Source organism: Marmota flaviventris, chromosome 1 (assembly GCF_047511675.1).
Source record: "Marmota flaviventris isolate mMarFla1 chromosome 1, mMarFla1.hap1, whole genome shotgun sequence".
Classification (NCBI taxonomy): Eukaryota; Metazoa; Chordata; class Mammalia; order Rodentia; family Sciuridae; genus Marmota; species Marmota flaviventris.
This window is the reverse complement of record NC_092498.1, coordinates 12,102,275-12,171,878: the sequence shown is the minus strand read 5'-3', so window position 1 is coordinate 12,171,878 and position 69,604 is coordinate 12,102,275. Positions and strand designations below refer to the sequence as shown.

At 47.4% G+C, this 69,604-nt stretch overlaps 3 protein-coding genes, 1 long non-coding RNA gene and 1 pseudogene across 7 annotated transcripts in view; 2 read left to right on the top strand and 3 right to left on the bottom strand.

Annotated features, from left to right (window-relative positions):
- Positions 1 to 1,114, bottom strand: part of Fam131b (family with sequence similarity 131 member B) — an 8,738-nt gene extending 7,624 nt beyond the window's left edge. The window contains exon 1 of the mRNA XM_027943386.2: positions 1,063 to 1,114. Within this exon, the coding sequence (XP_027799187.1) occupies positions 1,063 to 1,090 (28 nt within the window). The 5' untranslated portion in view covers positions 1,091 to 1,114. The remainder of the gene's footprint in view (positions 1 to 1,062) is intronic.
- Positions 1,115 to 16,284: 15,170 nt separating this feature from the next.
- LOC114099208 (small ribosomal subunit protein uS13-like) lies at positions 16,285 to 16,730 on the bottom strand (annotated as a pseudogene).
- Positions 16,731 to 26,197: 9,467 nt separating this feature from the next.
- On the top strand, positions 26,198 to 35,650 carry Zyx (zyxin). Of its 4 annotated transcripts, none has more exons than XM_027943374.3 (10): positions 26,198 to 26,456; positions 27,281 to 27,500; positions 27,952 to 28,151; positions 28,294 to 28,386; positions 28,481 to 29,011; positions 33,014 to 33,149; positions 33,279 to 33,448; positions 33,553 to 33,731; positions 34,620 to 34,740; positions 35,141 to 35,650. In XM_027943374.3, exons 2-10 carry the CDS (start codon positions 27,293 to 27,295, stop codon positions 35,243 to 35,245), a joined length of 1,743 nt encoding a protein of 580 aa, XP_027799175.1. In that variant the 5' UTR covers positions 26,198 to 26,456; positions 27,281 to 27,292; the 3' UTR covers positions 35,246 to 35,650. The 4 variants fall into 4 exon arrangements, with proteins under 4 accessions (XP_027799175.1, XP_071467485.1, XP_027799176.1 ...); XM_071611384.1 differs by lacking the exon at positions 26,198 to 26,456 and adding an exon at positions 27,024 to 27,130; XM_027943375.3 differs by lacking the exon at positions 26,198 to 26,456 and adding an exon at positions 27,091 to 27,112.
- Positions 35,651 to 35,875: 225 nt separating this feature from the next.
- Positions 35,876 to 51,252, bottom strand: Epha1 (EPH receptor A1). Its single transcript, XM_027943371.2, has 18 exons — positions 51,171 to 51,252; positions 50,077 to 50,144; positions 45,293 to 45,574; positions 43,479 to 43,881; positions 43,107 to 43,262; positions 42,443 to 42,790; positions 42,186 to 42,313; positions 41,808 to 41,958; positions 41,512 to 41,611; positions 41,224 to 41,282; positions 40,305 to 40,430; positions 39,273 to 39,458; positions 39,101 to 39,162; positions 38,786 to 38,992; positions 38,393 to 38,542; positions 37,931 to 38,124; positions 36,189 to 36,344; positions 35,876 to 36,098 (listed from the first exon to the last, which is right to left on the bottom strand). Exons 1-18 carry the CDS (start codon positions 51,250 to 51,252, stop codon positions 36,020 to 36,022), a joined length of 2,937 nt encoding a protein of 978 aa, XP_027799172.2. The 3' UTR covers positions 35,876 to 36,019.
- LOC114099141 (uncharacterized) lies at positions 38,645 to 49,647 on the top strand. The gene is made up of 2 exons (XR_003583841.3): positions 38,645 to 39,010; positions 49,424 to 49,647. It is a non-coding gene; the product is annotated as an uncharacterized lncRNA (long non-coding RNA).
- Positions 51,253 to 69,604: the final 18,352 nt, after the last annotated feature.

Sequence of the window (69,604 nt, the reverse complement as noted above, 5' to 3'; positions counted from 1 at the left end):
ATAATAATACGAATTATTCTCTCAGCCTGAGGTCACTCACTGGGGCGTGTAGGCGGGAGAAATTGGGAGTTGGAAAGGGAAAAATTGGGGGTTTGGGAGAGGGTTGGATTAATTTGTTAAACCGCAAGAGCAGAACGGGTGCATGGGGTGGGGGATAGAAAGGCGGTAGTCAGGCAGAGGTTGAAGGAAGAGGTCGGATTAGGAGGCGCCTTCCACCTCCCCCAGGCAAAGGTAAATAAAGAGCCGGCCCCGCCCCGACAGCCCCCGCTGACAGGTGCCGGCGGGTCCCGGGCTTCCTCCGTGGCGCCGGCCCCACCCTTCTGGGAAGCGGGCTCCGGCCCCTCTCGATGCTCCAAGCCCCAGCCTCCGCCGGGTGTCCAGGTGTCCACCGCTCTCCCCTCCACCCCAGCCCAGCCCGGTTCCCTGCGGGCGCGGAACCGGTTCCCTCCCCAGGCACCAGGCTCTTCCCGCCCCCGCCCCAGAGGGAAAATGCACGTGAACAAAGCAAATCGGGGGAGGCAGGAGCGACGGGAAAAGGCAACCGAGAGGAAAAGGGTTGGGGGCAAAACGCCCGAGCCAGATGGAGGTTGGCGGGATGGGGTGGGGGCGTGCAAAAGGCACTCGGGAGCCGAGAGCCGGGCAGGGGGCTCTTAGGAGGGGGCTGCTCTAGAAGCCGCGGGGCGAGGAGGCGCTGGGCACCGCGGAGTAGAGGCGACGGCCTGGAGGTGGAGGGTGAGGGGACCGAGAGTAGGGCAGAGCGACGGAGGAGCGGAGGGAGGCTGCCGAGAGACGAAGGGAGAGGGACCGCGCCTGCGGGAAGGCGACGGGGAGAAAGGACCGAGCCGAGAGGGACGGAAGCCCTGGAGGCGCCAGAGGCGAGCCGGGAGGACGAGGAATGGAGGGACCGCGAGCGGATGGAGGGAAAGTGGAGGCGCGAGGCAGGGCCGGGCGGGCGCGGGCAGCGGTGCCCGGAGGGGCGAGGGCAGGGATGGGGGAGGGGGCGGAGGAGCGACCCGGGGCCGAGCCCTGCCTCCGCCGCCCGCGCCCGGCCGCGGTACCCACCCACAGTCCGCGAGCCGATGCAGCCCATGGCTCCGGGGGCCTCCGGGGCCGGGCCCTCACCGACTCGGGGCGCGCGCCGGGGGGAGCACCGGGAGCCGCGCCGCCGCCCCAGCCGCTCTGCAGCGCCGCGGCTGTCTCCGCTCGGCTCCGCTCCCCCCTCCCCTCTCCATCCCTCCCCACGGCAGCCTCCGTCGCCGCCGCCGCCGCCGCCGCCGCCTGGCTCCCCCGCCCGGGCTCGGCTCGCGGCGGCCGGGGAGGGGGCGGCCCGGGGATTGGCTGCGCCCGGCGCCTCCCCGCCCCTGGCCCCGACCCTGCCGCCGCGCGCCCCGCGCCCCTCGCCGCGCCGCTGCCGCCTCCCTCCGCCCGCCCTTCCCAGACCCCTCCCCGGGGTGCCGGTGGGATCCCAGGGTACCCGGCTGGCGTGTTGGGAGCCGGGGCAGGAACCCAGGGCCCACCCTTGGACGCCGGCGGGTGCACTTTGAGGGCTGGGGGTGGGAATGCTTTAGGTTTAGAAAGTAGGATGGGGTGGGAGTCAAGCCCGACTGAAGGGCCTTGGATACCAAATTCCGCAAACACTTGTTTTCTTCCTGGGGCCGCATCTGGGACGCACACGGGAGCGTGATTGGATACAGCTTTGGTTGCTCTGCGTTTCATGTGCGCTATTTTGTCCACCCAAACAGATCGTGAAGTCTTTGCCAGTGGGTCGTGTGTGAAGCTTCCCTGTGCTCTGTGCTCGCTGGACGTTCTGCGATGGGTGTGGGGACGGTGCGGGCAATCTAACTCCAAGCCTGACCTGGGATGGGGAGTCATGGGATAATTCAATCACAGCTTGAGTGCAGTAAAAACCTCAGGACGCGAGGCTGGCTGGAAGACATAGTTTTAAGTCCCATTTAACTTTCTAAGCCTTGCTTTTCCTAAGGAGAGCGTGGGTATCACGAAGCAGGAAAGGGAGAGGAAGGCGGACCTCTGGAGGGAAGAAGTGAGGAAGATACCAAGGTGGTCTATCATGAGTTGCAAGGGCTAAGGGCACTATGTCGTAACAGGGAAGAAGTGGAGTCCTGGAAAGACACTTGAGAAGAGGCAAGGAGCCCCTTTAGTCTCAATAGTCCCAGCAAGCCCAAATTGTGAGAGCAGGTCAGGTTAACCCCAAGGAAGATAAACAAACACTAGTCCAGGATGTGTTTGCTCTCCATAGCTTTGATGTTCCTCCCTAAGTTGGAGAGAGGATGGTGGGCCAGAGCCCCTGATGTGTGCTTCTAGCAGAAAGAAAGGAGAAGTCTATGGATGCAACTTTGCAACATTTCAGTTATGAATGGGAAGCTGCATCCTATGGAATTCCAGAAGATGTGGGCAAAGATAATTCGTCTGTTTTTTTTGATACTACAGCAAAAGACTGAAGACTAGATAATTTATAAAGAATAGAAGTTTAGGGCTAGGGTTGTGGCCCAACGGTAGAGTGCTCATCTAACACATTCAAGGCGCTGGATCCAAGCCTCAGCATCACGTAAAAGTAAATAAATAAAAATAAAGGAATTATGTCCAACTACAACTTAGAAGAAATTTTTTTAAAAAAATTAGAAGTTTATTTGGCTCACAGTTCTGGAGGCTGGAAGTCCAAGAGCATGGTGTGGCGTTTGCTCAGAGTCTGGTGAGGGCTTTCTTGCTGTATCATGACACCACTGGCAGGTATCACATAGGGGAAAAACAAGAACACCAGCTCTGGTCTCTTTCTTTTCTTATAAAGCCACTAATGCCAAAATGGGAGTTCCATTCTCATGATTGCATCAAATACTAATCACCTCCAAATGACCCCACCTCTGTATGTCATTAACGTGTGAATTTGAGGATTAAGTTTCCAACACTTGGATTTGGGGGGGAACACATTTAAGCCATAGACAATACTAGTAATCTAATTGCAAAGATCTGAGAGGCGAGATTATGGAGAGAAATTGATCTTTTGTTTATGTGCATGAAGAAATAAACCAAATCGAACGATATAACACCTTAGGGGAGAACAGATAAGAACCAGTTATAGGTCTGCTTGGATTTTAACAAATCAGTACAGTTTGTGGCAGCAGCTGATGCCTTATTTCAAAAAAAAGTACTTTCTTTTCCCCCTCATCTACTATTGTTGGTGATACAACAGAAACATCAAATAGTTTCAGTCCTTCTGGAATGTATTGTTTTGCTGCAAAGGAAAGAAAACAGAAAAATGATAAAACAAACAAGAAAAAAATACTAGTCTCAATGCCCTGAAACCCCTATTACTTGATCAGAGAAAACATTGACAGGTGAATGGCCAGATACAGAGATCTTAGACCAACTGCCTTCCGCCATAAACTGCTGTCCTCTTACAGTAATCCTTGAGTAATATATTTATATTGTACTATGTAATCCTGTACCATGGTTACCATTGCCTTCCTTTGGTCCCCCTCCCAAAGCTATACAAGGCTGTATCTATCCAGATGACTTAAATCGGGTTAGCATGAGGAATCCCAGGCCCTGGAGACCCCTCCCACATTTTTTCCTGAGGAAGTTTCCAGCACCAGAGAAAAGCAAATTAACTCTAGGCTCAGTCCAGGCCAACTCCACTCCCTGTCAGGGTCCTCTTCCCTCCCATCATTTAGGGCATTCTCCCAGTCTCCTTGTCACCTTCTGAGCCAAGGCCAGAGATTCCAGTTCTAGCAGGAAAGGAAACAATCATTCTAGAGGACAATTTGACAATACCAATCAAAAAATTGTTGACATATGCATTGTTCTTGTGGTTGTTACTAAATTGTGATACAATATTCCATTTATAGAAATATTCTAAAGGAATAAAAATAGAATGTTGACAAATATTTAACCTTCATCACTCATCAGAGCAAAGCTGTTTACATCATACCTGGGAATTATTTAAATAAATCATGACATATGTCTATAATAGCATAATATACCACTATTAATAATATCGTATAGTAGCATTTGTTGACATGCGAAAATATTCATGCTATATTGTAACATTATAAAAGGTAGGCCTATAAAAGTTATTATAAAAGGGAGAGTATAACAGTTTTTGTTTAAAATATACACACATTCTTCCTATCATTTCTCAGTCTTTCTATCCCAAGTAATTTATGGAATTCCTGATGAAAGCTCATGTTTCACAAGGCTCTAAGTCCATTCATACTATACAGTTTGACCTCCAATGAAATCATAATATTAACTGGGTTATTTCCAAAATCTAAAAATATAGGACTTTGGCAGAATGCCCCTGTGTGCATTGTACTTCCTAACTGGTCGCCTTTGGGACACAGTCCCAAGGTGAAATCATGTCTCCCAACCTCTGTTTTGCTGGCCAGGAGAGGTTGGCCTCCTGTCGGTAGTTCTTGGACAGAAGGAACTGATCAGGTTCAGTAGCAATAGTGTTTATATTCTTGTTCTAGGATGCATGGAGAGAGTAAAGAATCCATAACCTTGGATGGGAAAAATGACATCTTCATATGCACTAACTTGTAACTGTAATTCCATTGACTTCTGTAGACATGTAGGTAGCAAGGACTGTAGAATCAGAGGTGTTGTATTGTGTCTTTGTCACCAGTACAAGTCACAGATGGTTATAAGATAGTCATTATATTGTTTTACAATATCTGTTGTGTTCATCACCATTGCCTTTACATTTTTTATTTCATGCTTTGTCTTTGTGTGTATGTGCATATAGGAAAATGTTGTACCTCTGAGCTGTATCCCCAGATCCTTAGTTAATGCTTTTATAAAGAAGCAAATACATTACTATAACACAATTTTATAATAACTCTATTTTGATATAATTTCCTCCCTCTCACTTTTGTTTCTTTCCCTTTTCTCTTTCTCTGTTTTCCCCTCCCCTCCCCTTCTTTCTTTCCTTCTTTCTCTTTTTCTTCCTCCCACTCTGTTTCTCTTACCTACCTTCCTTCCTCCCTTTCTCTTTCTTCCTCCCTTTCTCTTTCTCTCTTCTTCCCCAGAACTGTCGATTGAACTCAGAGGAGAGGCTGGCCTCAAACTTGCCATTTGGCTTTAGCCTCACAAGCCATTGGGATTACAGATGTGTGCACCTTTCTCTGCTGTAATCATATTTATTTCATTTTACACATTTAATATTATTTTGAGAGGGGAGAACATGGGCTTTCCAGATTGCAAGTCCAGGACACAAAACCATTTAAGAACTCCTAGCCTCCAAAGACGCATCTGGTGGAGGGATCACCTCTTTCATCACCCCTCTCTGTGTGGACTTAATCGTGTTAGCAGTCGCAAACCAAATGGCCTTGTAAGATATGTATCTTCTCATTTGTATCTGGGGTGTTCAAAAACTATGGTAGGTTCTTTCCTCTTATCTGAAAGACTGAGGGTGTGAAAGCTGGGGTGGGGGGGCTGCCTTTATATACACAAGCACAACAGCTTAGTGATGCATTTCATATATATATATATATATATATATATATATATATATATATATATATATATTGGACACAATACATTCTATTCATTCATATGTGGTGCTGAGGATTGAACCCAGGGCCTCACACATGCTAGATGAGTACTCTAAGGCAGAGCCACAACCCCAGCCCTTAATGATGCATTACTATTGCTTTAATGGGAGACTTTAGATCACTGTTAAAGGCCTAGGAAGTGATCCAGCTGAGAAGGGGAGGTTCCAAGTCCAAGAGGACAGCACTGATTGCTTAGGCAGTGGCAGGTGTGTGTTGGGGGAGCTCAGGGAGAGGCATTAGGCTCCTCAGGAGGAATCCAGCTCTTTCATCCTAGCAGAGGGAAAGATGGGAGAGGGCAGCAGTCTGCATGTTTGGTGTTGGAAAGATGAGGGATTCCTGTCTGCTGGCATCTGTTCTGTCTGACAAAGAGACAAGATCATCTACCAAGAGTCAGGTAATGGGGGAGAGAGGTGGGGAAGAGAGGAAAAGTAAATAAATAACAATAGATAATATGCAAATATCACTTTGCAGTTGATCCAGGGTTTTCAGTCTGTTTTTAGGACAGCCCTGTAGGGAAGACAGTGTGGTAGCATTGCAGTTGAGAGTCAGGGGTACAGGTCAGTTAATTTTCTTGTCCCCAGGATCATCCAGCTGGACAGAGAAGGAATTGGAGTTTTAAATTCAATTCAGACAGGAAAACCCAACCTGGATTCTATAGAAAAGAGCTTTAGTTATGCATTTGTTCATTAGTTTTTGTTCTTTGTTTTGTTTTTTGATACCAAGGATTGAACCAAGGGCACTTAACCACTGAGACACATCCCCAGCCATTTTTCTTTTTTATTTTGTGATAGGGTCTCACTAAGTTGCTTATGGCCTCACTATTTGCTGAGGCTGGCTTTGAACTTACGACCCTGAACTCTGGTGCCTGCCTTGTTCATTTGTTTTTTAAATAAAGTTACTAGGCTCAGAAAATCCAACTGAAACATATGTTTTCATTCTTGACATTTTTAAAAATTTATTTTAATTAGTTATACATGACAGTAGAATGTATTTATGCACTTTGATGTATCATACATAGATGGGATATAATTTCCCATTTTTCTGAGTGTACATGTTGTGGAATGATATTGGTCATGCAGTCACATATATACATACAGTAATAATGTCTGTTTCGTTCTACTATCTTTCCTGTCCCCACAACCCCTCCCCTCCCTTCCCTTGACTTCTCTCTTCCTAATCTATTCTTCTTTAGTGCCCCCTGCCTTATTGTGAATTAGTATCCGTGTATTAGAGAAAACGTTCAGCCTTTGGTTTTTTGGGATTGGCTTATTTCACTTAGCATGATATTCTCTAGCTCCATCCATTAACTGGCAAATGCCACAATTTCATTCTTCTTTAAGGAATATGTTCCATTGAATACATACCACATTTTCTTTATCCATTCATCTATTAAAGGACATGTAGGTTGGTTCCATAGTTTAGCTACTGTGAATTGAGCTGGCTATAAACATTGACTTGACTAAAAACCGAGGAGTGGGATAGCTGGGTCAAATGGTGGTTCCATTCCAAGCTTTCTGAGGAATCTCCATGCTTTCCATAGGGTTGTACAAATTTGCAGTCCCATCAGCAATGTAGGAGTGTACCCTTTCCCCCACATCCTCACCAACATTTATTGTTGCCTGTATTCCTTTTTTTTTTTTTTTTTTAGAGAGAGAGAGAATTTTTTTTAATATTTATTTTTTTCAGTTCTTGGCGGACACAACATCTTTGTTTGTATGTGGTGCTGAGGATTAAACCCGGGCCGCACGCATGCCAAGCGAGTGCGCTACCGCTTGAGCCACATCCCCAGCCCAATTTGCCTGTATTCTTGATGATTGCCATTCTGATAGGAGTGAGATGAAATCTTAGAGTAATGGCTAGAGATGTTGAATACTTTTTCATATATTTGTTGATCGACTATATTTCTTCTTCTGCGAAGTGTCTACTAAGTTCCTTAGCCCATTTGTTGATTGGGTTATTCGTTTGTGTGTGTGTGTGTGTGTGTGTGTTAAATTTTTTGAGTTCTTTATATATCCTAGAGATTAATGCTTTATCGGAGGTGCATGTGATAAAGATTTTCTCCTAATCTGTAGGCTCTCTCCTCACATTTTTGATTGTTTCTTTGCTGAGAAGAAGCTTTTTAAAATTTGATTCCATCCCATTAATTGATTCTTGATTTTACTTCTTGCGCTTTAGGAGTCTTGTTAAGGAACTTAAATCCTAGGCTGACATGGTGGAGATTTGGGCCTAATTTTTCTTCTATTAGGCACAGGGTCTCTGTTCTAGTGCCTAAATCTTTGATCCACTTTGAGTTGATTTTTGTGCAGGGCAAGAGATAGAGGTTTAATTTCATTTTGCTACATATGGATTTCAGTTTTGCCAGCACCATTTGTTGAATAGGCTATCTTCTTTCCAGGTAATGTTTTTGGCAACTTTGTCTAGTATAACATAACCGTATTTATGTGGGTTTGTCTCTGTGTCCTCTATTCTGTACCATCGGTCTACAAATATATTTTGGTACCAATACTATGTCGTTTTTGTTACTATAGCTCTGTAGTATAGTTTAAGTTCTGGTATTGTGATGCCTCCTGCTTCGCTTTTCTTGCTAAGGATTGCTTTAGCTATTCTAGGTCTCTTATTTTTCCAAATAAATTTTATGACTGCTTTTTCTATTTCTATGAAGGATGTTATTGGGATTTTAATAGGAATTGCATTAAATCTGTGTAATGCTTTTGGTAGTATGGCCATTTTGACAATATAATTCTGCCTATCTGGGCTCACGGGAGATCTGTCCATCTTCTGAGGTTTTCTTTAATTTCTTTCTTTAGTGTTCTGTAGTTTTTGTTGTTGAGGTCTTTCATCTCTTTTGTTAGATTGATTCCTAGGTATTGTATTTATTTATTTATTTATTTTAAGGCTATTGTGAATGGGGTAGTTTTTCTAATTTCTCTTTCAGTGGATTCATCACTGATTTATGGGAATGTGTTTGATTTGTGGGTGTTGATTTTTATATCCTGCTACTTTGCTGAATTCATTTATTAGTTCTAGGAGTTTTCTGGTGGAATATCTTTTGATCTTCTCCTTTCATGGGATAGTATTTCATTTGAAGAGTATTGCTGTTAATTCTTCTTTGAAAGTCTTATAGACCTTGGCTGAGAATTCATCTGGTCCTGGGCTTTTCTTGGTTAGTAGGCTTTTTGTTTTGGTTTGGTTTGGCTTTAATTTTTGCTTTTGGGTACCAGGGATTGAACTCAGGGGTACTCAACCACTGAGCCACATTCCTATTTTGTATTTCTATTTTGTATTTTATTAGAGACAGGGTCTCACTGAGTTGTTTAGTGCCTCGCTAAATTGCTGAGGATGGCTTTGAACTCATGATCCTTCTGCCTCCGCCTCCCAAGCTGCTGTGATTACAGGCATGAGCCACCGCGCCTGGTGGTTGGCAGGCTTTTGATGGTGTTTTCTATTTCATTACTTGAAATTGTTCTGTTTAAATCATGTATGACTTCCTTCCTCATTCAGTTTGGGTAGGTCATATGTCTCTAGAAATTTTCCAATGTCTTCAATATTTTCTATTTTATTGGAGTATAAATTTTCAAAGTAGTTTATAATTATCTTCTGCATTTCAGACATGTCTGTTGTGATATTTTCTTATTTATTTTGTGTTTTAGTGATTCAAGTTTTCTCTCTTTTTCTCTTCATTAGCATGGCCAGGAGTTTATCTATTTTATTTATTTTTTCAAAGAACCAACTATTCTTTTTGTCAATTTTTTTCGGTTGTTTCTTTTGTTTTGATTTCATTGAGTTCAGATCTGATTTTAATTCTGCTGCTTTTGGTGTTGATTTGTACTTTATTCTAGGGCTTTGAGATGTAGTAGTATTAGGTCATTTATTTGTTGACTTTTTAATTTTAATGAATGCGCTCAATTCAATAAACTTTCCTCTTAGTACTGCCTTCATAGTGTCCCAGAGATTTTGATATGTTGTATCAGTGTTTTCATTTACCCCTAAGAATTTTTATTTTATACTTGATTTCTTCTACTATCCATTCATCATTCAATAATGTATTATTTAGTCTCCATTTTTTACAGTAATTTATATTTTTTATTTTATCATTGATTTCTAATTTCATTTCATTGTGATCTGATAGAATGCAGGATATCATCCTTTTTTTATTTACTAAGAGTTGCTTTGTGGCATAAAACATGGTCTATTTTAGAAAAGGAGCTATGAGAAAAAAGTATATTCACTCATTGATGGATGAAATATTCTATACGTCTGTTAAGTCTAAATTATTGATTTATTATTTAGTTCTATAGTTTCTTTATTTAGTTTTTGTTTGGAAGATCTATCCAGTAGTGAGAGAGGTGTGTTAAAGTCACCCAGTGGTTATTGTATTGTGGCCTACTTGACTATTGAAATTGAGAAGGGTTTGTTTGATGTACATAGATGCTCCATTGTTTGGAGCATAAATATTTATAGTTGTTATGTCCTGCTGATATATATTCCCCTTAAGAAGTATGAAATGTTCTTCTTTGTCTCTTCTGATTAACTTTGGTTTGATAAAAGGTTGGAAACCCATGCTTGTTTACGCAATCCATGTGTGCAATAAGTTTTTTCCCATCCTTTCGCCTTCAGCCTGTGGATGTCTTTGCCCATGAGGTGAATCTCTGGATGACAGCATATTGTTGGGTCTTGCTTTTTAGTCCAATCTTCCAATCTATGTCTTTTGATTGATGAATTGAGGTTGTTAACATTCACTGTTATTACTGAGATATGATTTGTATTCCCTGTCATTTTAATTTATTTCTGGGTTTTAATTTGACTTAGTTTCTCCTTTGGTTGAATATTCCTTTAGTGTAGATCCTCCCTTTACTGGTTGTCACTTTTTTCTTTTTCCACTTCATCCTCATGGAATATTTTGTTGAGAATGCTCTATAATGTAGGTTTTCTAGTTGTGAATTCTTTTAATTTTTTGTTTATCATGGAAGGTTTTAATTTCATCTTCAAATATGAAACTTAATTTTGCTGCACATAAAATACTTGGTTGGCATCCATTTTCTTTCAGAGCTTGGAATATATTATTCCAGTATCCTATTAGCTTTGAGGGTCTGGATTGAGAAATCAGTTGAGATCCAAATTGGTTTCCCCCTATACGTAATTTGATTTTTTTCTCTCATAACCTTTAAGATTTGTTCTCTGTGTTAGTCATTCTCATTATAATGAGTCTTGGTGTGAGTCTGCTGTAATTTTGTACATTTGGGATCCTGTAAGCCTCTTGTATTTTATTTTGCATTCCATTCTTTAGGTTTGGGAAATTTTCTGCTATTATGTCATTGAAAAGATTGTGCATTCCTTTAGTTTGTATCTCTGCTCCTTCATCTATTCTGATAACTCTTAAATTTGGTCTTTTCATGTTATCTCATAATTCTTGGATGTTGTGTTCATGATTTTTAAATATCTTCTCTGCATGTTCAACTCTACTTTCAAGATTATATATTTTGTCTTCATTGTCTGAGGTTCTGTCTTCCAAAGTGGTCTAGTCTGTTGGTGATGCTTTCTATTGAATTTATAATCTGGTTTACTGATTCCTTCATTTCAAGTATTTCTGCTTCTTTCCCCCACAATCTCTAACTCTTTATTGAAGTGATGTTTCACTTCCTATAGTTTATCTTTGATTTCCCTCCTTATACTATCCTTTACTTCACAAATTAATTGAACTATATACAGTCTGAACTCCTTTTTGTACATTTCTTCTACTGTGTTATCAGTGGCTTCTGTCATTAAATCATCTTGGTTTGTTTGAGACGCTTTATTCCCCCCATACTTTTTTTCATGTTGTTAGTGAGTTTTCCCATCTAGAAGTTTGGATCTAAGGCAGGATAAATTATGCCCTGTAGACCTATTGTGTCCCTGAAGGTTTCCAGCACTTCGCTTTTATTAGTGAGACCCATATCAACAGCACCCAGTGTTCACAATAAACTAATAGTTCCCACTAAGGCGTCTACTGCTTTCTCACATTAAACCAAAATGATAAGTTCAATAACTATCTATAGTATAAACAGAAAATTTGTTAAAATGGTGTACAATTTCAAGTGGTAGATGAGAGAACAGAGGTAGTGTAGCACACAATGTTCATGAGGGAGGAAGAGATAAGCTAGAAGCAAAAATTTGAAGGAAGAGTGAAGGGAGCCAACAGAGATTGGCTGTTGGTTGGAGAAAAGTTGGAAAGAAAATCCAAGAAAACAGACAAGTAAGAGGAAGAGTACAAAGATAAAACATTAAAGACATAAGAATACAACAAAAATGCAAAACACCAATTATATATCATTGTCCTCCACACACTGATGCATAAAAAAAAATCCTATTGCAAATATGGTACAGATATTAGTGAATTGAAAAATAAAATAAAATAAATCTTGCTGGAAAGTCGAGCTGTCTTTGTCAGTGTTCAACAGTTTCTCAGCCCTGTCTCAGATGTCTCTTGGGATCACCAAACCCCGATCAGCCCTTGTAAACCCAATCATTATCCTACGGATGTGGGCTTCAGATACCTCAGGCTCAGCCACACTGCAGTCCCAAGATCTCAATGCTGCTCCTACTTGCAGAGAGACCACCAGGGATACACTTATGCAAAGGAGCAACCCCGAGATGCAGCAGCAAGACAAGGGCCACCAGCACTCTCAGCAGGAAGACCCCAGGCTCCTCCAAACCTGCAGGCACCCCTACACTGGACCTGATGGGAGTCCCACCAGGGGAGATAGAGGCTCTTGTGGAGGTAAACCTGCTGGCACCCGAGACCCAGGCCCTGGCCCTTGTCCCAAAATGGGTGCAGTCCTGTGTAACCAAAACCTGGAATCTCCCCTGCAGCATACCTCTTGGTGGTGGTAGCAGCAGGAATGGTGGTGATTGGTGGCAGCAGATAGCCGGTCAGCAGCAGTGGTAGTGAAACAGTGTCATCAGCAGCTGCAGTGGTGGCTACAGTGGGGGTTGCAACTGTGACTGTGGGGTCAGTATCACTAGGCGATCTCAGGGACGCAGCAGCAGGGCTGGTATCAGTGGCTTCAGGGACATTGATGTCTTGGGTGGCAGCATGGGCAGCAACACCCAGAAAGAAGAACTCCAATGGGAATGGGAGAGAGAAGGAGAATCGCATGGAAGATGGAAAGAGACCCTCATTGTTATGCAAAATTGCATAAAAGATGGTGTGAGAAAAAAAAAGAGAGACAGAGAGAAAAGTGTCATAGAGTGGGTAGAGAGAGGTGATGGGAGGGGAAGAGAGGGGAGGGGGGAATAGGAAGGGTAGCAGAATACATTAGACACTAATATGGCTGTATGTATAAATGTGGCTGTAAAACCAGTGTGATCCTGCAATCTGTACACGTGGAAAAAAAAGAATTCATACCCCACTTGAATCAAATATATGATATGTCAAGATCATTGTAATGTTTTGAGCAACTAATAAAAAGAAAGAAAGAACTCCAGGCCACCTGGGGTGGCAGCAGTGGTATGGGAGGCAGCAGCAATGGCAGTAGCTGATTGGAGAGGAGACCTCCAGGCTTCAGTGGTGGCGACCTCGGAGGTAGCATCAGAAGTAGCAGCGGCGGTGCCCAGAGAAAAGACCTCTGGGCATTGCAGTGGCCTCTGGGACAGCGGGGTCTGCCCACTCTTGACTTTTTTAAAGGTGTGCCCATAAGCTGAAGAGAGGGCCATAGCTACTTACATTCCTAGATTTTAAAGTGGAACAGAGATGATCTTAGAGTGACTTGTAAGGAAAGCTTTGTCATGAAGTCTCAGTAATCAACATGTAGGAAGGGGCTGGAGTCTGAATCTTGGGGCTTGGAGGAGGTTATGCAGGCAGCTCAGCCTTGGGTCAGGTTTTAGAGGTTCAGAGGGGACCCCATGTGCTTAAGGCACCAAACATGGAAGTATTGATGCTAGAAAACTGGCAAAAACAATCTTGGGGTCTGGGTGGAAATCACAAGGGTCTGAGGACTAGATATGATGCAGATCTGTATTCTTTTTAAAAATATTTATGTATTTATTTTCAGTTGTATTTTGATACAATATCGTTAATTAATTAATTTATTTATTTTTATGTGGTGCTGAGGATCGAACCCAGGCCCTCACCCATGCTAGGGGGCAGCTCCACTGCTGAGCCACAATCCCAGCCCCAGATCTGTGTTCTTTTAAAGGAAGTAATTTCCTCAGTGCTCCGTGAACAGAGCACCAGGAGTAGGGTTTGGGGGAGTTTGATTGCTGACAAGGGACCCCACTTACATATGGATACTGAAAAGAGCTAAGTTCCAGATGAGTGGGAATACTGGTAGTGTGGGTGTTGTATTTCCACAGAATAGGGAGTGGCTGCCAAATCTGCCCTGCTGGGCTAGGTTGTTCCAGTCCCCACCCTCAGCTGGGTTTCCCAAGCAATCAGTGAATAATGTCCCAGGCCTCCATGCTAAGGCAGGGCCCTTCCCTGAGCAGAACAAGTTGGCTGGTAAAGGAAGGACTTACCATCTCAGTATCTCAGAGCAGTTAGTTATAGAGGAAGCCATGGTCCATAGCAAAATCCTCTAATTTCTGTCAGTTGTGGAGAAAAAAGGCCTCACTTGATCAATCTCTGACCTGATGGACACTGAGGAAGACAGAAGCCTTAAGGGCAGCATGGATTGCTTATTTGATAAAGTTTGAAGCCTTTGCAAAATACCAGGTTCTAGGTGCATTCACTCTGGTGTTTAGATGAGGACCAGTACAGGCCATGGTGCTCTGACCTTGGTGCACCTCCAGGTACACATCTCCATGTGAAGCCTCCTGCATGGGCAGCTCAGCATCACTGAATCCATCTTGTACAGGATCCTGTGGTTCCTGTTCAGCAGAGGAGAGTGCCCAGGCAAATGTTCCCTGCAGACTCTCGTAGAAGTTGTGCTTCAGATCACATGTAAGTGGACTTGCCTAATATTTTTGGGGGGAGACAGGTCTGTGGGAAAGCCTGAAAGACAACTATTTCAGATTCCCTAGTTCCATCCACTATGGTTTGGTTATGATTTGCGCTCCAAAGATTCATGTGCTGGAAGTTTGGTCTCTAATATAACAGTTTGGAGAGGTGGTGGAGTGTTTAAGAGGTAGATCCCAGTGGGAGGTGATTAAAGGTCATTGAGGATACCTTTTCTGAAGGGATTAGTGCCCTTAAGCAAAAGTGGGTTAGATATCTCAGGGCTGGGTTGAGTGCTGTCAGAGTAGGTTGTGGTAAAGCTTGGCACCATCCTTCTGTGCTTGTACTGCTCCAAGCTAACTCCATGATGACATCCACCATGTCTGATGCAACATGAGGTTTGAGAAGTGGCCACTCAAAACTTGGATATTTTACCTCCAAAGCCATGAGCCAATATAAACCTCTTTCTTTATAAAGTATCTCAGGTATTTTGTTTTAGAACACAAAGAAAGCTAAGACACCATCCAAACTTACTCATGAGAAAGACCAGTCTGAGAGTTCCAGGCTCTGGGGTTCCTGCATCTCTCTCAGAGGGCCCAGAAGAATGTGTGAACATTCCTGTGTTTCCTGATCAGGCCCCCAAACAATTCATGGCTTCAGGGTACCATAATCATTACCAGGTCACAAGTGGAAGATGACCAGTTAAATTGCTAGGACCCAAGAAGCAGGACCTAGAGTCTGAGTGACCAGGAGTGAGAGCCAGGTAAATAATACATATTCCCAGAGAAAAGAACAAGGCGGGATCTTCAGAAAGTAGCTGCTCCACAACCACAGATCTCAGAGCATTTACAAAGAAAGGAAGGGATCGGCTGTGAAATACAGATGGTAGATGCTTGTCCAGCCCCAGTGGCTGTGACTTGTCAGTTTATAGCCCTCCCTCCAGGAGAGCCAGTGAGAACCTGGAACTGGAAGACCCCTTTCTGACAGTTGCCACAGTGGCCTGGCAGGTATTTTTGCATTCAGGGAGGGGGAGCAGTGGATGATGTCTCACTATGCTCTGGAGCCCTCCCATCTCCCCTGGGAGCCCTTAGCCCTCTCCCTTCTGGGTGGCAGGCCTGTTGATTGGAACACCTGTCAGTCGTCTCTGTCACCAACGACAGCTGACAGCCTACCTCAGATTCCTGAAGGAACTCTCTTCTGAGTTTTCCAACCCTGTGTCCACTCTGGATTTGGGGATTTCCTGCAACCTCAGCCTGGACCCCTCTCGTAAATGCTTGATTGGGTGAAGATCTGCTTCTGGCAAAGTCTACCTGTCTGAACCTCTTTTGCCATCCTGATCTTCCTGAATGGTTCATAATGCACAAGGGGTAGACGTGGCTGCAGTCTGCCACCTCCTATGAGCTGGTCCACTGAGTCCAGAGAGACACATAGAGGCATTTTCCTGAAAATTAAAGAGCAGCTGGTACACAGAGCATTAACTGCAGACTGCTGCATGCTGGAATTGAAAGTCAAGAGTCTTGCTATCCTTTCACGGACAAGGAAAACCCATCTCTCAGATCTTCAAAGCCACATAGCTCTAAGTGGCTTTGTAAGTGGCCTAACTCTGACCAAAATTCAGGGCCTTTTTTCTTGGTCTATCATCCTTTCCCCTCTTCTATGATACCTCCATAATAACTTTATCTTAGATTATTATTCATTGATTTTGATTATAGCATTAAACACTGTTGAAATAAATTCTCCTCAGTGTCTTCCCCCCCCCCCCATCGGTATATAAACTATTTATTAACAGAAAATGCCTACAGACTCATTTCTTCTTAGATACACCCACGGTGCGGCCACGGTGCCCAGTGGTCTTAGTGTGCTGGCCTCGGACACGAAGGCCCCAGAAGTGGCATGGTCCCCTGTGGGCCCTAATCTTCTTCAGTCGCTCCAGGTCCTCCCGGAGTTTATTGTCTAGACCATTGGCCAGAACCTGGCTGTATTTCCCATCCTTTACATCCTTCTGTCTGTTCAAGAACCAGTCTGGGATCTTTACTGTCGTGGATTCTGCATAATGGTGATCACACGTTCAACCTCATCTTCAGTGAGTTCTCCAGCCCTCTTGGTGAGGTCAATGTCTGCTTTCCTCAACACCACATGAGCAGACCTTCACCCCGCCCCACACCCTTAATGGCAGTGATGGCAAAGGCTATGTTTGTGTTGAGTACCTGCAAAATGTGCTGGAACTTTTCAGGAATCACTAGAGACATGGCGGCAACAGAGAGGCAGCGTGTAGGCCTCCTGTGGAAGAAGCTCCTCAGTGTCTTTTTGTTCAGGTAGACTCCTTAGCTTCTTACAGATGAAATGAATTTAAAAGAACAATTTTTTTTTAAATTGTTCTAATTAGTTATACATGACAGTAGAATGCATTTTGACACATCATACATAAATGGAGTATAACTTCTCATTCATCTGATTGTACATGATGTAGAGTTATACAGGTCATGTAATCATATATGCACATAGGGTAATAATGTATGATTCATTCTATTATCATTCCTGCCCCATGCCCCCTCCCCTCCCTTTCACTCCTCTCTGTCTAGTCCAAAATACCTCTATTCTTCCCCACCCCTTATTGTGAATTAGTATCTCATATCAGAGTAGACCTTTGGTCTTTGGTTCTTTGGGATGGGCTTATTTTACTCAGCATAATAAAGAATATTATTTTAAGAGAGCAGATCTCATGTTAAATGTTTTTTTTTTCTGATAACAAAATAAAATTTAAAAAAGACTGGTGTTCTTTCTAACTTATGAGTTTCAGTGTGAACTGTTCTTTTGTTCATTGTGTTTAAGAATAGGTGTGTAACTCCAGTGTTTGTGTTCTCGTCATTGTTTGGTTAAGATTTTGTCACTATGATAAACTGATAGGCATAAGTCATTACTGTCCTGGGTGGGGGTCCACTTGAGGGCTGTTCACACAATGAGTCAATAAAGATTGTCGTAGACAAGAACTGCCTACCAGTGAACCCACCCAGACAAGAAAGTCCAGAGGAGACTGGAAGCTTGGAACTTCAGGTAATATGTGTGTGTGTTTGTGTATTTCACTCTTTAACTTAAAAAAAAAAATTGCACAACCAGCAAGCACTTGTCATAGAAAAAAATAAAAAGAAAATCGATCATCATATTCTGATGTGTTTCCTTTCATATATATCTATATATAAATAGTTTTTTTTTTTTTTTGTATCAGAGATTAAACCCAGAGTTGCTTAACCACTGAGTGACATCCTCAGCAGCCTCTTTAAAAAATATTTTATTTAGAGACAGGGTCTCACTAAGTTGCTTAGGGCCTCACTAAGTTGCTGAGATTGGCTTTGAACTCACAACCCTTCTGCCTAAGCCTCCTGAATCACTGGGATTACAGGCATGTGCCACCACACCCAGCTTCCTTTCAAATATTGTTTTGTACATATACATTTAATAGGTGGCTAGTCTTGAGTTTGTGAGTATCAGAGTGTGAGAGAGGTATGGGGGCTTTGAGAGTGGACACATGGGAATGATTCTAAAGATTGTCCAAGGAATTTAAACTGGTATGGTGGCATGATGAGGGAGGTAGAAAGAAGAGCTGACATGAACCAAAGGTCTCAGTGGTCGAAGGATTGTTTGAGTTAAGGTAAAAGAAGGGAAGGAGTTAGAAAATAAAAAAGAGCTGGTTGGAGAAAAGGTGGCTTAAAAGTATGATATTGAGAAGATGGAAAAAATTCTATTTGAAGTTATATCGTGCAATATGGTAGCCACTGGCCATGCGTGACCACTGAACACTGCAATGGGACTATTTTGAATTGAGATGCTGCTAGTGCAAAATATATACCATTCTCATGAATTAGTACCAAAAATGTAAAATATTTCAGTAATAATTTCTAAGATATTGGTGACATGTTGACATGATAATATTTTGGATACATATTGGCTTAAGGTACATTATTAAAATTAATGTCATTTATTTTTTATTTTAAAATTATGTATATGGCTCAAATTATATTTCTCTCTTTTTCATGGGGGTGCTGGTGAAGTAGAATTAAGTCATGTGGTGAGAGAATTTCAAGGAACATAGAGGCAAGTGGAAGGAAGAATCATCTATGCAGATACTGAAGTGACTAAGAATTCATAGCAGAGTCATGGTTGAGTGAGTGACAGTGAAGTAGAACATAATGATGTTCAAGAAATGAAGATGTATGGCCCAGGGTGATAGATGACAATGCAAATGTACATAGAAGCATGTAGTGAGCTAACTGGAGATTTGAAGTTGGGAGATTTTAGGGACAAGGGAAGGAAAATGGTCTGGACATAACAATAAGGATTCACAGAGGTATCTGTTCTGTAGTCAGGACCAATGGAAAGAAGGTTGTGGAGCAAAGACGTTCACTGCCATTAGGAAGGGCTACAGAGGAGGGGTGTTTTCAGAGGAGGCCGGGTTAGGGCAAGAGGGCAGAAACTGTTCCAAGAAGAGGAGCATGAGCTGAGAATGGCCTGTGAGCTCTAGAGGGCACCCTGGATTGGCACCCGTGGATTGGCAGGGGAGTGAAATGCAGGGTGAGCCGAGAACCTGGGGCTTCTTTAGGGGACTGGCATATTGGGGTTATGGGACTTAATAAAATGAGCTCTGGTGGTCTTGAGGCAGAATGGATAGAGGTGAGGCTCTGAGTACAGGGAGGTTAGGAGGAGTGGTGTTCTTTTTTCATTTCTGCTGGGGGACATGGAGGCCTGGGAAAGGGCATTTGTACCTGAGTTTGAGGAAGGGTGCGTGTCTCCCTCTTCTACAAGGCCACCAAATGCTGGTCTCCATCAAAGTCCTCTCGATTTTCATGCAGTACTTGTGTTATGGTTTGGATCTTGAATATTCCCAGAAGACCTGTGTGTTAAAGCCTGGCCACCAGCTTGTGGTGTTACTGGAAGGTGGTGGAACCTCTAGGAGGCGGGGCCTAATGAAAGGAAGTTAGGTCATTGGGAGATGTGACCTGGCCCTGGAGGTCAAAGAAGGGATTCCAAGCTGAGATCTGAATGATCAACAGGAGTTCACTAGGCAGCAAGGGAGGGGAAGCATGCCTACAGAGGAGCAGCTCCTAGGAGGTCAAGGGATATGCCCTTGAAGGGGATAGTAGAATCAGCCTCCTCCTCTCATTCTCCTTTTGCTTTCTGGCTGCTGTGAGGTGACCAATTTCCTCTGCCATCTACTTCTACCAGGATGAACTATACAGCCAGAAGCCCAAGGGCAACAGGGCCAAGCAACCATGGACTGAAATCTCTGAAACCATGAGCCAAAATAAACCTTTCCTCCTTTAAATTGATTTATTTCAGGTATTTTGTCACAGTGACAGAAAGCTAACAGAACTTCAATAGGTGATTTCTTCAGCCAATCATAACTTCAAATTATTACTCAGAAGCAGATGACTTTAAACTTTCCCTGTAATTCTCCTCTGCTCCCTTCTCTTCTCTGGGTGTGGGTAACCTACTCCATCGTACTCTGGCTCATTCTGGGCATGACTAGAACAAAGCACATGTTCTTACTCCCACAGTTGTGCCTCCGAATGGAAAGCACCACTCTGCATGGGGCCAGAACTTGGGCTGGGTCAACGGCTCTCCCTGCCTCCCTCCCCACATTCAACCCATTGCTAGGTTCTGCCCATAACTTTGTGTCCTAAAAAGCTCTCTAATCTGTGCATTTTCATCCATCTCCACAAACCACCCCTCTGCGTCAGAGCGCTATAGTAGCCTCTTCCCTGTGTATTTCAGTACTGCCCCTCCTGCTACGGTGCACACCACCTCTAGGGGGATATTTTCAATTTTTTTCATGCCTTTCTTTTCATCTAAAGCTCAGCAGCAGTTCCCTGTTGTCCTCGGGATAGAACTGAAGCTCTTCCTTGTGCCCTGCAGCTTCTCTGCACACCATCCAGCCTTCTTTCCCCGCAGTGCTTGCACCTGACTCTGTGTTCTCACGTGGCTGTCTCCAGATATCACAGGGCCTCCCAGGAACTGTTCCTCTGTAGGCATGCTTCCCCTCCCTTGCTGCCTAGTGAACTCCTGCTGATCATTCAGGTCTCAGCTTGGAATCCCTTCTTTGACCTCCAGGGCCAGGTCACATCTCCCAATTATATACTCTTTCAGGTCCTGTGACCATTGCAGTTTTGGGCCATAATTATTGGATGAGTATCTCCCACCTGCAGGTCCCCTACGGGCATGGACTCACCATGAGGGCTGGAGTCATGCCTGCTTTTACTCAGTATTATATTCCCAGCACCTAACAAAAAGCCCAGCACACAGTATGTGTTCAATAAATATTTTGGGATGAATAGATGAATGGCTTGAGATGTCATAAAAACCCTCATATTTTCTCAAATACAGGATCTACTTTGATCTAGCATGCAATTCCAAAAATTCTGGAACTCAATTTCACTCAGTAATTACATAAGCATTTAGATTTTTACCAGGAATGGGGCTGGGCCTACTCTGCTGCTACAAAGCAGACTAGAACACCTTTGCTAGAACTACACAGATTGCTGCTTGGCAGAACATCCTCCAGTTACTTCTCACGCTTGGGGGCAAAAGCCAGAACTGGTTTGCTGAAGCGCGTTGTTTCTGTCAGATTTTTTTTTTTTAATTTTTCAATATTTATTTTCTAGTTTTCGGCGGACACAACATCTTTGTTTGTATGTGGTGCTGAGGATCGAACCTGGGTCGCACGCACTCCAGGCGAGCGCGCTACCGCTTGAGCCACATCCCCAGCCCTCTGTCAGATTTTTCAATGATGAGACCAAAAGACCCAACAAGAACAATTTTAAGGAGGGAAACTTTATTTGGGGGCTCATGGTTTCAGAGGTCTCAGTTCATAGACAGACATCATGGTGGAAGGGTGTGGCAGAGAAGAGCAATGGGAACTTGACACCAGGAAGCGGAGAACTCTGCTCAACAAGGACAAAATATAAACCCTAAAAGCATGACCCAGGGACCCACCTCTTCCAGCCACCCTACCCATCTGAGTTACCACCAAGTTAATCCCTATCAGGGATTAATGCACAGGTTAGGTTAAACCCCATTCTAATCCAATCATTCATTATTAAATTTTCTTTCATTGTCTCACACATGAGCTTTTGGGGGACACTTCATATCTACACCATAACACATGTTGACAAGTCTCAGCATCTTTTGTTCCAGTAGACCCTTCCTTTTTTTCTAAGACAGTGTCCATCTGCAACTTTGGTCACACCTCTGGGTGGTGAGGTAAACAGCAACTCAGTGGGTGGAAGGAAGGGCAGGCTAAGGAAGCTTTTGCAAGCTCTGAGGCTTAGCTGACCAGAGCCCACTTCCTCTGTGATATCAGCCTTTTGGGTAGCTTCTTAAAGGCAGGGGAGGTGGGGGACCAACTAGAGATGGACTCTCCATTTCAAGTGAGGCAGGTTTTCTATCTGAGTTCAACCCCCACTCCTTGAAACGTTTACTCCCCCTAATGACTTCGCTGGCTATTTTCAGTGACAAACATTCCCACTCCAGGGCCAGGCTCTGATTTTGGCTTCCTCTGGGAGCAGGGAGAAGGAAGCAGCAGATGCCCTGCTCACGACTGCCTTGGTGCCAGCAACCTGCCTGTGCTGCTGTGGGTGCCCGGGACTCTTTTCCTGTCCGCCCTTCTCAGCTCCCACGGTTGCTGACTCTTCGCCATCTGACCATCTGCCTCCGCTGCCCCCCCCAACATTTCTGTCCTGCTGACGCTTGCTGTGCCCGTGGGTGCCCATCTGCCCAGCCCTTGGAGTGGAGCACTCCTGCCCCCTGCTCTGCAGATGCCCTGTGCAGATTCCATTGCCCTGGTCCTGAAACCCTTACTGCTATGGCAGACACCTGATAGGAGAGCGAGGTTTACGTGGTGAGAAGTCCATCAGTGTCACCACACCAAGTAAACACTACTGGGTGGAGATTCGAAAAGATTTTTTTTTTTTTTTGAGGACAAAAACAAGGATTACTTGTCTTTATATCCAGAATGCCTAGAATATATGTTATTGGTAACTATTGGTTGGACTGAAGTTGGGGAAGGGGAGAGAAAGTGCAACGGATGCTCTGGAAGAAAGGAGGCTTGGTGCGGGGCTGAGGGGGTGGGGGTGGGGGTGTGTGGTTGTCAGTCCTGCCCTTCTATTGGGGGAGAAGTCCCTGTGCAGAGCAGGAAGCTGCTTGGCTTTGGCCCTGACTGCCAAGATCCCTAGATCTTGCTGGCCCCTTCACCCTTGAAAGCACAGAATACAAAAAGCAAAAGAAAAAGGGAGACAGGGAGACCTCATGGACCAGCGATGCTTTATTCAGCCCCAGAGGGACACATCTTTGGGGGCAAAAGGGCGGCAGGCCGCCTCAAGGGTCTGGCTTTTATGTGGCTTTTGCAGAGCCAGGTCATTGGAGGAGCTAGTTACTTTTGGTAGGCCCTCTTGGAGGGCAGGGCAGGTAATAGGAGGGATTTAGGGTGGGGTGGGAGGACAGGTAGTAACCCTATCCTTCAACCCTCACCTGATCTTCATCCTCACCTCACCCTCCATTGGGTCTACAGTCCCACCAGAGAGGAAATTTTTGTATTGACAAGCAAGAGCCCAGGAGACCAGGAGGGCAGGAAATCTGGCAGCAAGTGAGAAACTGCAGGCTGTGTACTCAGGACGAGTCAAGCGCTCTGCAGCAAGCACAAAGACAGGTCCATCTTTCACTCCTCTTTTGTTTCTTTTGGATTATAAAAATAACACATGTTCACAGGAGGAAATAAACAGTATCAAAGCCTGCTACCATTCCTGATTCTATTCTCTAAAGCTAACTCTATTAACAATTCTTTAGAAATCTTATGGAATGTACTATTTTCCAAAGCTCATACATGTACAACTCAGATACAGAATGTGTGTGTCTACCTGCAGATAGACAGAGAGATGGAATTTGATGATGCTGTGTGTCAAAGGAAATGGTTGTCCATGAATGCAAAGTTAAGGGGGTTCAGGTCCTGGCAGCAGTGAAAAGGCTGTGGAGGGCTAGGTTGGAGCTCCAGAAGAGAAGCCAGGGAACAATAGGGTGTAGGCGAGGCTGGAGGTGGCTGGGAGTGGCAGGAATGTTTAAATAACAAAAGATTTGTGTTGCAAAAAATTATGCACTTTAGGAGGTGAAGATCCAACATCTAGTTAGCTTCAGTTTCCTTCAATAAAAAATGGGATAATAATGTCTATTCTTACAGGTTTATTGTGAGGATTAAATGGGAGGTAGTATAAAGAATTCAGCATTGTACCTATAACAAGGCACTAAGCATTTTCTCAGTGTGTGCTATTTTGTGTGGGTTGTGTGTTGCTAGAGATTGAACTCAGGGCCTTGTGCATGTTAGGCAATTGCTTTTACCATCAAGCCACACCTCCAGTCCTAACAGTTCACAATTGCTGCTGTTGTTATTGTCACAGTGGTACATTGCTGCTGTTAAAGAGTGCTTCATATGGTGCCCAGTACCAAATTGCTCCTCTGGTCACCTAAGCTTCCTGACAGAATCCCTCTTTTCATTTTGGAATTCATCTTTTGCCACTAACCTGCTTCTTCCCTTTTGTTCCATGATTTTTATTGATTTATTAATTATTATTATTTACTAAGGAGTGAACCCTAGGGGCGCTTTACTTTTGAGCTACATCCCAGTCCTTTTTATTTTTTATTTTGAGACAGGATCTTTCTAAGTTGCTGAAGCTGGTCTTAAACTTGCAATCCTCTTGCCTCACATCCTGAGCACTGGGATTATAGGCCTGCACCACCATGCCCAGCTTCCATGAATGTGTTAAACTTCTACATATGGTGCACCTTTGAAGGAAACTTTCTGGCACCTGGAAAGCATAAATCCTTGGAGATGTGTCGGGATGTTTTAGGCAGTAAAGGTGAGTGTCGATTTTTTTACTTCTCACTGGCCCTGCCAAAGCTGTTGGGTATGCTTTAGGTGGGGACATCCACTGATTTGCTATACTTTAAGTGTAGTACCTGAGGATACCAATCAGAATTACTTGCTTAAGAAAATACCCGCGGGGCCTAGTAGTGCACACCTATAATCCCCATGGCTTGGGAGGCTGAGGCAAGAGGATCATGAATTCAGAGCCAGCCTCAGCAAGGTGCTAACCAACTCAATGAGACCCTGTCTATAAATAAAATACAAAGTAAGGCTGGGGATGTGGCTTAGTGGTGGAGTGCCCCTGAGTTCAATCCCCAGTACCTCCCCTGCCCCTGAAAAAAAAAAAAAATACCCAAGAGTCATTAGGGCAGTTCCTGTTCATGGTCTGCATTTTAAGGTTGATTGTTAAGCTCCACTGAGATATTCTGGGCCAGTGATTCTGTCCTTCTGGGAAATTCTGTGTTTATACTTGTATTGAGAATGTCTGGTTTAAAACTCTTAGCTCTAATATTCTGCATCCCAGATGCTCTTAGTTGTCAGTAAAACTAAGCCTGCCTACGCACCCTTCTATTCTTGATTTATAAATAGGTTTATCTGCCTCACAATTACACATATTCTATTGTGCACATGCACATCCCTTAAGGAGCCTTCTAGAGAGTAACTTGCTTTGACTCTTACAACATTATCTGAAAACTATTCCCCCCCACCCATGTGAGCATATTTAGAAGGAGATGAAACTATTGGCCTGTGGAGCCCAAAAGACAATCTCCAACATGCACAGGAAATCCAGAACCATGCTTCTAACAGATCTTCATAGGGGCAGGCTCAGGATTGGCTAGTGCAAGTCCGAGAGGTGTGCACTACTCTTTTTCTTTCATGCATGACCACACACGTTGTGGCTATGAGAAATATTAGTGAGAAAGACAATAAAAGAAAAGAAAGAACAGTGGGGTCTGAAAAGGTAGTGATGATGTAGTCTTAGATATAATTAAGGACTTAAGTTGAAGGAAGGAGAGGGCACTCACTACATACATCAAGACCCATGAGAGGTCGGCCTGGCAATCAGGAAGGGAAAAGGTGGGGAAAATTGCCTTAAGGCTAATCAGGTTGGAAGGTACTCCGGGTTCTGGGCAGGACTGAGACTTAATTAATTATACTATTATGTAGCACTTTCAGGTATGGTACTTCACTTATTTCTCTGTATAATCCAACAAGGAGGGTGGACTGAATACCATCACCCTCATAGAGAAAGTGAAGCCTAGTGAAAGAAACTTGTCAGTGGGGCATCAAGCTGGAACTTCGCATTCTGGCTACAGTCTGCTCTGAGCGTCCGCCAGCAGTTGCTTCAGACTTAAACGGTAGGAGGCAATGAACCCTGACCTGCATGTGACCTGAGCCCATCTCTTCAGCTCACAAACCCCGTTTTCTCATCATAAAGTCACGGGATTATTTTGCATGACCCTAAATCTTAGCCTAGATGTTCCCTGACAGTGGGGGGTAGGGGATTTGGAGGGCAGGGACTGGAAACTGAATAGAGGGTGAACAAGAGACTGTCTCAGGTATCAGTCAGGAATGACGAAATTCGAGAAACGGGAGCGCCCGAGGGTGCATATTGAGCCAGAGGAGGAAGGGCATGACGTGGTGAGTAGGGAAGAATTCAGGAAACGCTTGGGTAGGTTTTCACGTGCAGTTAAAATGAAGAAAGAACACAGGTCTGGTCTCTTACGCGTAGCCTGGGGCTGAATCGCAGGCTGAGGAATCCGGTCGGACCAGTGGGGGGCTCCACCGAGTGAAGTCTCCAAATCCCCGAGAGCTCCACAGTCGCTCCTTGAGCAGATGGGCTGCGGAAGGCGAAGAGCTGCGGAGACGTGTCGCCTGCGTCTAAGTCTGTCTTCCCACGTCCGAAATCCGCGGGCAACCCTCACCTGGGTCCTGCCCTCCCACCTTGATTCCGCTGCTCGCACTCTCCCTCCCGCAACGGTAGGCGGGGGCGCCGGCGATGCAGATTCCTAGAAGCCTTAAGAGGTTGCCCAGCGGTGGAATTTAGCATCCCCCAAGATCGCTTGAGGTTGGTGTTTACACACCCTCTGGCCACAAAAGGGCGGGGGTGGGTGATGGTGCAAGGAGAGGGAACTCCCCCTACACCACTCCACCCACCCTGGAGCCCACTTTCCTCCCAGTCCTGCCAGCCTCCCAGGGCATCTGGGGCGCGGGGCTGACAGCTCAGTGGAGAAGCAGCAGGGGGTGGAGGGGAGCAGGTAACGGCAGGTCGGGAGTGGGGGGGACGAGGCTGCTGCGGGACCTCTGGGACACATGCCCGCCGGCTCTGCCCGGACTGGGGACGTGAGTCAGATCTCCCGCACCCGCGGGTCGGGCGGTGGGGGGGGGGGAGGCAGGTCAGGAAATGACATCAGAGGCCTGTGTTTGGGGAGGGTGGTCTTTCGGGGCCGGAGCAGCGGGGGCGGCGGCGGGCGGACCTTCGCGGAGCCTCCGGCCCCGGGCAGGATCAGGGCCCCTTCCTGGGGGAGTTTCCTGCCTTGTCCGCCCTCCCCGCCTCTCCCCGCCCCCTCTCCGGGCCGCTCCTTGTATGGTCTCGGCGTCGCGCTCTCCCCGCCCTCCCTCCCTCCCTCTTCCCTGCGTGCCTCCCCGGCTGGCTGGAGGCTGCAGGACCGGGACGCAGAGTCCGTGGACCCGGTGCCGAGGCGGTCACCCGAGACGCGGCGCGTAAGCTCCCAGCCCGCGGTGAGGCGCGGGAGAGGCCCGGAGGTCTCCGGGGAGGTGGCGCGGGACCCTGGGTGCAAGGAAGGGGCGGGGGGTCGCGGAAGAGAACTGAGACTGCCTGAGGTCCTCGGCCCGGCGCCGCTTGGTAACCTGGCCACCACCCCCCCGCAGCCCGGCCCGGCCATGGCGGCCCCCCGCCCGCCTCCTGCGATCTCTGTCTCGGTCTCGGCCCCGGCTTTTTACGCCCCGCAGAAGAAGTTCGGCCCCGTGGTGGCCCCAAAGCCCAAAGTGAATCCTTTCCGGCCCGGGGACAGCGAGCCTCCCGCTGCGGCCGGGGCCCAGCGCGCACAAATGGGCCGAGTGGGTGAGATCCCCCCGCCGCCCCCAGAAGGTATGCAGCTGGGTTTGGGGCTGGACCTCCGCGGGCACTGGGTGTGGGGCGGATTTTGGGAATTTGGGGTATTTGGGAAGGTGGTTGCAGAGGGGGCTGGGCCCAGCCACCCCGTTCCGAGCAGATGTTCTTACCTCATCATGGAGCTCATGGCTGGGCGCCAGGGCTCCTGGGACCGTTCCAAGTCCCCCGCCTGGGGGTGGGAGGCGGGAATGTGGGCCACGAATTTTACCCTGTAGGTCCATTCTCCGAAGTGTAACGGGAGCTGCACCACTTCTCTACCGAGTTCTCAGTCTTTCCTGACCCAGGAGCACCAGGGCTGCGCCCCTTCTTTCCTTACCAATATGCTCCAGGACCCCCAGGAGAGTTCTTGGGTTAGGATTAGAGCTGTAGACGGAGGGAAATAGAGGAAAAGAGGGCCCCCACCGATGGCCCTCTCCTTCCTTCCCAGACTTTCCTTTACCCCCTCCTCCTGTCCTTGGGGATGGCGACGATGCAGAGGGTGCTCTGGGAGGTGCCTTCCCACCTCCGCCTCCCCCCATCGAAGAACCCTTCCCCCCTGCGCCTCTGGAGGAGGACATCTTCCCTTCACCACCTCCTCCTCTGGAGATGGAGGGAGCGCCTGAGGCCCCCACCCCACTCCCGCCGCAGGTATGGAGACCTGGGAGGGCAACTACACTGGGGCACCCCTAAGGAAAGGGAAGAAGGGTGTTTCCTCTTACCTCCTCTGCACCTATTGGGGTGGGGTGGGCATGGAGAACTGGAGTGGGTGCTCTGACCCTTGACCCTCTAGCCCAGGGAGAAGGTGAGCAGTATTGACCTGGAGATTGACTCTTTGTCCTCGTTGCTGGATGATATGACCAAGAATGATCCCTTCAAAGCCCGGGTAAGGGATGGGACTTTGCTGGTTTGGGAGGAGAGGCATAGAGGGAGGTAGCCACTTCTGACTGCACTTCTCTCCTCTCTGCCTCCCCTTGCAGGTGTCATCTGGATATGTACCCCCTCCAGTTGCCACTCCATTCATTCCCAAGTCCAGTGCTAAGCCTGCAACTGGGGGCACAGCACCCCTGCCTCCTTGGAAGGCCCCTTCTAGCACCCAGCCTCTGCCCCAGGCTCAGCCTCAGAGCCAGCCGCAGTTCCATGTCCAGCCTCAGGCCCAACCCCAGGCCCAGACCAAGCCTCAGGTCCAACTCCATGTCCAGCCCCAGGCCCATCCTGTGGCTTTGACAAACACCCAGCTGCGAGGTCCCCCAGCCCCAGCTCCAGCCCCTAAGTTTTCTCCAGTGGCTCCCAAGTTTACTCCTGTGGCTTCTAAGTTCAGCCCTGGAGCTCCAGGTGGACCCGTGTCACAGCCCAATCAAAAATCGGGGCCTTCGGAGACTGGTCCTTCCACTGGCACAGGCTCCCCTCAACCCCCCAACTTCACCTATGCTCAGCAGAGGGAGAAGCCCCGAGTGCAGGAGAAGCAGCACCCAGTGCCCCCACCGGCCCAAAACCAAAACCGGAACCAGGTGAGGGACTAGGAGGCTGAGAACGGGGGGATAGGGACAGGGCTCAGTCAGGAGCCAGAGAATAAGGGTGAGGGTCCTGGGGAGGGAGGGCCTGGAAGGGTAGGATAGTAGTTTTAACTGGGGGTGGGGGCTGGACTGATAGAATGATGGGAAGGGAAAGCTCTTCTACAGTAGGGGCCTGCATGGGTGGGGCCTGACCCCATGGGCAGAGCAACCAGGGCTCTCTCTGAATTAGGAGGATTGGTCAATCTTGCCTTGTGCCTCTGCCCCAGAATGTTAAAGGGAAGGATGAGCTCAGCAGGCCAGCCTTGGTTTTTCCCATTCTTGGATCTTGAGTTAATCTACGGGCTACTTTGAACACTGTCACCGCCCGAGGGCCCATCTGGAGATAAGAGTGAAGCACCAGTAAACACCAGCTGAGCCAGCATCCACTGAGTGCCAGGCACTGTGCTCTGTGCTCTGTAGGCTGGGACACCTGGGACATGGGAGGGAAGAGATCTCTCAAAGAGGTTTAGCCTTCGGAAGTTGAGGGACCTGGGATAGAATTCCTGGCTTGGCTTCGCACAAGCTGTTAGACTCTGTCAAGTTAGGTGAACTTTGAGCCTCATTTTCTCCATCTTTACATTCATATACTGCATGTGAAGAGTAGTGAGCTAATGCTTAGGAAGTGCTGGGATCTCTGTGTAGCATGTACATGCCCAAAGTAGAGACAAAACAGTTCTTGCTCTCTAGTTCAGGAGAAGAGATCTTCGGAATTGAAGGGACCCTAATGGTGGTCTATTCCAACCATAGTGTCTAACTGATACTGTGAACGTGTATATTCACCCATAGAATAGGAGGAAAGGCCAAGTGCCAGTGAGTTCCTGTAAGTGAAAATTCTGTGACTTTCACAACTTACAGCCAGAAGCCATTGAGGGGTCTGGTAAGTTAGGGAAGGCTTTGTGGGCATGCTGTGCCCTGAAAGATGGGCAGGTCTGAAGAATCCAGAGAGGAGAGGGAACGGCATGTACGTGGGAATGGCATGGACAAAACTCAAGGGTGCAAATACACAAGGGGTATTTGGAGAACAGAAAGCAGAAAGTTCCTGTGGGAAAATTAAGAGCTATACTTAGGTAGGTGGGGGTGAGAGAGAGTAGGAAATGAAATCGTACACCAGGGAGCTGGTGCATATTGGAGAGTCATTAATGATATTCAGTAGTGTGTGGCTGGGTCAGGAGGGCTGGTGATTGCAGTGCTTTTGGAAGCTCTCTGGAAAGTTTTTCCAGCAGAGATGTGTGTTAGAGAAGGGAGATCGGTGACGTGTGTGAGTTCACTCCTGGGCCACAGTAACATTAGTTGCAATGAAAAATAAGACCCAGGGATGAGAGCTATCACAAAGGAAGAGCCTACAGGAGGAGGCAACTGATAAGTAGCTGGAAGAAGAGAGGAGGGAGAGAAGTAGAAATGCCAGGGGGATTCTGGGCCTGGGTGTGTTGGAGAGTGATGTTATTGCTGACAAAATAGAGAAGTTCTGAAGGGGAAATGATTTGGATGGGAAGAGGAGGGGTCTGACTGTCAGAGTGTTGAGCAACAGGTTCTAGGAACCCTTGCTTTAGGCTGGAACTGTTATCCAGCTAGAAATGTGGGACCAGAATTTAGGAATAGGCCCCTGACCAGAGGTGTGTACGTGGTAGTGTGCATCGACACTGAAGCAGTAGAGACTGTGGCTTCCAAAGATGGTGTAGGGGGAGCTGGGGTCATGCCATGTTGGCCAAGTGGGAGTGTGGGGGAGGAGAAGGGTGAATCAGGAGAATGAATGAGGCCACTGGAGCAGTAAGGCCAGAGATATGACTGTTAGGACATTGTAGATGGCCTTAGAGCAGCTCATTTGTACCCTGTAAATGGGGGCAGAATGAAAGGAGTTAAGTGAGCGGGTGGTAGGAACATGGAGTTGGTAGTGTAGCCTCAAAGTTTGTTAGGGACTCTGGGAAGGACTGAGTGTGGGTATTTTTCAGGTTAGAGGAGGAGGATGAAGGGTGTGTCTGTAAAACAGGAGGCCAGAGCCAGTGAGGGAAGGGTCAGTGATGCTGAGAACTGGGGCCATCTCACCCCGAGGCATTCCCAGAGATCAAGGACAGGGCCACAGGCGTAGTGCTTCCTATGCTTCAGAAGGACACTGAGGGAGCTTGTGCTGGCTGGCTGCCATCAGTTGTGTTGGGGTGAGGTCATCTGTGAGAGTGAGAGGATAAAGCATTTGGGGGCTCTAGGACATGGAAAAGTTTTGGAACAGCTGCTGTGGGGAAGGCAACTGGGAATCTGCTGGAGCTAAATACAGACAGCCGAGCTAGGGCTGGAGGGCATGGAGGGCGCTGCAGTGTTTTGTGAGCTCACTCTGCAGTGTTTGGTGATCTCTCCACCTCCTTGCTGCAGCTTGGAGGTTGAAACAGGAAGCAGGCAGTGGTGCCACCCAGGGTTGGAGATCAGGCCAGATAGCTGAGGGTAGTAGAGGGCTGTAAGAGTGACAATAGGACCCCATTATAGCAACTCAAGGGATCAGCTTGGGGGCTTGACATTTCAGAAAGGCATTGGGGGGAGGTGGGATCAGGAGACTCAAGCCTTGTGCTGGGCTCCCTTTGCAAACTCAGACTGAGTAAAGGAGAGGCCCCAGGGACCTGGGAGGATCTTTGGGACAGAGACCCATAACCCTTAGGTCCAGTGCATCTCCAGTTGTACAGTGAATGATGGAAAGTAGTTCATAGCCATGGGAATTGAGATCAAGGTCTGTTGGCAGGCAGAGAGGAAGGCAGTGACTGCTCGAGTGTCCTAAAGGACATGGGTGCCTGAGGGCAGGGGTATGGATAGCTTGTTCATCCTTTCAAAGACCGGAATGGGCCTTTACAGTGATACTGGAGAACAAAGCTCCCCGAGTCATTTTCTCTGACCCCACAACCAGGCAGGAAAACCTAGTTGAAGCAAAAGGGGATGCTTTCATTGAGGGACTTATTGTTTGAGGGTAGGAGACTGCAGGAGTCTTAGGGGAACATGCCTAAGAGCTGGGGAAGTCCACACTCTAATTCTGTGCTTCCCTGGGCAGAGCGGAGTTGAGCCAAGCCCTGGTGCTACTGTGGTGCAGCAGTAGGTGCAGAGCCAGGGCTGAGGGGAGAGTGGCCGTGGAAGGAAGTGGCAGGAGGCATGGCGGTTCCTGTGTTGAAGGAATGACAGCATCAGCAGGTGCAGCCCTGACCAGGGATCACGGTCCTGGGTGGACCTACCAACATTCCTGCGGGAGTGTCATATGAACATGCTGTTGCCGGTCTGACAGCCCTCCTGCAGTGTCCTGTCCTAAACTTCCCTCACCTCCACCCACAGTCTTCAGAACTCAGAATCCCTCTAAGCAGGAGGGGTGGGCTAGCCTAGGCACTGGTCTTTGGGCCTCCTCTGAGGCCTATTGGGCAGGGATTTGGGTCAAGTAGACCAGAAACCCCTCACTCAGGAGGGACTCCAGGGTCTCTGTAGGGCTGAGGGCTGGGGAGCTCTGCAGACAGCTCTGGGGTTTAACCTGTGCTTCCCGCCTGTGTTGCATCCTCACGCTAACAGGGGCTGCTCAGCAGCAGGCGGGACGGGTAGGTGTGTGTGCACGCATTGCGTGCCCCTGCCCCGTGGGGCTGTGTCTGAGCATGCTCTGTGGAGTTGGTGCGTGGCTGGCGTATTCAGTGCTTCAGTGTGCGTGGCCTCTGTTGCTCAGTTGTTCTGGCCTGTCTGTGATTGCAGGGGTTGGGGGCGGGGTTGGGTTTTGGGTGTGGTTGGGTTTTGGGTGAAGTGGGTGGACATGCGTGCTTAGGTCATCCCCTGCCCCTCTGTGATGTATGTGGTGCTGCTGGCCTGGGCAGGGGGGTAGAAGGAAGAGCTTTAAACTGAGCATCTAGGAAACAGGCAAGAGCTAGGTCCTGGTTGGAAGAAGGGGGTCAGCGGGCAGGTCTGGGCGGGTCCTTGGAGGGAGTGACTCTTGAGAATGTAAAGAAGGTGTTGGGGTTTCAGGTGCGCTCTCCTGGGGCTCCAGGACCCCTGACCCTGAAGGAGGTGGAGGAGCTGGAGCAGCTGACTCAGCAGCTGATGCAGGACATGGAGCAACCTCAGAGGCAGAGTGTGACAGTGAATGGTGAGTCCATCGCCTGCTGTGGTGACACTTCCCCTTCCATTGCTGTGTTAGCTGGGGCCTGAGCTGGCTGATCCCTTGCGAGCTTAAGTTCTTCCTCCTGTTCACGGTGTTCTTCTTTGGCCTTCCCAGAGTCCTGTGGCAAGTGTCAACAGCCACTGGACCGTTCGCAGCCCGCAGTCCGGGCACTGGGGCAGCTGTTTCACATCACCTGCTTTACATGCCACAAGTGTGAGCAGCAGCTCCAGGGACAGCAGTTCTACAGCCTGGAGGGGGTGCCATACTGCGAGGGCTGTTACACAGTGAGTCTGGGTTGGGGTTCTTGGGCTGGGAAAGGGGTGGATGAGCCTTGGAACCTGGCCCTTGGGTGCTTGTTCCCTGGCATCCTGCTCCTCTGACTCCTCAGGACACCCTGGAGAAGTGCAACACCTGTGGGCAGCCCATCACTGAACGAATGTTGAGGGCCACGGGCAAAGCCTACCATCCGCAGTGCTTCACCTGCGTGGTCTGCGCCTGTCCCCTGGAAGGCACCTCCTTCATTGTGGACCAGGCCAACCGGCCTCACTGCGTCCCTGACTACCACAAGTGAGGACCCACTTACATGCATTCTGGGCCCCACTCTGGGTTCCATCCATGCTTTGGTAGCCAGGTTAACAGCTGGTCCCAGGCTAGCTCCAAATCTCTGGTTTGGCTTTCTGGCCCCACAGCCTGCCTGTTGATAGCAGGGAACAGCACATCTGGATTTAGCTGTGCAGTGGCCCTAGGCCTGTATAGCTAGTCCTGCTACTGGCCGCTCCTGCCCTAGCTCTCTCTCCAGAGCTTCTTTGGGTGTGTATTCAGTGTTCAGCAGTATGTACTGGCATGACTTAATTTCACACACAGGCTGAGTTCTGAAAGTTCCTTTGGTGATCAACTGTTGGGAGCACTGGTTTCTCCTTAGAAACACAGTGGCCACTTTCTTAGGCTGGCTGGCAAAATACCGTCACATAGTAAAGGGCCGGCTGGGAAAACAGCTGTCTGCCCCCACCTCAGGGATGCAGTTTCAGGATTCCATGTGGGGTGACTGGGACTCCATGCCCCTCTGCACTGCCTGGGGTTCAGGGTAGACACACCCACATGTTGGGTTGGGGGTAAGCCAGGGTGGGAGCTGGAGGCTCACCTCTCACACGTTTCCTGCTGAGCTACAGTGTGGAAGGCGGAGATGAGGCTCTGGTGGGAAAGAACACCGAGTCAGGTGTGTGAGAGATGGGTGCTGCGAGGGTGACTGGGGAGGCAGAAAGTTCCCCTTGATGAGGACTGGCTGTGGCGCTCAATCTTGGTCATTTTTCCTGAGCTCCCTCCCCTGGAGATGCAGGACAGAGAGGTCTGCCATGTGGCCCTCCAGCCGCAGTCGCAATACCTTGTGCTTTCTCAGGGGGCATGAAAACGTAAGTGAACTGCACCCCACTGACCCTTGTTTTCTTCCCGCCTTAGGCAGTATGCCCCAAAGTGCTCCGTCTGCGCAGAGCCCATCATGCCTGAGCCTGGCCGTGATGAGACCGTGAGAGTGGTCGCTCTGGACAAGAACTTCCACATGAAGTGTTACAAGTGTGAGGTCAGCTGTTCCTCCTGTCCCCTCAGGAAGGTCACTTTGAGTCTTGGATAAACACAGAAGGGCTGCCCAGTGGGAGGGAAGTGTTCTATTGTGGCATAGATGGGGAGTTGAGTGAGGTTCTAAGAGACAGGAGGTTGGAATGGAATGCAGACAGGACAGGAGAGGCCCCAAGCCTGCACTGGGGTGGTGGGGAGAGGGGACCCTGGAAGCCGAGAGAGACCTAGAGGGTAAAGAGTGGGAACCTGTTGTGGTCAGGAAGACACACAGGATCAGGACACCAGCTCTGGGCCATATGAAGCATTTGGCTTTCCTAATTAAAAAAATGAAGCTGAAGACAGGACAGTGAGGTGGAGCAAGGACCTTCTTGGTCAGTGCCCCTCTTACACTTTCTTCTTCCCAGGACTGTGGGAAGCCCCTGTCTGTCGAAGCGGATGACGACGGCTGCTTCCCTCTGGACGGCCATGTGCTTTGTCGGAAGTGCCACGCTGCTAAAGCCCAGACATAATGCGGACAGGCCTCCTTCCAGACTGCAGGTCCATACCCCGTCAATGGCCACCCACATTGAGACCAATCCCTACCTCCACTCGCCCTGAACCTCCCTCCATTCCAAACCCTTCCCTAGTATCCCAAGTGCCCTGACCCAGGGCCCTATTGGCCTAGGGTGTTGAGGCCCAGCCCTGGGCTGCAGTCCTTGCCTATGCTGCAGGGATGGCCCGCTGTCCTCCAGGGTCCCCACCCTAGGGGGCACCAGGCTTAGTGCTGCTGCTTTCACTGCTGCACCAATACCCTTGGCTGGTCTCAGCAGCCTCTGTGCTCTGCTTGCCTAGGCCCGACGAGCCTGGACACCTGCCTCGCACCGTGCTGCCAGGTTGAGGCTACAGCCACAAATTAAAGAACTTGTTTTCCAAAATTTTCAGTAATGGACTCTTTCATAGTGCCTACAACTGTCCAGGTTTGATGGGAGATGAAGATGAAAAGATTAGGAATAGGGATGAAAACCCAGTTCCTGTTTATTTACAAAAATATATATATATGTGTATGTCTGTATACATATTAAACCCGCCCCCAGCCCAGCTGTCATTTCACCTCTACACCCCCCCCCCCACCTCCCTTTTGAAACAAGGAGGCTCCTGAGTCCAGAGACAGAGTCCTGGAAGAGGGCAGGAGCAGCACCAATAGCCTACGTATCGTAGGTTGAGGAAGGGCCCAGGCAGTGACCCTGGCGGCCTGTCCTGAGAACAGTGGTAGGAGAGGGCTGAGGTGTCCTCTTGGTGGCCACTCAGTCTTTAAATCCCTGAATACTGCAAAGAATGCGCTTCTGGTGCCCCGGCAGTGTGATTCCCATCTGCGTCAGGTCCCTGTGGAAGAGAAGCGAGGCACTGAGCCTGGTGGCCCAGCCCCCAGCTGCTGCCCTGTGCCCAGGCCACCCCTTGCCCCAGTGTCCGTACTCAGCCGTCAGCTCCAGCACACACTCCATGGTGTCCAGCCCAGCTGAGCGGAAGTGCAGAATGTAGCGCTTCATACGGATGGACTCCAGCCACTCGGCCACGCTTCGATAAGGGATCCCATCCGAGCCGCTCAGGCTGGGCAAGCGGAGTGTCACCCTGTGGAATATCAGACTGAGTCAGTTCCTGAGGGTTCAGGGGCTGGTTGGAATGGGCCTCGGCATCGCAGCCGGTGGGTGCAGAGATCATCTGGGCTGGGTGGATTAGTCGCCCATTGTCTGAACCCACATCCTGGGCTGTTTCCTGCTGTGGACAGCTGACTGATGGAAGAAAGTAGCTGCCCTGGGAGTCCCTGACAGAAGGGGACCCCAACCAGTCTGTTTGGGCACTTGCCTGGATGCTGGTTCAGGCATGAACCGAGAGGAAGTGGGGGGCAGGAGAGCAGGGGCCCTGTAGCGGGTGTGGTCCCACCTTTTTCCAGGGTGGCTGCAACAACCCACACTTTGCCACCTATTGTTGCGCTCTGACACCCACAACACAATGAGTGTTCCTGTACTAAAGCCAGCCAGAGCCAAAAACCATTAGCAAAGTAAATCTGCTGGGGAGAAACGTCCAACATTCCAGAAAGATTAGCACATGCAGTCTCTAGCGTATGAGGGAACTGTGCTCCAAAAGATAGTTTCAAAAGTTGGAACTTGGAACACTTTTTCGCCCAGAAACAAGGTTATATATGGTGGTTTGATGCAGAGGGCAGTATGCCAGGCTGGTCCACTGATAAAGCACTGGGAGTACAGCCTGGCCTGGCCCAGCTCCTCCCCTACCTTAACCCCTCCCACCACTTCTTTCTCCACATTCTAGCCATGTTCTTGGTAAAGTACATTTTTGACCCTCTCTCTCTCATGGATGGTTTTGAAAAACTAGTCTCAACAGTTCTCTGCACTGAGGAAGTCCAACCTTCCCAGAGGGTCGGTTCCTGGCACTGACCCCAGCTGCCTCCCCAGCTTCATGGTGGCTGTCCCTGAGCTGGATGCTGCTGTCATCCTGCAATAGCTGCAGTCTTCTGGTCTTCAACTCCCTGGACCCTCAGATTGGCCCAGTGGTCACAAGGCCTCCCCGGACTCCAAGGCTGTGCCTGCCAGTCCCATCTCAACCTAGTTGTCCAAGCTCCCTCTGGGCACCAGACCATAAGCCCTGCTTTGTCTCCATTGTCCAGCAAGTGCTCCAAAATGGTGCTCCAAAATGGATCCATTTGGTGCTCCAAAATGGGTCAAATGTATGAAACTTTCCTCCACATGCAGGATATTTCTGTGAGGAAGGGGATGTATCCAATTCTCAGACTGGGCCACAGAAGCTCCCCAGAGATGTGGCTTTGGCCATAATACAATATAGTCAGATCAGAGAGAGATGGTTGCAGGAAGGGTTCTAGGTGAAGGCAGGGAATTGGCGTCAGGCTGTGATTTTCTGTGGGCTTGGTAATTGTGAGCAGACCTCTTTAAGTTGTACCTTTCTAAATTTTCCATGTGCATTCCACTTCAGTGTGCTTGTTTCCTATCTTCAATCAAAATACCATGGAGGTTGGGATCTTATCTCATCAGGGTGGGCTCTCCTCAATGAATCCTGCCTCCCATGCTGGACTCTGTCCAGAGCTCCGCAGGGGCCAACACTTGGTGGATGTAGTGGAGTGCCCATTTCGGTCCTTCCAGATCTGCCCTTTGAGTTCACCTGTCCTTTCCCAGCATGGTTACCTGGGGTCAAAGTTGGCAATGGTCCTCAGGGAGTGAGGGTTGGCAAGCAGTTGTTCCAGATGTGCCCGCAGCTGGAGGAAGTGGGGCCGACGGGCACGATCATATGCCCAGCAGTTCTTCATGAGTTCATACAGAGGGGCAGGGCAGTCCACAGGAGGGGGCAGCCGGTACCCATCCTCAATGCTCTTCATTACCTGTAGCAGGAAACAGGGAGGACAGCCCTAGGGCAGGAAGCTGACCTGCAGGCCTAGGACCAAACTGTGTTCACACAAGATCACTGCAATATAGCCTCAAAGCAATCCTGACCAGGTTGGGAATAGTAGAGAACATGTTGTGATGTAAAGGGACCAGAGAGAAACTGGGGTTAGGAAAATATTTGCAAGAAAGGACCATGGGAGGGATTTGAGAGGGGACAAGCGATGTGAAGCAGGGGTGACATGGGGAAGAATGTTCCAGACTTACCTCCTGATTGCTCATCTCCCCATAGGGCTTGTCACCAAAGCTCAGCACCTCCCACATCACAATCCCAAAACTCCACACGTCACTTGCCGTGGTGAAGATCCGATGGGCAATGGCTTCAGGGGCTGTCCAGCGGATGGGGATCTTTCCACCCTAGGAAGGCATGGGACAGAAAAGTGATGTGCTTTAGGGCATGAACAGGGGTGAAAAACAACAACAAGCGATAACAACACCACCACAAAAAAAAAAAAAAAAAAAAAAAAAAAAGACTTGGGATGGGGATAGAAGGTTATTGTGTCTCAGGAGCACAAATACTTGTAACTCTACAGGTGTAACTGTATGGTTGATGGGTGATGGTGAATATGGACATGTACACGGTGCATGCTTGTCTCTAACCTGTGTTTCATAGGTACCATCAAAGTCGTCCAGGAGGCGGGTCAGGCCGAAGTCAGACACCTTGCAGCACAGGTTCTGACTCACCAAGATGTTCCTGGCAGCCAGGTCCCGATGGACATAATTGTGGTCACTGAGGTAGTTCATGCCAGCTGCTATGCCCTGCAGCATGGCCACCAGCTGCCCAGGGGCCAGCTGGTCCTCCCGTTCCTGCAGCAGGATGAGTGGGTGAGTCGGGGGATGAGCAGGACCTCCTTTCCCAAGGCTCAGGGCTCCATGGTACATCCCCCTCCCCAGCTGGTCCTCCACCTTCCTCACCTTCAGGAAGGCATCCAGGGCTCCATTCTCCATAAACTCTGTGATGATCATGATGGGCTTTCCTGAGACAGAGCGCATGCCATCACCCCAGAGCCAGGCTTCCTGCCCTTGGTAGCACACCCTCCACTGCTGGTGGTGTTACTCCCTCTTTCCCTCGCCCCCCTGCTCATACTCTTTGTGATGACGCCCTCCAGATGCAGAATATGTGGGTGGTTGAACTGGCCCATGATAGTTGCCTCTCGAAGGAAGTTCCACCACTGGCCATCTGGGGACGTGTCTTTCAAGGTCTTAATGGCCACAGTCTTGCAGTCCTGGCTGGGGAGCCTCAGAGTTCCTCGATATACTTCCCCAAACTCTCCTGGTGGAAACAAAACAAGGTTGTGGTCTGGGGCACTGTCAGGCTGCCCCAGGGTCAGGCAGTGACCCTTTCCTGTCCTCTGGCCCTCCCCTTCTCTGGGGGCACAGAAATGTGGAGTGCACCTCCTGGGTCAGGGATTAGTCTGTGTCTCCTAGGGAAGGGACAATCTGGAGCCAGCGCGGATCTCTGCTACCTGGTCCCACTGTCTTCTGGTGTTAGTGCACTCCTTGGCTTGTGGTAGGTGCTCACTAAATGCCGGGGAAATGGGCCCTGTGCCGTGGGGCCGCTGTGTTTGTCAAGAGCAGGCCCGAGTGGCGGGGGAGGCTGATCCTTGCTGCCTTTTCCCATGAGCTCCCTGGTCACGGCTCAGCTGGCTTGGCTGCACAACTGGCAAGGACACTGCCAAGCTTTGTTCTCTGCTCAGATCCATTTCCTCTGGTGACCTACAGGATCAGGGCAGCCCAAGGACACTGGGCCCCTGATGGGGTGGAACGCTGGGAGGCTCTGAATCTCTCCCACTTTTGGGAACCGTCTGAGAACAGCCTGAGCCCTAGGGGCAACACCTCTATGGGCAGAGATGATTTGTTTATCAGAAAACTCACAAGCCCAGAGCAAAGTGTGCGGCAAGGAAGGTCGGCTCCAAGGCTCCTGATACGGGGGGTTCTGACATGAATGCCGCAGCTCAGAGTGGACACAGGGCAGAGCGAGTGTGAACTCATCTGGGAACTCTGGGACCAGAGGAGAGGCCAGCTTGGGGCCCCCAGGGAAGGCCCGAAGGAAGCGGCCTGCTGGCAGCTCTGTGCTACCACACGGAGAGGACCAGCTGTGGAACACCAAGGAGATCACCTTCCCCGATGACGGTGTCCACGATCAGCCAGGCTGGATCAAGCTCCTGAGTGAAGTCCAGGGCTCCCTGCGCAGGGTCCTCATAGGCCTGGAGGTCCACGTAGGGCTTCAGCCACAGCTTGTCCTCTGTGGGAGGACAGGGGGCTCAGCAATAGCAGCGTCCCCTTCAGGGCTTGGGAGTATGGAGGGGGTGAGGAGGAAGGGGCTGACAACTGAGCCCACTCCTCCCACACTTCTCTGCTGCCCGAGGTGAGCCCTGGCTCAAGTGGAGGACAGTCTCTATTCGTAGCAATGAAGTCTGCCTGGCCTAGCTTTCTTCTTCCGGTCTACCTCCAAGCTCCCCTCCTCACTCCTCAGGGTCCACAGCAGGGGTCAGGACCCAAGCCTGGACAGCGAATTTGCTGCCAACTTGTTACCCAATCTTCCTATGGCTCATGACCTGGCCTCAGACCCCAGGCCCCTCCAGTCAGTCACACCTCATTCATTCCCAGATGAAGCCTTCCTCTCACTCCAGCCACTTGGATGGACCACAGATTTCCCTTTGGCAAGGCCACCTAATGAGGTGACAAGCAGGAAGCCCACAGGCCTCAGAGGACCCCAATCCCCCGCCTGACTGGCGTTGGTCTCCGCTTACAGACCTGGCCACCATCGTGGGGAAGGCTCAGGGCCCAGCGCGGCAGTGCAGCAGCACCAGTGCCATCAGCTAACTGCACCCGAGCCGCGATGGACCATCTGGGCAGAGTTAATTAACCAACGTTAATTAGGTGGCAAAACACGAGAGCCCTAGGGACAATAAACCCCACTTGCACGCCCCAAGCTGAGCTGGCAGATGTGGGTCCCTCGTTTGTGTCCCAGTGGCCACACACACACACACACACACACACACACACACCAGCATGCATGGGTACTGCTGGCTCACCTCGATCCACATCAGTGCGGCGGTCCCGATGCCTCTGCTGCCGTTGTCGCTGGACTCTCCTGTGGGAGCGGAGCAGCTCCTTCAGGGTCCCAGGACCACGTGTGTGGCCCAATGGGCTCTGGCTGAATTTACCCCAGAAACAACAGGGGTTGGGTGTGCAGGATGGGAGTGGGGACACCTTGAGCTTTGGAGCTAGAGGATGGGAGGGTCATCAGGGCTATAGTCAGGGCTTCTGACCAGACACAGGGACCCAGGATGGGTGAGCAGGGAAGAGGCAGGAGCCAGCACCTTGAATGGAAGACGTGAAGAATCCCAATCAGCAGAGCTACAACAAGCAGCAACCCAAAGATGATGGCCACAATCTCTCCTCCAGTCAGGCTCCTGGAAACTGTAGACACAGATGGCGAAGAAGTCCGGCGTTCAGAGTTCACAGGGGTGATGGGAATTAAAAGGCAGTTAATATGTGCTATGTGTCTGTTCCCCACACCAGGGAGATGGGGTGTGTAGAGAAGAGGAATAGGAGCAGAGGTGCTTCTATGGGATGACAGGGGGATGTGTTTGGGGCAGAACAAGAGAGAACCCACCTGGCGGGCTTGTCCGAAACTCATGGTCAGGGGAGAAAGGGCCAGGGCCCAATGGGGTCAGCATTCGAACTCTGACGATGTACGTGGTATCTGGCTGCAGTTTTGTCAGCAAGACCCTGGGTTCTAGAACCATCTGGTGCCATTCTTCATCCTGCGGGTGAGACTTGTGTTAAAGGGGCTGTGCTGAGCCAGCCCCTGGAAGTGTTGGAACATGTGGGGAGAGGCTAACTAGCAAGGTAAGCCCAGAGTTCTCTGAAGGTTTGTCCTGAGAAAGTCACAGTTTGCTGTGGGTGCTTTCCCCATCCCACAGCCTGGGCTAGGAACGTTGGGGTGTGCCCAGGCAAGGACACCAGAGGCATCTCCCAGCAGCGTCCTGACCTGGTTCAGCACGTGCAGCTCATAGCTCAGGTTGCCCCCAGGACTGCGGGGCCGGGACCCTGCCCAGGTCAGCTCCAGCTGCCTTGGTTCTTTCTTCACCAGCCTCAGAGACAGGCCCGAGAGTGACTCTGACAGTCCGGAGGGACAGACATGGATTTGGAAGGAAAGAGGCAATAACTTAAGTAGCATTTCAACTGCTTCCTCCCCCTCCCTCATGCCTGTGGTCCTAGGTCCTCTGTTTGCTCCAGGTGCCTCACCTGCATGCCCCATGTTGATGCTGAGGGCGGCACCAGTGGGCGGGTGGGAGCTGCCCAGCCCTGACACTCCGTTTTGGGATTTGATGTTAAAGGTGTAGTTGGCATTGGGTTCAAGGCCATCGACTTGCACAGTAGGCGTGGTGAGCCCCTTGGCGCTAGGGGAGAAGCGCACGCCCGTCCCACAGGGCTGACAGGGACCCCTCTCCTGTGCTGGACCCTGACACTGCAAACATTCCACACTGTATGTGACGTCTTGGCGTCCTCCCATATCTGTGGGGGGTTCCCAATGCAGGGAGAGCTGAGTCCCCGATGCAGAGAAGCTCAGGTTTTGTGGAGCCGATGGGGGACCTGTGGGAGAAGAGCCATCTGTAGGTGCCAGCTTTGCTCTCACCCAGGCTGCTGACTCCCACCCCCACCACAATTCCCAAAGTCCTCCAAAGCCTTCGTAGAGAGAGACTTGACTTCTACTGAGGAGAAAGTGACAGAAGCACATTTCCGTGTTTTCCCAGGGAAAGCAGGGGACAGGGGAGGGGCTAAAGCAAGCGCCTGTCATCCTGGCAGTCTCCAATATCTGATAAGCTCTAGAAAATTCTGATTCAAACAAGGGCTCAGCAGAGGTCAAGGGTCTCTTCCCAGACGACTGTGCCCTGCCCCATGGACTCACGTGTGCATGCCATCTGGGAGTCCTCCCCAGGGGCTCGGTAATGGCCGTTTTCACAGGTACAGATGGTGGCCCCCTCAGACGGGGCTGTGCTGTGCAGGGGGCACTTGAGACAATGGGGTGTGTCCATGTCCATCCGGTAGGAGCCCTTAGGGCAGGCTGGAGAGAGGATGAAGTGGAGTCAGTTTCCCAATGTAGAACTAAAGGCACCCCTCTCTCCACTCCAATCCCTTATACCGGAAACACCTCTGCAAATGTGTCCCCTGGGCTCTTAGGCTAAAAGTCACCGGATGGAGCACTGGCTTCCTTCCCTGCCTTGGCACCCAGGAGGCCCTCCCAGTGGCCCTTGAGGATTCACACCATGTCCTTCCTTACCAGTGCATTCCACACCACTGCTGCCTTCCTCGTAGCCAGGCTCGCAGTGACACCTGCCCACTGGCACCAACCACTCGCCATCGGGGCTGCAGTGCATGCGGGGCACGCCCGAAGGCCCAGAGCTGGCCTGTGAGTGGGGCAGGCAGGTCCCCGCCACTTCTACCAACCCACCAGGACCAGGGAGAGTGTCAGGGAATTGGGCCAAGCCATGCACAGCCTCAGGACAGCGCTGGTAGAACACCCGCACAGACACCAAGGCCACACAAGCACCAGGGTTGTGGAAAGCAAGGTAGAGGCCGCGGCGAGTCAGGCGGCCCAAAGAGCAGCGCTCGACGTTCAGCTTCACAGCGCCAGATGCAAGGTCTCGAATGGTGAAGCTCTGGTCTGCAGCCACCGTGGTTACCTGGGAGGAAGGGTGAGAGAAGAGGCAGTGACAGCAGAGCCATGCTTCATCCCACGGAACAGGAGAGCTTCCCTAACCTGGAAATCCGAAATCCGAAATGTTCCCAAACACAAAACTTTTTGAGGACCTACATGATGCCACAAATGGAAAATTCCATACCTAACCTCGTGACAGGTCACAGTCAAGGTACAGGCACACTAAAAACATTGCATAAAATTACCTTCAAGTTGTGTATAGAAGGCGTGAATGACACATGTGAATTTCATGTTTAGAACAGGGTCCCATTCCCAGATGACTCATTATGTATTCACAAATACTCCAAAGTGCAAAAAACCCTGAAGTCTGAAACACTTTTGATCCCAAGCATTTCAGACAGGGGATACTCAACCTGTACTTTACAATTTACTCAATCGTGATGGAAGGACTTATTCTGTGTGAGGAACCTGATTAAGTATTTTGAATGTGTTGTATTATTATTCAGCCCATGCAATCACCCTATGGGGTAGGCTGTCTTATCATCTCTACTTAACAGATGAGGAAACTAAGACTAAAAGAAATTAGAGACCTTGTATGAGATCACCTAGCTATGACATTATGGGGCTAGGACTGGAACCCAGCAAGTAGGACTGTACTGTCCGTAAAATTTCCACCACTGGGAGGTGGCACCCAATCCTGGTACCTATGTGGTGATCAGTTATAGAGCGTGTCAGGACTAATTTATTGCTAATAATAAATTTTACAACATGCTCTTTGGAAAGAAATGAGAGCACATCCCACAATATATGCTCCTTGGGCAGGGGTTGTGGCTCAGTGGTAGAGCACTTGCCTAGCATGCGTGAGGCACTGGGTTTGATTCTCAGCACCACATACACATACAAATAAATAAAGTAAAGGTCCATTAACAACTAATTAAAAAAATAATGTGCTCCTTACTCTTTTACATTCACTATACTTCCTGAGTGGGAAAGAAAGGAACAGTATTGAGAGATCACAGGTAGGGAAATGTCCTGTTACAAAATTCTAGCTATATTTTTTGGGGTGTTAGGAAGACAAGCATCAAGGATAGATAGAAATTTCTAAAACCTCAGGACTACATTTCCCTCTTCTACCGTGGCATCCTGTTTTCTTACTGGATGCAATTGAAAGACTCTAAAATAGATAAGGCTGGCCCCATTATAATCACTATTTTATGATGAGGAAATTAAAGCTCAGAGAGGTTAACAGGCACAGCAAAGAGGTCCTCAAATCTAGCCTTTCTGGTTTGTAGTCCCACATTCTTTTCATTATTCTATGCCTGCACTCTCTTGTTGTCTCTGTCACCTTCTGTTTCTTCTTAGCTGAGCAGGGTCATGGTAAGGAGCCAGGCAGGGATCAGTGCCAAGACCAAGATGGCATGGAGGAGAAGCAGTACCTTTTGGAACAAGGGCCGTCGGAGCTGGATGCCCACGTCCTGGTCACTCTCCATGTATAGAAGGTTGAAGGTCTCCTTGCAGCCCAGAGGCCCAGCTCCTCCAGGGAAACTCTTGCAGTCACGCACGGTGAACTGCAGCTCTACGTGGACCTGCGAAGCCTCCTCCCCTCGGTAGATCCAGTTGGAACGAAGCCAGTGTTCAGTGTCTCCACCCTCCTGCAGTGGGCAGTCCTGGTACATGTACAGGGGTGTCCCGTTCAGCATCTGTTGCACCTCACTCCACTGTGAGAAGAGAATCAGAGTCAGGGACCAGAGTGGACAAGGAGGAAGCTGGTGTCAGAGTCCCTAGGGTCATACTTCTTAACCTGCCTAACCTGACTGCTGGGCCACAGCAGAGTAGGCTTAATGTTGAAAGTTATGAATTACTTGGACAGTAATTCCTGGCCAGTTCTGGCCCCTTCAGTTAGCCTACTCAAACTACTGGAGTGTGAGCACCAACTTTTACCTATTTGATCAGCAGAGCTATCAGGTACCCTAAAGGCAAAGCTTATTCACAAACCCTTTCTATTCATTGTTCAAAGAGGAGACTTGTTTTGCAAAGAAGTAAAACCCCTATGTTCTTGGAGGACAAAAACAAGTATAGAATGGTCTAATAGGGGAATCTCACCTTATCCAATATTCCTTCCAGTTACAGCCATTATCAAAGTCAATTGGGAAAGTGGGCTGTGCTCTCAGGTACCTTCTAGTCTGCCCCCTTAACTTCCTTTACTTTAAAAGACATTTTACACCTAGCAATAATAATGCCCAGTACGAAAGAAGCCCTTTCCATGTGGATGTAAGGCCCACCAAGGCCCAATGGCTGAGTGTCTTGCTCACTTGCCGAGTTTGGACATGAAGCCAGGTACTTCAAGCTCCAGAATTTATTTTTCCTGTACTAGAGGCTGAACTCAGGACCTTGTGTATCCTGGGGAAGTTCATTACCACTGAGCTACACCCTTAGTTTTTTCCTTAGTTTTCTTTTGAGACAAAGTCTCACTACATTGCCCATGCTGGCCATCCTCCTGCCTCAGCCTCCTCAGTCACTGGGATTACAGCCCTGCACCACTGCAGCTGGCTGGGTTTATTCTCCTAATTATCATGCCTCTATGTGCTTATTATATAACGCCAAGGAATAAAAACATACACAAAATAAAGAAAGTCCTCCTATCCTTCCACCCTCATCCCCAGAGGTGGCCTAGCCTAATAATTCTGAGTAAAACTTTTCACCTTGCTTTTGATGGTACTTCTTGCTAATTTAATTTACATTTCATTGAAGAGGAGGCTGTGTGTTTCTCTTCTGTTTATTGGCTATTTGTATTATGTGCAATTATGTGTTGTTTTTTTTTGAGGGGGGTAATGGGGATCGAACTCAGGGGCACTTGACCACTGAGCCTCATCCTCAGCCCTATTTTGTAGTTTATTTAGAGACAGGGTCTCACTGAGTTGCTTAGGGTCTCTCTAAGTTGCTGAGGCTGGCTTTGAGATCCTCTTGCCTCAGCCTCCCAAGCTGCTGAGATTACAAGTGTGTGCCCGGTTTGTAATTATGTTTTCAGAATCTTGCCTGTTTTTTTTTTGTGTGTGTGTGTGTGTGTGTGTGTGATAAGGTACTAGAGATTGAACCCAGGGACACTCTGAGCTACATTCCCAGACCTTTTCATACCTTATTTTGAGACAGGGTCTTGCTAAATTGCTGAGGCTGGCCTTGAATTTGTGATCCTACTGCCTCAGCTTCCCAAGTCTCTGGAATTACAGGAATGCACCTTTGCCTGATGTTCTATTATTAACATTTGATTATTCATTTGGATGAGTTTTTTTAAACATAATATCAGTATTAATCATTTGCTTGATTATGTGTGTTTCAAATGTTTTCTGCCATACCACTTCTTTGTTAATGATATCTTTGAGGTGGCTATATATTTTTAATTTTTACATAATAACATCATGATTTTTTTTGTGTTGTGTATTTTGCTTGAGAGTCTCATCCCCAAATTATAAAAATCTTCTATCTTTTTCTCTTAAATTTTATGTGTGTTTGATTTTTAGGTTTAGATTTTAATCTCCCTAGAATTTATGTGCGCATCTATGTGTGTGTGTGTGTGTGTGTGTGTGTACATAGTGTTAAGTGAAGAGGTGTCTACTTTTCTTTTCTTCTTTGAAATTACAGGCATCCAATGGTCAATTTAATAATTAGTCATCAATACTTTCGATACTTATGGAATCAACACATACGTCCCCAAAATTTAGTTCTCTTGCATATTCTGAGAAACTGTAGATACAGAATTAACTAGTAAAAGGAAAATTTACATGTCTGAAGGAAATCTACATTAGTAAGGTATCTATACCAGGAAGAGGACTGCTTTGAGATAACTTCTAATACAGGAGAAGGCTCTGTACCTGCACAGCAGGACAGCCTTTGTTCACCCTCTCGGCTTGTGATCTGAGTGCAGGTTGCTGCCTCTCACCCCCAGTTCCTTTCTTCAGCTCAGGATTGTGTGCATGCATCAGTCATCTGACCCTTTCTCCAGTCTCATATTTTGTGGACTTCCTGTGTGTATGAAGGTTAGTTAAAATACGGTTTCTCCCATTACTATCTATTCCAACGGCTCACTTATAGAAATGTTAGAGGGTAGAAAGTTTTCCTGTCCCTTACAATACTTTCCACATTGATTTCCAATTCCAATGTCATCCACATTAAAAGATATGTGTGTTTGTTTTTGGACTTTCCATTCTTTTCCATTGGCCTGAGCATTTTTGTCAAGCCATCTGTTTTAATTATTGTTGCTGTTCTGAAATCTGCTGGTAAGACAAGTTTCCCATTTTATTCTTCTTCAAAAAATATGCTGTTATTCTTAAGTATTTTCTGTGCCAGATGAACTTAAGAAAGAAGCAGTCCATTGATATTTTGGATTCTACCTTGTAATTTGATAAAGAAGCAACAGAGGCCCTAAGAAAGTTCCCTTTCCCTGGTTTTACTCCACTGCAGTACGTGGGCTTTTGTGCCTACTCTCAGCTCTGGGAAAAGACAAGAAAAAGCATCATGAATTAAGAATTGTTAAAGGGGTGGGGCAGAATTATAAGCTGCTGTGAGGCACATCTTTCTGCATTATGTTAGAGAGTGCATAGTTAGCAAGAGTTGTCTGAGAGGAAGGGGGCTGGAATGCAAAGGCACCTCGTGGGTGACTGAGGAAGCCCAGATGGGAGCCCTAGTGAAGGGCACTGGGCAGGGCAGGTGGACGGGTTGGTGGGTGGTTCATGTGCAGCTCATTAGCCAGATTGCCAGGGCTGCAGCTGGAGCCTGGAGAAGCAGATGTTCCCAGCTGCAATCTGCCTCTCCCTATTCCAGCAGTGACAGATGGGGGAGAACCAGCCAGCCAGGAACAGCACCAAGGATCCTTTCACTTACCACTCAGGCACTGCTGGCTGGGTCATGGGTGCATTCTGGGGATCCTGATGTTGAGTGTGTGTGCATGTGTTTTGGGAAGATGAGGGGGACAGAGGAGAATGGAAGCATGTGACTGCTGGTTGTCTTCTTGCCCTCCTAATGCAATACTGTTTTCTCTGTGAGGCTGAGAAAGGGGCCTTTTTCCCATTCCAGTCCAATTAGAGGAGAGTTATTTGGGTGGAGGTGGCAGGGGCACACCAAGGCCCACAGGAGCCAGCAGATAGACCTGCAGCCATCATTGTGAGGTGATTAGCTGGTTTATGAGACAAGGCGCCTATTAGGGCTGGCTTAATCCAGGATTTCCCACGCTGCCCCTCCTGGAGGTTACATTATGGTTTAGTTTATTAATTCTAATTATGGGCCACTCTGGGAAAGCAGCAAATGGAACCAGGACCCTCATACCAGGAAGGAAAAAAAGCAAGTAACCCTGACCTCCAAAACAGACTAAACTGAAATCTCAGGTCCTACAGTAAGGAAGACACTACTGAGGAAACAGGGTGTAGGACCCATGAGTGTCCAACTGCTCAGGCAGCTTCCTGTGCTGCTGTGGCCAGCTCTGTTGGGAAGCAGCAAGAGTGTTCTCTGGACTTCATGTCCTAATATGCTCTCTGGGACCCACCCACAACTGACCTCTGCTCACTCTGTTACAGGGACACACAAGGAAGAATGGACTTAGTGCAGGCTCTTGCATCCTCCACTGACTGTAATACCTCGGGTAGAGGAGCCTGCCTGCGGGGTATGAAGAGTCGAAGACTCAGGGACCTTGAGGGGAGCAGCTTGGAGATCCGAGGGAGTCAAAGATCCCTTGAAGAATCTGAGGAAAGCTTTGGCTCTCCTCTCCAGAAACGTAACTTAGAATACACTTTTGGATGGTCCCTGACTCCCTGAAGCTTTGTCAATGCAACTCTGCTGGAATGAGCAGAGCTGGGTAGAGGATGCTTTCTGGTGTTTCTGTTCCTCCCAGGGCAAGGCTGTGGTCTCAGCCCTTGGCCATGCCCAGCATTGGACATTCATTGTCTCCCTGGAAATGGGGGCTCATCTCCTACTCTGGTCCTCTCAAGAATTCGCCCCTGGAGCAGAAAGGGAGAGGAGCAACCAAGGAGGCATTCCCCATGAGGTGAAGACTGACCCTCCCCCCCCAATGTCCCATTCAGGAGGCTCTGACTCAGCCTCCCCTCCCCCTCCTGGAGGAGACACTTCCAGTTTTTCCTGCTCTTTTTGGTTCCTCCACCCACCTCTCCACCCCATTTCCCATTGGCCTTCAGCCTTGAAGCACCCCAGATCCTTCCTCCCCGACACTTACCCCATCCTCTGGGGGATCCAGCAGCCAGCCCAACTCTCCCTGTGCCATGCTTGTGTCCATTAGAGTGACTGAAGGTGGAGGAAAAAAGAGCCTGTCATCTGGGGGGGCAGAGGTATATGCAACCCACATTCCTCCTCTGGAGCTCCAGCCCCAAGCTCCAACATCCTCTTCCAAACAGCTGCCACATCCTGAGGCTTAGGAGAGCAAAAGGGCCCAGGACTGAGGAACGAAGAACTCCAAGAGTTCCATTGTTTTCCTTCAGAATGTGAAGGGAGCAAGGCAGAGCCAGGCAAGGGTTGGAGTGTGAAGCTTTAACCAAAGCCAAGACAGGAAGCAAGAGGAAGAGCAGCTCCAGAGAATTGCAAGGGCTCAGTCATCCGGGGCTGGTGTGGCTGGACACCCATCTGCTGCAGAGCTGCAGAGTGGATGGCAGGCGGTGCTAAGCCCTTGGGAATACTTAGTGGGCCCTGGAAAGGGACTATTGGGTAGGGAACCTGATTCTAAACTTCTGTCAAAGGCCTGCACTGGCCTGTAACTGGGGGTAGTGGGTGGGAGTACCAGCACAGCTCCAATTTTGGGAAGTGTGGGGAGCAGCTTCATTAAGGGTGTGCATGCCTTAAGTGCAAAATTTGGCCTCTATCTCTCTATCTGAGCCTAACCCTTCCCCAGGATGGCAGGTCCCTCTGTTGCATGGCCTGGACTGCCAAAAAGCAACTTCCCATCTCGGACTTCGGTGGGCATCGATCTCTGGGTTGGGCACCTGAGGTTGGGACCCCTGGTTTGGGAATGAAGGGTCCCATGAAGGATGGGGTCAGGATGCAGCTTCCTGGCAATAGTCAGGAATTCCCTCTCCACCCCCAGGCAAAGACTGCTGGCCAGCAGGAGTCGGGGTGATTGACCCGGGACAGGCGGGACAGCTGGAGCTTGGGGTTAAAGACCAAAGACTGGCGTCGCCAGTCGATTGCCCCGAGGACCCGGCAAAACAAGGGAGCGGGAGGGGGCGCAGGAAGGAGGGCCTCTCAGGAATGCCGGCTCCTGCAGGAGAGGCCGGCCGACCGCGGAGGGGTGGGGGCGGCGAGGGCGGGGGTCGGTACCTTCCTCGGCGCGCGCCCCGGGGGGCAGCGGGGCGCAGAGCAGCAGCAGTAGCCCGAGCCCCAGGGGCCAGCGCCGCTCCATGGCGCGGGGCCGGGACCTGGGACCTCGGCCCCCACCGCTGGGCCAGGTCGCGAGGGACTCGGTGAGCCGGGAGGGCCGGGCGGGGGCGGGGGGCGGGGATAGCGCCGGGGGCGGAGCCCCTGGCTCACCTGGTTCACCTTCTTAAAGGGATAGTAGGACAGGAAGGAAACTTGTTAGACAGGTAATAAACTTCAAAACCTGGAGGCGTCTTGACCGGAATGAGGCTGCGGGCGTCGTCTAGTGGTTGGAACCGGGAATTAAACCTTTCCCAGTTCTATCCCTGACCCAGTCTTGATCCGGCCTTGAATTTAAATCTACTTCTGCTGTAATTACACCCGTTTTCCCTTCTCTACTTTTCTGCAGACCCTAGACCTGTAATAGACACCGGGAAAGGGAGGGGTGAGAGACACGCCTTCATCCTCCGGTGCGGGAGGCTTAGGTAAAAACAATGCAGCCGGTACAACCCGTAGCACAGTGGAGGGGCAGATGGAAGAAGCGTGCCCAGACAGTGGGCGCACTAGGGCTGTCTCGGGAAGAAGTTGGTGTCACTTGTGGCAGAGTCTGGGTAAAGCAAGAGAAAGGGCCTGAAGGCAAGGAACCCCAAGGCGCGCTCAGGAGGGGTGAATGGACCTGTTTGACGGCTGGGGCACAGAAATTGTCTTGGGAGCCAGAGCAGAAAGGCAGGCGCGGGCCAGATCAAGGACGGTCTTTGTAAACATGAGAAGGAGTTTGAACCTTGCCATGAGCTCTCACAGCAAACGTGGGGAGTTGGTGAAGGTTCCGGGTACAGGGGTCAGAAGGCACCTACTGCCTACCTATCTAGTGGTGTCAGTCTGGGCCCTCCCACTCTCTTGGAGACTACCTCTGTCTTACCTACATATGCTTTAGGTTCTGTAAGCGCCGAAGAAGAGTAAGACGATCCTGCCCTAAATAAGCATTGGTTTGAAGGAGCTCGGGACTGGAGATAACCCAAGCACCCAGAGATCAAAATGGCAGAGAGATCTCCCTTGGCGGTGCAGACGGGGGAACAATGCACCCATTGAGGGCTGTACCACCGGGAACCCTTATTCCTTCACCCCTCCTGGCTCTATCCCACTGAGGGGACTTTGTTGTTGTTGTTGTTTTGATCATTTAAACTAATGCATGTTTTGGTCACTGTGAAGGAAGGGAGGTGATAAATTATAGATGCTTATTTTATGTTTAAGAATTAATGTTTCCAATTTTCTTCCTTTTTAAAAATACAGATTATGTATAGGATGCATATGGCCCATAATTTGGGCTAGCCAATTCTTATTGGCACAAATAAATAAGTGCAATTCATGTATATTGGTTAGAAAATTCACGTTGAACAGAAAGAAACTAAATGGGAAGTAGAACTCTCCCTCCTCCCACCCTCTGGTGTCTGTCCCTCTTGTCAGCCACCATCTGCTATTTCTTGTGGTTCCTCCTGAGACTTTTCCCTGTGTGCACATCATCATGACCACCATATATCATCCCTCCCTCTTCCCTCCACTCCCACGCTCATACCTGCTTTTAAACTATCTTTGGATGGCCACATGATGTGCATTGCTGGCCACGGGGGGCCTCTTCCCTGACTTAAGGACTTTGAGAAGGAGGAGGAGGAGGCTCCTTCTGGCTCTCTGGGGTCAGAGCTGTGTGATTTCAGGCAGGAGGAATGGGCCAAGGGTGCAAAGCCAACAGCAGGGGGGAAATGGAGCAAGCTTTGGACAATCGCTTCTAGGAAATAAGCCAGACGGTGATGAGGTAATGCATGTGCTTGTTGCTGTAGTTTGTTAAAGTTAGAAGACCCTTGGGACTCAGGGGGTGGGGGGCCGGCACCATGCTCTGAAAGGCGGAGTCTGCATCCCTGGAAAGGAGGCTTGCTTGTGTTTTAAGATAGATCCTCTCTGCTGTTCTGAAAGTCTCACTATGGGAAATGAATGTCCTTCTATCTTCATTCAGGAGGATCCTAATTGAATACTTCTTCCTTACACATGGGAGAGGAGGCAGACCTTTGATTTTAGACTATCTTGACTAATAGCACAACTGCTTCAAGTTACTTGTACTCTCTGGCTTCAGTTTCCCTAGATCCGTGTGATCTCTAAGACCAGGGGTGGTCCTGAATAAGGGAAAGATAGCAGCATTCTGACTCAGAAGACTTAGGCTGGTTCTCTTAGCCATCCTGTGCCTCAGTTTCCTTACTTATAAAATGGGATGAATCATGCTCACCTCATAGAGTAACTGTCATGATCAGGAGATAAGAAAGTGTCCCATTACTTGTTGAATACTGAGCAACGCTGCTTTACTAGGAGAATAATGGAGACCAGGACCCAGTGCAGCTCTGCTGGTTTCCCAGCTTACTCCAGGAGCAGAACGACCTAGATGAGTAAGACATCATATTTTTCCCTTTAAAATCAACTTTATTAAGGGATAACATGCATAAAATAAATTGCACCACCCCATGTGTACAGGTCAGTGGACTCTGACAAAAGCATGTGTCCTTTGTCTGCCCCTCTCTGTCAGATGGAGAATGCTTCCACCCTCTGGAAACATTTCCTCACTCCCCTTTGAATCAGTTCCACTTCTGGCCTCAGGCATCTGTAGTATCAATAAGTGTGGCCTTTTCCAGAATTTTGTGAAGTCTCTGGAATTCAGCTTTTTCTTTTAAGCTTGTCATCCCAAGATCTACCTCACTGCAAACTAATGTTGTTTACTCCTCTTTGTATTGAGCAGTATCCCCTGTATGAATATTCTAAGACATCATTTAACAATTCAAAGTCGAAACCGAAAATCCATCCTCTCCTCTGATATCCTAGAAGCCATGAGCTCACTCCTAGCCGACAGGAGATCTTTCCTTCTTCCTTAGAAAGAACCCAACATGCCTGGCATTGTTCTCCATTCTTCATCCAGGAAGGAAACCTACAGAATCTCTACACCTGGGACTTCCCGGGCCCTGACTTGTCCCTGCAGCCTGGACCTTTCTGGCTAACTTGTTTATATTGTTCCCTACTTCCCTCCCACCCTGTCTCCTTTCTGACCTGGGGTAAGGTAAAATCACACCAGCCTAGATCCAGGTCTTGAATGTCCATAAGGCTTGGCTGAAAGGCAACGCATGTCACCAGGAGGCTAACCCAGCGAATGGCTGGTAACCATTAGGAGGCCATTAGTACAAATTAATTTATCAGATGAATGTCAGGTCTCCTGGCAAGGGCCGGTATGGATGGGACCAAAACTACTTTGTGGGCTGCATGGGACCAGCCTACACTTGTAGGCAACAAGATTCAGGAGACTGTGTGGGCAGAGGGAGGGGAAGAAACAGCTCCCTCCTGTGCAGCTTTCTGGTGAATTCTGCACAACTTTGATCATAAGCATACTTCCTCCTTCCCTTTCCCTCTCACCTGTGCTCTATCTCTTCTCTGATCCTGGTTTGCTCTCAGGCATGGGGTGGGGATAATAATAGTCACCGTTTATTGCAGCACCTACGCAGGCTGCCAGGCACTTTACATGCATTATTTCACTTATTTCTCACACCAACCCTTTGAGGAAGGTATTATTAGTCCACTTTATAGATGGAAAAATCGGAGGCACAGGGAGCCTAAGTTAATTGTTCAAAATCACCCAGTTGCAGACCAAGGATTTGAACCCAGTTCTGTGTGACTGCTTGGCCTGCATCCCTAACCCCTACCCAACCCTAACCCATACTCAGGATATCAAGAAGCACGGGTATTGGGGAACCCCTATTTTATTTTACTACTCCTGTTCAACCCCTTACAAGTAACAAGTATCCTGACTTAAAACACCATGGATTTGGTATGGAGTCACCCAAAATGCATTTCGTGTTTTAAGTTCTTTCATTGTGGGTGTGAGATTTAGTCACGCAGTGTGTTGATCCAGGCTCCAAATGTATGATTCATTTTCATTCACTGTATGAAGAACACCTTATTTTTTAAAGACCTCTTGATCTATGGTTAAATGTTCTACACTTGAATTGTTGTATCTGGTGACACCCAGGATTTATCAGGCATGCTTCATTCTTCTAGAAGCTACTTTCATTTTCAGAGGAGATTTTTTGCTAATTCAAATGGTCACGAATTGATGAAGCATCTACACAGGTGGACTGTGAGCAGACACCAGTTGTGTACCTGGCCCCCCACCCCTCAACGTTCCTCTCTTTTTCCATGTCACTTTGCCAAAAGTCAGGCACCTGATATCGTTTAGATAGCTGGATCTTTGTATATAAAATAGGGCTGTCTTGAGATAGAGACCTTGAGGTTTTCTCTGAGATGTCTGAAGCAAAGTTGTCTATTAGAAGGTCTCAATATTTGATATTAGATATCAATATGTGATATTAATAGCTATGTGATATTAGACAAACCACCTACTTTTTTCAAGCTTCAATTTTCTCATTTATGAGATGGAGAGATGATGATGCTGTGGTTTGAACATGTCCTTCAAAACTTCAAATGTGGGAAATTTAATCCTCAAATTTGTATGTTAATGGTATTTGGAGGGGGGGACTTTGGAAACCAATCAGGATTAGATGTGATCCTTAGAGTAAGGCCCTATGAAGGCATTAGTGGCTGTATCAGAAGAGAGATTCAAGGTAGAACCCTTGCTCTGTCTTCCCATGTGATGCAAACTACCATGTTGTGATGCAGCAAGAAACCCTCACCAGAGGCCAAGCAGATGCCAGCTCCATGCTCTAGGACTTTTTAGCTTCCAGACCATGGGCCAAAAAACCCTGTATTCTTTATAAATCATCCAGTGTCAGGTATTTTGTTATAGTAACAGAAAACTAATAAAACTAAAAACTGATAACGAGGTTGATCAAAGATACCCACCTTACAGCGTATGAAACAAGTAAAAATATGATAAAGTATTTGAGCAAAAGCTCCCAGGACCACTGAGCAACATAAAGATACAATCTTTTCATTTGTGTCCAGCACAGGTTCATTTACAAAGTAATTGTGAGGGAGTTAATGGTAAAGTCGGTGGAAGGAATGAGGAAAGACATTGACTAGCATCTGTTCCTGGATTAAATGGGATGTTGGATGAAGCTCAAATCTCAAGAAGAGGCAAGACAAGACTAAAGAAGGAGCTAAGAGAAATCACTCCCGATCCATTTATATTATGAAGCCTTAGGTAAATACCACTCCAACACTTTCAGGATATATCACATTCCTCTCTGCTTTTATTTTTTTTGTAAATCCTGTACCTATCTCTACAATATTAAAATTCTCCAGAGCATTCTGTTTGTTCTAGGGGCAAGAAGGTGGTGGAGATGCTGTGAGCCTGCCCTGCATTCTCATCTGGGCCCCACAAAAGAGGAGGAATGGAGGGACGCCTAGGGGATGGGCTCGATTCTGAAGCTGTTGGGCGAGAGAAAGGGCGCTGAATGGGAATTCACTTGGGGTACGCATCACATCCAAGCGTGCATTTGGATAAAGCCTTTACCTCAACAGGCTCTTGTGCCATCCTTACCAGGTAACATGCAAAGCAAAATAAAGCCAATTCACAGTCAGCCTATTATTTCCATCGATTTCTGGAGCAGTGAAATGAGACTGGGTAGGGGGTGTCAGTCCTGCGAAGGGCCTGTGGCTCCTAATTCCTTATGATAACACTCACGCATGTCTCATGAGAAATCATTGTGCTTCCTCCTTGACTTATTTGCTTGGCTGCCCGAGGAGACCAAGAATTAAGACGCTGTATTAATGCTTGGGCAGATAGGAGGGCGGGAGAGAAAGGAAGAGAACAGATGTGTCTCAGTGAACAGGGGCATGTCAGAAATTTAACAAGAACAAGTTGAGACAAGTGTTAAACACCAGAGTCCCTGGAAGCATGGTGATAGCTTGGTCCTTGTCAAAAAGTTTATCAGGTAGCTTTCAGCGAGCAAAGAGAAAATGGCAATCAACTGTTTTCAAGTTGATTTCAGTTTAGCTAGTGTGAAAGAGGAGCTATTTGAATACACCATCAGTCTTATCTTCTAAATGAGGCTGGCATGGTTAATTTGAAAAAACATGTGATTTTATTATTAGTCTAGGCTAGAAGCTCTGGGAAATTCACTTCTACAGGGGGCTGGGGAGAAGCCCGGCATAACTTGTACTTAACTTTTTAAACTTCTGAGTCCTGTGACTTAGAAGTCATATTGTATTGTATGTCTTATCAAAGAAGTATGTGGGGAGCTGGGGTTGTGGCTCCATGGTAGAGCACTTGCCTAGCATGTGTGACACACTGGGTTTGATTCTCAGCACCGCATATGAAATAAATGAACAAAATAAAGGCCCGCCAACATCTGAAAAAAAAATTTTGCAGTAAGTAGGAGACCTCTTAATCGACATAAATTGGATTTCCTTTAAATTTTGAAGTTTTCATCAAGGGATCATAACAGGCAACTTATGACTTCTTCTAGCTGGCAATTTATGAGTTCGAGCTAGAAATGTGCTTCTTTAAGTTTATACACATTGACATACACATATTTGAACATACAGATAACAACCATCTGGTAAGAAGTTAATGCATCTTTCCCAAACTGTTCCTGAGTTTGGAAGGGACCCAGGCCACAGGTCATAAAATATGAGAGCCATCTAGTGAGCAAAGTTGGTTACTGCACCTGTATCTTCAAATTCCAGTTATGCTCTCCAGGGATAACTTCTGTTTATAAAATCTTAGCCCATCATGGGAATATTTATCAACAGAATGTTAAAGCGATGGTAATTTTCATACATTCCTGTTATTATAAAAATGTGTAGACTCTTAGGTAGACGTTAGCTTTCTTAACTTGATTCAGTCATCCCGGGAATGATAGTCTGCCTGGGAGAGGAAGGAAGGAAGAGGCTTGCAATGATGTCATCTTACTTTTGGGCTTTCTGCTTTGGATGCAAAAAAAATACTAAACAAGTTGTCTAGCAGGTGCAGGACAATCATTATTTATAATGTATCAGTTAGGATCTGAGCTAGAGAGTCAACAGGGGGAGACCGTAATAAAGAGGAATCCAGCAGGGAACAGTACATACAGGGACTTTCAGGACAATCTAAGGATGGCCTGTGAGGGATGGAAACAATTACAGGGGGCCCAATCAAAGGTACACTTTATGGCTTCCCTTTGATGAGATCACCCTGATTAGTGTTTAGAGAGTAGCTGAGGTACGGCTGGGGCAGGGGCTAGGGCCAGGGCAAAAACAGGGACAAGTCAGGAGGCTGTTGTCTCTGCCAAAATGAGGAGAGGGCTTGAAGCAGGGTGTCAGTGGATGTGCCAGTGGTGGTGAGAGTCAGTTGTGTGGCAGAGGTGATTTCAGGCCCAGGCAGGCAACAGCTTGATAGGTGCACAGTGGGAAAATGGCTGTCTGCCCAAGAGCCATGTGCAGTGTGGCTGGATGGGCTGGGCTGAGGTGAGAGGGAGGAGGGAAGATAAGCTCAGGAAGGAGGACTGGTGTTAGCTGTGGGGACCAGCTTGCAGAGTGTGGACTTTCTTCTCTAGTAACCCGGAGTCAGGCAAATTTTGAGCTTGGGATCCATGTGCTGAGCAGAGTATTTTGAGTGGCAATGGGCAAATAAAAGAAGAAGTAGCAGAGGGCAGAGGCTGGATTCAGAGAGACAATGTTCCATGGAGGACATAGTAAGTGTTCAAACTTGAGCCATGCATGGAGGGAGGGACAAGGATGAGTGACATTCAATTGTGGACTCACACATGGATTGGCTAGCTAGACATGGAGGTGATGTGGACGCACATGTGGATTGGCTAACTAAACATGGAGGTGAGAAAATGTAGTCAACCCCTTTATCTTAATGACCAGAGTCAAAATTTTGATTTTAAAAACCATATCTCAGTGTGAAAATAAAAGTGTTGGAATGAACTTCTGCTCTCCTGGAAAGATGTTTTAGAGACAATGATGGTGAATTAGAATTTTGTTTGTCCAAAGTAGGGTGTGTGTCCTGGGGAGACTTTGAGAAAGGGGATTTGTAGCAGAGAATGAGAGGCAGGGACCCAGAAAGGCCTGGAAGAGAGCAGTTGGGAGGAGACAGTGGAGCAGGCAGAGACTTGTCAAATGTCTTCAGGACACTCAACAGGGACATGATGATGATTTGCAGAGAGGTGCGGGATGGGATGTGGCCTCTTTCCCTGTCTCCCCACAGTGACTTCTGCATAACTGAGTTATTATGTGGCACCTTTGGGTTTAGTTTTGACTTTCTTGGAAGGATAGGATGCCAAGGACAGTTACCCATCACCAGCTCAGTCTTTTGGTTTTCCTCTGCTTCTTGTCACCTGGGGACAGAAAAAAAAAAAAAAAAGGTGGGAATTTCAGTTAAATTCTGACCTTTTTTTTTTTTTTCTGTCTTTTCTTCTGTTTCATGTGTGTAGTTCCCGCTGCCTCCTCTTCTAATCCTTCTGTTTAGCTCTGTGCTTCTGCTCTGTGATGTGAGTTTTGCTTTGTATCCTCCAAGAGTTCGGCTGGATTGAAAATAAAGGTCACCATCTTTCTGCTCCTTTGCTCCTTCCAGTTCTCTTCCTACCACTGGTCTCGCCCACAGTCCTCCCTGTGGGTCTGGCCTTTTGTCAAAAGGTTGAATTTGTCCAGAAGGGAATCTGGAGGTTTACCCAATTCTTCAGTCTCCTTCTGTTTCCTTGTGAGGATTTCTTTCATCTTCCTTTATCACTTTTCCAGCTTCATATACAAACCTCACTAACTCTTTGCAACTCTCAGAACTTAAAAAAAACAAAAACAAAAACAGAAAAATGGCACATACCTTGTCAGCATTGGAATCATCATCACCTTTATCACAAAGTCTTTAGGAAGCACTGAATTGTAACTGGCCTGTTGGGAGAGCAGAGAACACACATGACTATCTTCCAGAAGTTCCTTTTGCCCTTTAGAGTTGAGAGTCCAACACCAAGAACCGTGGACTCTCCAGTACCATAGAAGTGACCAAATGTCCTAGTTTTACTGGTCAGTCCTAATTTCCTCTTGCTTTGATCTCCATCCTTTACTAGCGGTGAGACCTCAGGCAAGTCTTCTGATCTTTGATGGCTTTGAGTGGAGACGGATCTTACCTGAAGTCAGGGACAGGACTTCATGATCTCCTAAAGGCCCTTTAGCATGGAGAGCAGGAATTTCATGAATGTTGTCTACTTGACTCCCAGAAACAAAAGTCACAATTGACCCAATATAATTTCAGAAGAATTCTCACTTTCTCAGAGGATTGCTGAGATAAGGCAATCCTAAAGAAAGGAGGCGGAGGTAGGTGCAGTGGCACACGCCTGTAATCTTAGTGGCTCAGGAGGCTGAGGTAGGAAGATTGAAAGTTAAAAACCAGCCTTAGCAACTTAGCAAGACCCTAAGGAGCTTAGCCAGACCTTGTCTCAAAATTAATGTGAAGAGGGCTGGGGATGTGGCTCAAGCGCGGTAGCGCGCTCACCTGGCATACGTGTGGCCCGGGTTCGATCATCAGCACCACATACAAAGATGTTGTGTCCGCTGAAAACTAAAAAATAAATATTAAAAAATTCTCTCTCTCTCTCTCTCTCTAAAAAAAAAAAATAATGTGAAGAATCTGGGGATGTGGCTCAGTGGCTAAGCACCCTTCCCTGGGTTCAATTCTTGGTATAAAAAAATTTTTTTTTAAAAGAGGTGGATATATGATGTAGGTCAGAATACAGGCATTTAAAATGCATGGTGCTCTAATAAAATACAGGTTTCTTCTGCATACCTTTCCCAGTGTGCCTGGGACAGAGCTTTGGTGGTTATTTTGCAGTTCGTATAGGAACCAGAACTATGCTAAGAACTTCACATACATTGCAGTTTAATCTTATTAGAATCCGTATGGTCTGTCCATTTCATGGATAAGGAAACTGAAATCTCTAGAGGTCAGGTAACCATTTCGAGATTCTTCATCTAGTAATGGCAAAGGTGACCTTCAAATGCAGATGTCTGAAGCCAGAACTCAAACTCTCCATCACCACATCCAACTCTCCCCTATCCAAGAGGACGTGAGGAATCTTACTCATGTGAATAATTTGGTAGTGACGGCCAGGTTCTTGAGATCCTGGGGTGTAGATTTCTCAAAAAAAAAAAAAAAACAAAGGGGTAAAGAAGTAGTACAGGATGTTGCCCCTCTGATCCCTGGAAGGCAGAGAACTCTCATGCAGGTGTGAAGAGAGTAAAGAAGTCTGAGCTGTCATGGGCCAGTGGTCCTCCCATGAATCTCTGTCAGGCTCTCTGGTTCCTAAGATGCCTGCCCACTGGGTGGATCCTGTGGGAAAATAGGTTCCTATGATCACCGAAGGGACCTGCTATCCTGAGTTGATGGATAGAGCAGACTCCTTGGAGGTAGGACCGCTCCTCTGCGTCTGGGAGCTGCAGTTCACTGGTGGTGAGGTGAGGTCACAGGCAGGCACGGCAATGGCCAAGATGGACAGCAACAGCGGCTGGCACAACAGCTGTGGGAGCAGAGCCCTGAACAGCTGCACGAGGGTGTGGGAGCCCATGGTGGCCTGGGTCTGCAGAGACCCACAGACCAAGCTGGCAGGGAGCCCAGAGCCTAGTGCCATCGTGATGTGTCACTTGTCCCCCAGGCTGTGGGGATCTGGGAAATCACTGTATGACTGTGTACAAATGGATCTTTCATGTATAAAACCTCTCTTTCCAGATTGGTCTTCTGCTGTGGGTGCTTCACCACAAGGTGAGTTTTGATTTTCTGTGAGACTTCATGCTGACAATAGCTTCTGAGAGGTACTATTTAGCCACACATGACCCCTGAGATTGCTCTGACTCCGTCACCTACATCTTGTGTGTCTATGTTTTTATGTAACTGATATCAGATGTATATGCTGTAGAAATTTTTCTAAAATTTCTTTACTCAGCTATCTGTCTTAGAAATTTTTCTATATTTTGGTACCCATAGATTTAACTAAGTTTTTAATAGTGTCAGAGCATTTTCTAGCACCATTTACCATATCTTTGAAATTAAAGTTGTTCTGGACAGTGCTTCTGTTATGGTTTGAATATGTTAAGGTCCATATGTTAAGGGCTCGGTCCCCAAGGTCTTGGGGTGTTGGAAACTTTGGGAGGTGGGGCCTGGTGGGAGATCCTTAGGTCACTGGGGAAGTGCTCTCAAGAGGTATTGTGGGACCACACCTGTACCCCCCTCTCTGCTCTGGCTTGACATGTGACCACTTGCTTCTATCAACACGCCTGCCATGCTGTGCCACCATCTCCTGCTTTCACTAGAGGTCAAACAAAAAGGGCTGCCTGATCTTAGACTTCAGAACTTGGAAAATGTAAGCTAAATAAAACTTTTCTTTTTACAAAATTAATTGCCTCAGATATTTTGTGGTGGTAACGTGAAGCTGACTAATACATTCCCCTTCCTATAAAAACATTGGGGAGTGATCCCCATACACTGCTGAAATTAAATTCCCAGATAATGTAATTTGCTTAAACTATGATTGAAAACCAAGGTAATATTCCAACTGTATTATAAAGATGTGAAGAAAACCAATTTATGAAAAAACAATATTCTTTTTGGTATACAAATGGGCACACACAGCAAATGACATAATGAAGCAGACAGATGCTTGGTCCTATAAGTAGACTAATGGAATGCCACAGCTCCAAATGCTGACAGATTTGGGTGAGTTTTGTTGCTGATTTAAACACTGTGGGTGGGGTTGTCATCAATTTCATGATTTTTTTCTGAGACGATCAACAACTCGTGATTATAACTAAACAAAGTTTCAAAGTCTCTGAATTTATTTTGTTGTTCCTTCTTAGAAAAGTCATAACATATTAAAATTGTGCAAAGATTGTTTTGCGTTTCTATTTAGTGTAGTTAAATTCTTGGCTCAGTTATTTTTCACCCACACAAATGTCTGGTGGAAAACTCAAAGTCCTTGCTGGATGGGGGGAATTCTTCATTGTGTGGAATATACGTTGGCCCCAACAAATAGATTCTAGTAGTAACCCCAAAGATGGTGACAAATGGAAGCAGCCGCATAAAGTTCCTTAGTACCTTTTAAGATAGTGGCCCTGCCCTTGGTAGGAGCCAAAGATTTAATGATAGCATTTATTAATTTTTTTTTCCTTTAGATTCTTGCTACTAGAAACAAAGTAACAAGGAATATCCTTAGATTTCTTTCAGGGCACATGTCAGAATAATTCCTTAGGAAAGATCAGTCCCATCTCTCTTCAACTAAGGGTCTCTTGCTAAGGCTGGCATGTGGAGTGTGACTTCTCTGGAAAGAGACTTTTCTGTCTCACTTTCTCTTTCTCCTGTCTAGATGACTCCCAGACCTGAGTTGGAGCAAGTTCTGGTTTCCTTGGAGGTCCTACTACCCTGGCCTCCCTTTTTTTCCTCCAGGAAACCAGCTCTTCCTTGGCTGCTCTTTCCTGCCCTTCTCAGAGGAGGGAGTGAACTCAAGACTTCAAAGATCTCACCCTGCTCTTCCAAGGAGGGTCCCCTCAGCAACTCTGACTCATCTCCTATAACTGAACACGTGATTTCCATTGTGAGGTTCGATCTTTGGTGGGGCACCCCTTTTGTGGACATGCCACTCTTTGGACAAAGGACAGATGTCAGTTTCAGATAGGAGCAAAATGAGAAGAGCTACTGTTATTAGGTTGATTTTGGTTAGTGAGGTGTCTTAATTGTGCTTATTAGAAAATTGTGAATGGCTTGAAGGCATTTCTTAAGAGAGGCAGTGTTATGGTTTGGCTGTGTGCCCCAAAGTTCGTGTATTGAAAACTTAATTCCAATGCAATAGTGTTGAAAGGTGGGACTTTTAGGAGGTGATTAGGTCATGAGGACTCTGCCCTCATGAATGCATTAATGTCATTCTCATGAAAGTGGGTTTGTTATAAAAATGAGTTCAGCCCCCTCTTGCTGTCTTGCCTTTTCTTGCCCTTCCGCCTTCTGCCATGGGGTGATGCAGTGAGAAAAATCTTCACTACATGCCAGTGTCATGATCTTGCTCTTTCTAACCTCCAGAGTTGTGGGAAGTACATTTCTGTTCTATGTAAACTACTCAGTATCAGGTATTCTTTTACAGCCGCACAAAGGGACCAAGGCAGTGGTTAAGTTGGGCTTTGTTCCAGAAAGACTGAGGAAAAAGAAAGAGATGAAAGTTCCCAGGAGCAAGTGAAAAAGAGAGGAGTGGAATCCTGGGATCTCATGCTATCCGGGGCATCTAGAATATTTACTCAAGGTTTTGAATGCAGCTTCTGTGAATGAAGAGCCTTTTAGGAAGTCAGGTGCCTCTGAATGTTCAGAAAGAGAGCAGGATTCCAAAACACTGGGAAGACACCGTTAGAAGTTTTGAGATTTGTTTCTTAGTAAGAAAAAGACTGTTTTTTTTATTTTTTTAAATTGGGAAAGACTTTGGATAGCAATGTGGTGGGAGTTGCCCTTCGGAAAAGGAAAACAACAGACAACTTGCAAAGTTCCATTTTGTCTCTTTTGATTTGCATTCATTATCTTTTCTGGGTTGTGTCTGTTTTACTTAACAGATATATAGAGCTTAACAATGTACAAGAATATCTATATATTTGCCTCATAGAATATTCATGACTTGCCAAGTGTTCATTATTACGATTGTACACATCGAGTGTGAAAAGGAGGGAGACACTTATCCTTGATTACATTGAAAAAAGTGACAGCAATAAAACTGGAGGCCAAGTCTTCCGAACTAGAAGCCTTTATGACCACCAGCACTAAAAGAACTTAAACTTGTAGAATATCCTCCTGGTGAACATTTTATTTTTATCACTTTCTTGGGAATGACATGCTGTTTTTCTGAGCCTGTTTCTAATTTCGCCTGCTTGGGCGTATTTACCCATTGCCACCCGGTGGCAAATGAGAAATATTATGGGGAAGAAGAGAAACAGGGAGGTGAGAAGACAGTTGCTAGCTTACTCCAAACAGCAACCTTGGTTCAGAAATTTGAGATTCTATGGCAAGGGGAGAAAGCTGGTTTTTTCTGGCTCCACCAGGGAATGCAAAATGCTGTGAGGTCCAAGTGACATCAGTGATGCTCTCTCTATTCAGGGTAAAGGTAGAGTGGCCACAGCACTGCATTCTTCTAAGAAGAAAATAGAGGCATAGACAGTGTATCTAATAATAAAGAGCAACACTAGAGTGTGTATGGCATTCTTAAATAAGATTATATGGAAAAACAGTGATGCAAATGTTTTTTGCACAAATGCCAGGCACATATTAGGCTTTCAAAAAAGGTTAGTTCACGTTGGGATTGTATTTCTTTCCTAGATCTACTTAATACATTGTGGTTTTTAAAACATTTTTTTTTTCTATACCTACTTTTGTTTTCCTGATCTGATGGGAGAAAAATGGACTCATCCCCTGACTTGCCTGTTGGGGCACCTACTACCTATTTGCTATTGGTTCACTTTTCTTACCCAGAGAAGTTTCCAAAGCTGTTCTGAAATCCCCTCTAGGTTTATCCACCTGGAAGTGCTACCCCTACTTAGCCACACTGAAATTCCTCTCTTTTTTTTCATTTCATGTAGACCATTAAAATGACGGGGATTTTCTGTGGGGATCCACAGGAGAAGCAGAAAGGCTGGGAACACTTTTATACCTCCTCTTCTGCATTGAGTTTAATAGGAAATATGGGAGTTTCCAACTCATTTTGGGAAGATGCTGGATGCCTGTTTCTTCATTTTACTCCCAGTTCCCAGCACTGCAGGAGAGTGGTATGTAGGGCGCCATATTTGGGCCTCACCCTGAGAAATTTCCTCACCAGCTGCCACCAATGCTGCCCTCTGTCTTGCTGCTGCAGGAGTGGTGTGATGATGCGTGCTGGTGGGGGCTGTTAGAGGATGGGAGGAGGAACAGGGTGGAGGACAGTGGAGAGAAAAAAAAATCAGAAGAAAAAACACCACTGAAAAATGGCAAGGAGATCAAGGTATTTCCATTTAAAAAATGGGAATCTTGGATTACAATTTTTTTTTTTTTAGCAAGATGATTAAGCCATTTTGGAAACATGACTCATATTGATTTCTACCCTTTCTTTCTCCAAATGATAATGAAAAACACATATTTGGAAGGTTTTTACAAAATTATGAGTAATATCAGATCGTATGATTTCTGTACACAGAGCAAAGCAGTCCAAGTTAATGGCAAGAGGAAAATAAATCTTTGCTTCTAGAAGACCCTACCATTGACAAACACCAACGAAGTGTTATTTGGTTTTTGGGGGGTCTATACCTCCTGTTCCTTATGTTGTCTTTTCTAATTTTTTTCCCCTTAAGATTTTATCAAGGTTATATGTGCATGTAGTTCAAAGAACCAGATAGATAATTCTACCAGATTTATTTTTGAAAACAAAGCAAAACAAAACAAAAACAGTGGTTCTTGTTCCCATCTCTTCCATTTCCCAAGGCAACTACTTACACTTCTTGTGTCTGATTGTGTGTGTATGTGTGAGTGTGTGTGTGTGTGTGTGTGTGTGTGTTTATGTCTTTGTCTCTGAATCATATGCTTGCATTGCTACTTTTGATTTTTCAGTCTTGGGTATCCTTTCCACTAGGGAGATGAAACCTGGATTTTTCCTCACCCACCACCTCGCCCCAGCCATCATACCCTTTCTGTCGCCCACTTTTTCAATGTCGTTTTATTGTAATGTTGGTGCAATCCGTATTCAGTATTTAGAACATTATGACAATGTGCATGCTACCCAAGGTGGAACCAGATATTAAACTGCAATTTCTTTTTCTTTCTGTACAGATTTTTGTTTTCTTTCAACTTAGCAATTGCTGTTTGGTTTGCTTTCCGCTCTCAAACACTTCATCATTGGCCTAAGTCTTTCTCAAGAATTTTGGATGCATCAGATATCCTAAAATTTTATTTGCCTGGGAACATTTCTCCTGGAGCCTCTTGTCCCGCTCCAGCCTGGACTTGTCCCCATGCCGGCACACCTCCCTCCATGCTGGGATCTACTTTACAGTCATCCTGGTGGAGCCCTCTACCTCTCCCTCTTGGATCTCATCTTGCCTGAGCCACAGTCTTTATCCTGCTGTGCTCTCCAGCTTTGGAGGAGCATATTCTTCAATAGCTCCCAGGAAAAGAGGACATAGAAAATAAACTTTTAAGAAAAAATAATTTTTTTGAGGTTGTGCTTGTCTGCAAGGTCTATACAGCTGCTCTTCGACTTATTATGAGTCACATTCCAATGTAAGTTGAAAACATTGTCAGTCAAAAAGCGTTGAATACATCCAACCTACCAAATGTCATGGCCTAGCAGTGGCACACTGCAGGGTGTCGGTGACTGTGGCTTGACTGGAAGCGGTGGCCACACGGCTGCTGCCGTAGCTGCCCAGTGTCACAAGAGAATATCAAACCACATGCCACTAGCCCGGGAGAAGATCAAAATCCAAAATTCAAAGTGGAGTTCCCAAGGAAGTCTCAACGCTTTCTCACAATGTTAAAACAAACAAACAAATGTGAGTTGAACCCCTCTAAGTCAGGGACCATCTGCAATTTATCCTTGCACCCGAGTATCCAGAGAGAGAATTCTAGGTTACAGGTAGTTTTCTTCATTAGGGAAACACAGTTTTCACCTGATTGTCCTCTTTCAGCACAGTGGCTTTCCTCAGCTGTGTTGGGGACACTTGTGGCTTGGAGATCCTGTTTTTTCCTCTCCAGAGAATACACCTTTGCATTTTTCCTAGGGTGGGGGACAGGTGGTTGTTCTCTTGCAAAAGGGGTGGGAAAGGTGACAGGAAAGGCGCTGATATGGAACCCAAGGCTCCCGTGTGACAGGGTAGTGCTCCACCCCCAACCCTCAGCTCCGATCTGAATGTTAAATCGACATTTAACCATTTTTCTCCATAGGTACCTGGTAAATCCTGAGTCACTCTTGACTTTTCCTTGTGTTCACATAGGATTCAGTTCCTTCAGGTCTGTTAGTGTCTTTGTTCGTCTTCTCCCCATTCTCCAGCTTTCCAAATGACTTTTCTTTTCCCTTCTCTTTTTTTTTTTTTAATTAAAATTCATGCCCTAAAAATAATTTTTAAAGAAATCCCATTACAGTTGATTCAGGAGGGTATTGAGGAAGGAAGAAAAGCATACAACACTGCTTCCCTCTGTCCTCTGCCCCTCTGGCTGACTCTTGGCAGAGCACAGCAGCTTCAGAGTTGTTGTTTACAGTGGAGTGGAGTTCTGTCGTTGACATCTTCGTGAATGCTCAGTGTATAAAACAGATGTCAACCAAGCAGCTGTGTTTGATGAGCGTTTGTGATTTTTCTCTCTCAGGTTCTCTCTGACATGTGGGCATCCCTGAGAAATCCCTGGAAAACGTGGTTCTGTGTCAGTGATTTAGGAATTGTGGAACATGGTTCATCCCTCCAGGAGATGTTAGATATAGGGAAGTTGTGATATTAAGGAAGGAGCATTGATTGATTCATTTCTTAGAGACTAATTTTATTGCTTCTGATTGCTCCAAAGGTATAAGAAAGTGAGAAAGAGCCATTCTGAAGATCTGAATAAAAGTTGACTTAGAATCTCCTGAGCCTGGCCTTATAATTACAATAATAACTTTAATTTGAAAGTATGTAAATTTACCTGACTATTAAATAATATTAAGTGACCTCCTTACACATTTCCATGATTAAAGATGTTGGATATTAGAAATACTCAAAATTACTTTTAGAAAGTGAAATTTCTAGGGGCTGGGGCTGGGGCTCAGTGGTAGAGCGCTTGAGTGGTGCATGTGAGGCACTAGGTTCGATCCTCAGCACCACATAAAATATAAATAAATAAAACAAAGGTATTGTATCCATCTACAACTAAAAATATTTTAAAAAAAGAAAGTGAAATTTCTACTTTATGTAGGATTGCTATTAAAACCAATGTTTTATCCTAATTTGTTTACCTAAATATATGAGTTAGAGGAAGTCTGTAGGGCCAGGAAAAATATTTAAAATTCCTTCTGTAGGGAAACAATTATTTGATTTATGCATGTTTGACCTTAATATTTACATGCAGTCTAGCCATTAAAGACGCTCCTTTTCCTTCCTCCTCCACTTTCACTGGTACAAGCCATCAAGTTACCTGGTGAAATCATGGAGGGACATGGATATATTTATGCTCTGCAGGGCACTCAAAGGTCCAGTGGGGAATGGGCACCAAGATTTACAAACCTTGTCCAAAGGAATGTATTTTCACATCTCTAAGATGACCCAATGCATTTTTGAATGTCATTAAAACACACACACACACACACACATACAAAAAAACAAAAAAACAAAAAACAAAAAAACAAACCAATGGGATGAAAACAAACAAAACCCCTAATAAATAGTGTAGAGAATTTAAATGGAGAATGTGTAAGTAACACGTTGCA

Coding starts and splice junctions, on each gene's coding strand:
- Zyx (XM_027943374.3), top strand. CDS start 27,293: ATGGCGGCCCCCCGCCCGCCTCCTGCGATCTCTGTCTCGGTCTCGGCC. Junction 28,387..28,480: donor ATGATCCCTTCAAAGCCCGG/GTAAGGGATGGG, acceptor CTCCCCTTGCAG/GTGTCATCTGGATATGTACC. Junction 29,012..33,013: donor AAAACCAAAACCGGAACCAG/GTGAGGGACTAG, acceptor AATGTAAAGAAG/GTGTTGGGGTTTCAGGTGCG.
- Epha1 (XM_027943371.2), bottom strand. CDS start 51,252: ATGGAGCGGCGCTGGCCCCTGGGGCTCGGGCTACTGCTGCTGCTCTGC. Junction 43,263..43,478: donor CAGTGGTGTGGAATGCACTG/GTAAGGAAGGAC, acceptor TCCTCTCTCCAG/CCTGCCCTAAGGGCTCCTAC. Junction 38,993..39,100: donor CCCTGGATGCCTTCCTGAAG/GTGAGGAAGGTG, acceptor ATCCTGCTGCAG/GAACGGGAGGACCAGCTGGC.